The sequence below is a fragment of the Emydura macquarii genome, unplaced genomic scaffold (genome assembly GCF_026122565.2).
Source record: "Emydura macquarii macquarii isolate MOO-44397 ecotype Brisbane River unplaced genomic scaffold, CSIRO-AGI_Emac_v2 contig_2292, whole genome shotgun sequence".
In the NCBI taxonomy this organism is placed as follows: domain Eukaryota; kingdom Metazoa; phylum Chordata; order Testudines; family Chelidae; genus Emydura; species Emydura macquarii.
The window spans coordinates 193030-263102 of NW_027132429.1; the positions used below are offsets into that span (position 1 = coordinate 193030).

Consider the following 70073-nt stretch of genomic DNA (forward strand, 5'->3'; position numbering starts at 1 on the left):
GCCCCATTACCCCCATAGTCACCACTGTGATATTTTTTGTACAAAGAATGCCCTGAGAGGTATCATTTAAAAAAAAAAGTCTTGCTCTGTTGAACATGAATACCCTGTGGGATTGTCTGCGCTATCATTGTCTGTGCAGTTGGGAAGTTTTGCTGTGTGTGATACTGAAACACGTTGGGAGACACCCCACTGCCAACCTTTCAATTGCAACCAAGGACCAGCCAGACTGGCTCCCCTTGAATGGGCCGTCAGCATCTCTCCCAAAGGTCATCCCAGAGACAGCACGTATGCCTTGGAGACTGCTTGACCAATGGAGACAGACTGAGCCTCCCCACCCCCACGCAACCATCTTTCCTGCAAGCTGGAAGAAACTGTAAAAGATGGGAAGAGACAGCATCATTTGGCCTTTCCCCCCTCCCACAACTCAACACCTAGAAGGACAAAGCCTTTGAACTGGGGAGGGGTGGGCCCAGGCTGGAAATGGCTCCCCGTGGGTGTATTGAAGAGCTGCGACTTACTTGTCCCATCTCTCAGGGTGAGAAAAGCTGTTGGATTCAACTCTTGCTAAAGGTTTAGGCTTTAGAAGGCATGTTTACTTTCTTACGGTAACGTAGCACGGGGTGACTTCCCGCCGGGGCGCCTCCTGCTGGTTACCTGGGGAATCCACTCTCAGCCAGGCAGACGCCCCTCGCGGCGGTGTCTCATGCTCAGTCCTGTCTCTGCTGGACCCTCCTTCTCGTGACTCGGCTCCAGTCACAGTCCGCACTTCCCCCCTCCCGGAGGATTCTGCAGTCCGTTCTAGGCCACTTCCCACGGTGGCCACTGCAGTCCTGTCACCAGTCCTATGGCACTCGGGAGGGTGGGGGGACCCGGGCCCACCCACTACGCCAGGTCCCAGCCCAGGGACCCTACGTGTGTCAGTCTTTTACTACATCTCCCCCCAACTCCTCTGCAGATTTCCCTGGGCCACGTCCCTGCAGCTCCAAATACCTTCCCCACCCTTGCTTCAGGACACTGGGCTCTGCTAAATCCCAGCAGCCAGCCACTGCTCTGTCCAGTGTGCAGCCCATCCTTCCCCTGCAAGCTCCTGGAGGACATTGTCCTTACGCCGCCCTGTCTCTCCTTATATACTGGCATCATGGGCCCGGATAGGCTGCCACACAGCGCCTTCCTATTGGCTGCCTTTCCAAGGGCCCTCTTAACCCTTTCCTGGCCAGTGAGGGGCAGGCGCCCCGCCACAGGTAACGTTCACCGACCTATACACCTGCTGCTTATCATCACTTCAAATCTCTCTCTCTGTGGTGAAGAACGCTGGTTTATATTTCACCAAAACAATGCGTCTGGGCCGGAGTGCTTGGGAAATCCGCTCTGGTTACAAATGTCGGTGCACGGCCACGTTCCTTTGAAGACCTGGCGGACTGAATAATGCAGAGACGTAGCGACAAGGTGGGTGGGAGGGGGGCCAGGCCCCCAAGCACCGGCCTGTGGGGGAGCGCCAGCCGGGCCCTTCATGACACGCAGGGGGTAGGGGGGGGGTGCAGGAGGCTCTGAGGGGCGGCTGGACAGAGCCATGGGGCAGGCGGGGGGGCGGGGAGCTGTAGGTGACCAGGGGGAGGAACTCTCCCCTCCCCCACACACCCTCTGGCTTGGCTGGAAGGTGAGGTTGCCCCACCAAGTAGGGGGAGCTGGCGCTGGACTGATTGCGTGGCAGGGGAGGTGGGCGCCGCGTGGCAGGGAAGTGGGGGGGGGGGGGGGGGGGCGGAAGCGCCCAGCCAGAGCCATGAGTGCCAGAAAGTCCCTGGGGCGCAGGAGGAGGAAGGTGGTGTCTCCTCCCCCCCCCCCCCGGCAGGTACAGATACCCCCCTCCCTAGGGCAGCCAAGGGGCCCCTCCTGCCCTGCACAGGGGCACGTGAGACCTGAGGGGGGGGGACAAATGCAAGCATTGGCCCCCAGGCGCCAGCAAGCCATGGTACACCAGTGCCAGACAGCACAGCTCTGGGTGCAAGGTTAGGACGCTGCGGGGGACTGACTGGAGTCTCCCTGCTGATGGCTCATGAGTGGCTGTGAGATGGCGCAGGTAACGCAGCTGGGTGTGTCCCGGCCTGTGGATGGCTGTGTAAAGGCAGGGCCTGTCGGAGGCTTGTAGCTTGACGTCACTGTGAGAGCCAGGCCCGGTGGGGAGGACAGAGGGCTCTGCAGTCCCCCAGTCCCGGCTGCATCCCCGGGGACCCCGTCACACCCACGTAACAGCCACTTTCTTGCCTGCGTAAAGGGAAGGAATTGTGGATGTAACCAGCGCTAAGGCAAATGGGATAATAATGTACCAGGGAGGACGTACTGCCGATAGATCCTGGGGCAGTAAAGCCGTGTGCTTGGGGTGCGGATTCCTAGGCTGGGGCGGGACGTCAGAATGGAATTGTAGCTCAGAAATCTGTGGTCAGATTTCATCCGGGATGTTTGTCATCACCAGGGCTAATTTCTGAAGATGCTTTCTCAACAGCAGAGCCCATAGATCAGCATGTTCTGTGCCCAGCTGCTCACGGCATTGCTAGTCAGCAGGATTTCCCCACGCAGAGGAAGCCTGAGATGTGAGCGTTACGTGCCCAGATGGGCTGGACAGATGCTGTTTTGCGGGGCTGCTGGGAGGCTGGGGACAGGATGGTGGAGGGCAGCCAGGTAGACATTGATTTTCAGTGGCTCTGTCATCCAGCCTGCAGAGGGGTTCGATCAGGAAGAGGGGTGAGCCATCCATGCTTCTCTGGGACACATGCTTGCCCCAGTTTTGCCCTGATGTACTGCCTGGAGCCCTGAGATTCGCAGGAACGTGGAGGGGGAAACCAATGTTGAGAACAGTCCGTCTGCAAAGCCATGAACCGGCTGGGTGGGAACCAGGAGGACGTCACTGCTAACGTAACAGCCAATCAGTGCCTTTGTGCATGGGGAAACTGACAAAATGTGGGACTTTTCACTTGGGCAATATGCTGAGTCAGTCACATACGCGGCGTTGCCCCATCGCCACTGTCAGAGAATTGGAACGGAAGCTGTTTGCTGAAGGAACAGTCGCGGATCAACCAGAGCCTCAGGAAACGTGGACTCTATTCCTGGCATTGCTACGTGACCTTCGGCAAGTCCGTTCCCTGCGACCCAGTTTCCCCATCAGTAAAATGGAGCTAATGCTCCTGCCCTTTGTTGTAGAGGAACCTTTGAAATAAAAAGTCCCATGCACTTGCTGGGCGTTATCAATGCTCGTTAGTATTAATTTCTGCTGCAGCCGTGCAAACCCTCCTTCGCGCTGCCCTGTGCCTGGCACGGAGATGTCAGCGTCAGAGATGGGCTTCCTGGGAGCTGGAAGCCCGGGAGAGGCAAGGAGACGAGCGACCGTTCTGGCCCGGTGGGGCTTTTTTAAGCATTTTGTTTTTAAGACCGAGGAGGAAAAAAACTCAAGGCAAAGCAAAACATCGGCAGGGGCATCAGTTTACACTCGGGGAACAGGGCTCTGAGGTGCGCGTGGAGGTTTGGGGGGGGGGGCAGGCAGTGCATAAAAATAGGGTAGCGCCCCTTTAAATAACGTGAGCCCTCCCTTGGTGCTCACCGTGTTCTGGTTTAGACGCACCAAGCTGGGTCGTGTTATTTTTCTTGTGTAAAGTCCAAAAGGCACAATGGGGGGGGATGAGAGAGGGCAGCCAGCCAGGTCCCACGGCAAACCGTGGCAGCTCGGCCTCTCCGAGTAACCAGATGCTTTGATTAACAGGCCGGGCAGCAGCATCAGACTCCACAGACCCGGGTTCTCTTTTAGGCTCGGCCACCGACAGTGACTGAGCCCCCTCCACTCGCTGCACCTGATTTTCCCCCTCTCATTCGGGGCCAGTCTGGTTAGACTGTGAGCTCACGGCCTGTGTCTCAATAGACCCTTGTCCAGCACGGTGACAGTTAGCAGGCAGAGCACAGAGCAGAGGAGACAAGTTTCACTCACCCCTTTTTTACAGACGGGGAAACTGAGGCACGGGGCGCTGGTGGGGACTTGCCCAGAGCCACACCTTGTAGCAGAGAAACAGAACCCGCGTTTCTTTGGCCCAGGTCCAGGGCGCCACCCCCTCGGCCACAGAGCGCTGTCTGAAACCACAGCCATAGCCGGAACCCAGCAGGGTCAAGTGCTTCCGTTTTCACTGGGGTTTCCTGGCATGTTGCACAAAAGTCATCAAAAGCTGGGGGGAAAACGCTGAGCCAGAGTTGAAGTTACCAGCAGCCAAACAGCAAAATCCTGCACTGTGTTTTGGCTCTGTTCCCAACACTCTTCCCCCTTCCCTGCCCCCCATGCTTTTCTCCTTCCAACCCCCATCCATTGGGCACAGGCTGCCTTCCCCTGTGTTGCGTGTGTGTGGGGTCTGGGGGCACTGGGATGGCCTGGCTAGGGTGACCAGATAGCCAGTGTGGAAAAATCGGGACGGGGGGTGATAGGCGCCTATAGGAGACAAAGCCCCTATAAAATCGGGACATCTGGTCACCCTAGGCCTCGTGTGGCTGGGAATTGTTGCTACAAACAACGCCTCCGTGTCCCTAGGATCCACCCTGGCAGCTCCTCCCTGGTGAAAATGCACTGCAGACCCAGGGGAGCAGAAGGGAACAAATGAAGGAAACTCTGTGTGACCTGTGGTGTAGGCAGCACGATTCAATGGAGGAGTGGAAAGGGCAGCGTGGAAATGAGAGGGGAACTTACAACAGCAAATGTTTGGTGCTTCATCAAGCTCTGTTCCCAGCTCTGGTGTGGGAGTGGGGTCCAGCGGGTTAGAGGAGAATGGGAATCAGGACTCCTGGGTTCTCTCCCCTCTTAAAATCATAGAAGACGAAGGCTAGAAGGGACCTCAGGAGGTATCTAGTCCAGCCCCTGCTCAAAGCAGGACCAAACCCGACTAAACCATCCCAGCCAGGGCTTTGTCAAGCCAGGCCTTAAAAACCTCTAAGGATGGAGATTCCACCACCTCCCTAGGTTACCCATTCCAGTGCTTCACCACCCTCCTAGGGAAAACGTTTTCCTAATATCCAACCTAGACCTTCCCCACTGCAACTTGAGACCATTGCTCCTAGTTCTGTCATCTGCCACCACTGAGAACAGCCTAGCCCCATCCTCCCTGGAACCCCCTTTCAGATAGTTAAAGGCTGCTATCAAATCCCCCCTCATTCTTCTCTTCTGCCTACTAAACAAGTCCAGTTCCCTCAGCCTCTCCTCATAAGATTTGTGCTCCAGCCACCTAACCATTTTTGTTGCTCTCCGCTGGACTCTCTCCAGTTTGTCCACATCCTTCCTGTAGTGGGGGGCCCAAAACTGGACACAATACTCCAAATGCGGCCTCACCAGTGCCAAACAGAGGGGAACAATCACTTCCCTTGCTCTGCTGGCAATGTTCCTACTGATGCAGCCCATTGGGGCATATTTTCCTATGCCAAATATGCCTTCAGGGGTGAGGTGGGGTCTAATGGGTTAGAGGAAAATGGGAGTCAGGATTCCTGGGTTCTGTTCCTGGCTCATACACTGACTTGCCAGCAAGTCGCTCCCCAGCCTATGCTCACCCCGCTGACCAATGTACTAAAGGATGAATGGCTCTGGAGAGAATATAAAGCCAACAAGGTGACAGTGGGCAATGGATCCTCCCTCTCCATGGGACAGCCTCTCACTCATTCACATGGCTGCAACCCAACAACCCTCTGGGATCCGTACACCTGCGCCTGACGGGGCAGCTGGATCACGGCATGGAGTGAAGAGAAAAGGGCTCTTGGATACAGGGTGACAGATGATACATCCCCAATCCGTCCACCAATCCAGTTTATTTAACACAAAACTCCCTTTGTATGTGTCAGAGAAGAGAAAGAGAAGAGGCTTCTGAAAGGTTCATAAATTAATAGTCCAGGGGCGCTACTCCCGGTTGCACTTGCCACTGGGCGCCAACACAACGGCTCTTCTTGCTACAGAGACCCCTCAGCCAGCTCCGTGTGAGCTCACACTCTAAGTGCCACGCAGGGTCGAGAATCCTTTGGGTCATGATCTCAGGGAGGAAAACAGTTATAGAGGGCTCCAGACCTCAGCAATATTCCGAATAATCTTCCTCCACGTAATTTGCTGGGAACCAACCAACCTAGGAGGAGGAAAAGCAGTCAGACATGGAATTGTGATCACGAACCAGCCATTGGAACCAACCGGCCCATGTGTCAGATATACATTGCTGCCTTCTTCTGGATGGGATCGGTGCTGCTCACCTGTGTGTCATAAGCCCCTTACTGCTAAGAGCTAATGGGGATTCTCCTTTAACCTGGCTTGTTTTTGCAATAGGAAGATCTGTGTGCTATCCCTGATGCTATGGTGAAATCGACCGGCCATGCCAGGCATGAGCAGCAGGGATTGAACCTTGGACCTAAAAGCCCCAGCCCTGGTTGACAAGGCCGTAGCAGGCTCATCAACCGCTACTGCTCCAGCCACCACTACAAAGTGCCACTGAAGTCACCAGCTGGCCACAGCTTTCTTGGCTTTCTACCATCACGCCAGCTGTTCATTGTTGTCAGTTGCATTGCAAAGTGTGTGTGCATGCACACGCATGTGTGGGGATTGTGCGTGTGCGCATGGGGTGGGGAATCTGCGTGCACACACGAGACGAACGTGTGTGTGTGTATGCGTGCAGAGATCACATGTGTGTACATACAGCTTTGTGGGTAGACCGTGTGGGAGGGGGCGTGTGTGGAGATTGTGAGTGTACGTGAGGATCGGGTGTACATGTGGGGACTGTGTAGGTGCGCCTGTGTGTGTGTGTATGGGTGTGAGTGTGTGAGAGAGAGAGAGAGAGAGAGAAAAGCACTGCCCCCTGCTGAGTAGGGTATGATCACACCTGCTCACAAGTGTGTGTGTGCAAGGACACGTGTGTGCAGAACTCTGCCCCATGCTGGATGGAATATGTCAGCGCTGCTCACGTGCACGTGTGTGTATAGAGAGTGATGTGTGTGTGTGACAGGTGCATGCTCTGTGTGTGTAGACGTGTGACGAATGCTGCCCCTGCTGGATGGGATATGTCAGCGCACGCTCGTATGTAATACTGCCCCCTTGTGGACAGGCTGCGTCAGGCCTGCTCTGGTGCAAAAGGGGCTGTAAACGCCTCTGTCCCAGCCCCCCACGCAGCGATGCACTCACCCGGCCGTAGATCTCCCCTTTCCACCAGCCCTGCTGCCCCTTCTTGCTCAGGATCTTTATGATGTCGCCCTCCTTGAGCGTCAGCTCTGTCCGGTCCCGCGCGCAGAAATCATAGCGAGCCTTCACGGACCCAAAGTACTTCAGCCCTCCTGCTGTGAGGGGACAGATCCACACTAGAGACAGCTGTGCCGGGACCGCACACACCCACAAATAAAGATCCACCCCCGGTGGGATCCCGGAAGGCGAGGGGCCTCCGGAAGCACCCGTCACCAGCCACATGGATGGAGCTGGTGACCACACGGTGAAAGATTGGCCGAGGGCCGAGGGCTTGAGCTGGAGAGGGTTAATTTCGAGCGGGCAGCAGGCACCAGTCCATGCACCAGCCGTGGTCCACAGGATGGAGGGTACCACTGCTGCGGTCCCCCATGCTGTGACATCTCCCACCAGCACTGGTGATGCAGCCCAGGATAACTCCCAACTTCTTACCAAGGGAGCTGTTGTAAGGTCCGGCATGGAGCACAGATCACACTAAGACACTGGGCTTTAAAAGTCACCCCCGGCCTGGCCCTGCTACCCTCACCAGCTGGGAGCTGCACCAGCCCCTTTACGGGCATTTCTACAAGCACCCACCCGCCAGCTGCTCAGGATGAATGATTCGAGCAGGGCCGGGAACTGACGGGTTTTGCCTCACAACAATTTTTTCCCCGTTTTGTCAAAAGTTTCATGTTTTTGTTGAAAACACCAATTTTTGTGTTTTTCCCCCCCTACTGAACCCCGAAAATCTGACAAAAGCCAGAATTTTGGGGGTGGGGGGGGGGCAAAATTTGGGGTCGAAAAGCCACCGTCCATCGAGAAAAACGTTTTAGTGGAAATTTCCATCCTGTGTGTGCTCAGTAACAAGGGTCTATCCCCAGAATCCCGGGGGCTGAGATCCTGCAGCATGGGGGGCTTTCGAGGTCTCCCCACCCCGCTGTCAGAACTGACCCCCAAGCACTCTACCAGGAGGTCTGGGGTTGCCTCTCTGCTCAGGCTCCTTGAACGGGAACTGCAGTGTGGTGTCGAGGGTTTTGAAGCAGTCTTTCAGCGAGTTCTGCTGGTAAAACTCCACCAGCTCCTACGGATGAAACACAGAGAGGCCCTGAATGCACAGAGATTCCTTCTGTCTTGGCCGAGACCGACAGGGAAAACCCACCCCTATGTGGAACGCGAGACCAGTGCTGGCCGCTGTAACAGTAACAACTAGACTCCCCTGCCCAGCCAGAAATATAACCCAGCCACCCCCTCCTCTAACCATTAGCCCTCACTCCCCTCCTGCGAGTTCTGGCTCCCAGCCCCTCCTACTCTATCCACTACATCCACTCTACCCACTGAGGTCTACATGGCTAGTGTTACGCTAAACGTTCCCCTGGAGCCTTCCAGGGAAGATGGAGTTGAAGAAGCAGGTGGGAAATCAGCTCAGTCCTTACTATGAGTCCTTTGAACGCCTTCTTCTCCGTGATGCGGTACAGGCCCTCCGACGTCAGGATCTTGATGTGTTTGATTTCTACGTTAAACCTGGGGACACAAACCCCAGCTCTCAGGGGGCTGCTGGTTTCCACGGCTGTAATTTTCCAGTCTATTGCACCCGTAAATGTCTAGCTGTCTGCTCTCTGGGAAGGGCAGGGCTTTGGGCATGGAGGATAGATGAAGCTTGTTACAGAATAGAAGCCGGCACTGGGCCATCTCTCATGGGATCTTTCAGAAAGCACTAAGATGGGGACCTGGCCCCATGAATTCCACTGGAGCGCCACTGATTTATACCAGCTGGACTCTGGAATAGAGGATTCTCCAAAATGGAACAGCTCTGGCCTTGCACCCCATGTCAAAGGGCAAGCACTTCCAGATGATCTAACCCTATCTTCCTAACTTACTAAGCAATTCACCTTCATAAGAGAATGAGGCAGGGAGTCCCACAGGTTGCAAATACCAATATTTACTTTTACAAGGTGGGCATTTAATTTTGTTATGCGCCCTCCCCGGTATTTGCCTTATAGGGAAGGGCCCAAAAGAATGTTCCTGAGCAGCAGGGTATTCACGCACACACAGACATGACTCTTCAGAAGCTGTTACTAAGGTTAGGGTTACTTGATGCTGATGGCAAACTCGGCCGCATCCTTGACCCTCTGCCGCACCAGGAACGTGCCGTCTGAACGGTTTGTGAGGATTTGCTCCGCCTCTGCTCTCTCCATGGGTCCCGCATACCTGCAAGTAGAGACATCCACCCAGGAGTTAGTACTTGAAGTCTATGATTCAGCCACTAGATGTCGCTGTTGGCTGTAAGCCATACCAGAGAGGGTGTGGTCTCCTGGTAAACAATGGAGGCAAAACTGGAACTCAAGCTGTGTAGATGCCTGTTAATTTGTGTCTGTAGCTCTTTTCCTTAAGTTTAAAACAGTCTGTGATTTCATAGAGCATGATGCACACATCATGGCTGGACTCCAGATTAAACAGCAATAAATTATGTGAATGCAGAAATGTTTCAATTCTATAATTTTACTTACCAAAGATAAACAGAAAAATCTGGGGGTGGAGTCTGTGGGGGGAAAGAAAGAAGTTTAATTTTCTTGCAGTAAGTAAATCGGGGAAGAAAGTGTTAAGTCTGGCCCAGGAGAGCTGGCTTGATGTCACTGCTTTGTTATTCCAGAGTTTCATTTTGCTCCCAATGTCACATCACAAATAATTCATTTAAAAAAAATTATTTCTATAATGGTACAAAGAATGAGGCCCCATTGTGCCAGGTGCAGCACAGACGCATAGTGAAAGACAGTTCCTGCCCGAAGCAGCAGGTAAACAAAAAATTATTATACCCAATTTAAAAATGAGGAGCTGAGGAGGAGCAGATGAAGTGACTTGCCCGAGGTCCCACATAGGCAGCCTGTGGCAGAGCCAAGAATTTCACTCAAATCTTCTGAGCCCCACTTCAACACCTTACCCACAAAACCCACCCTTTCTTCTGCTGCTAAGCATGCCGGATTGTAAACTGATGTCTTCCCTTTGTCCCCAAAGCAGATGCAACCCACCCAAACTTGTTTAAGGAATTTAGAGACCCTACGAAAAAAATCCAGCGTTTACTACCTAATCAAGCAAATGTGAAAGGGGTTGCTACTCACACACACATACGGTTTGACTTTCTTGCATGGGAACCAGCCGATCTCATTCGTGGAGGTGTTTCTGCCCTGCAAGCAAAGCAGAATCCATCAGATCCAGCGTAAAAAGTTATCAGGGCAGAGACAGAGGCGGGACTATGGGAGGCTGGAGGTTTAAGCTAAGAGCAGAACTATTTCAATTTGGATAGCCTGCCGTGGTGTTTCCTGGGAGTTATAGTTTGGTTTCCTCGTGCCCCCATTCGCTATGGGCCAGTCTCCCCAGCCGGATTTCATCTCCCATGATGCACCTGTCTCCCCTCCCCAAGGGAGATGTAGTCTGACCAGGGAGCCTGGCCTATGGACGAGAATGGGAGCCTGAGGCACCCAAACGACAACTCCCACAAGGCACCACAACAACATTCCTCAACCAAAATACTTCCAGTTTTTTGCCCCCCAAATTGACATTTTACACAGGAAAAGGCCCCCTTTTCCAAGCAGCTCTCAACTCAAAGCCTGAGCCAGCCCCACCGAAGTCAATGACGTCCGTTCCACTGACATTGGCTCCCATTGGCCTAACTTTCAGCATCTTTGATCAGGGCCAGCGCTGAGCTCAGGGCCCCACGGTGTCAGGCGTTAACTGGGAGCAGACAAAGCCTGGGTGACTCTGCCGAAGGGGACTATTCATTGCTGCAAAAGCTAGAGGCCTCCCAAACCAGGAGAGACTAAAGCACTGATTCATTTATGGTGCTCTCCTCTTTGATGGCTGATTTTAAAGACACCCCCCATCACTTCTTAGCAGGAGCTATGGAATGATCCCAGCTCCGGTCATCAGTAGGGCTTGACCCCTGGAATTCGGCACTGACAAACTTGAGCTTAGCTCCATCAGCCAGCAGCACTAGTTGTGGTGTCTTGAAAACTGCATTACAACTGTGAGCTATCCCTTTAAATGTTTGGGGGGGAGGGGGGATCCTGCTTACAAGCAGGGGGCTCTGTAAGTAAGTCTGTGACGTGGGCCTAGCAATAATTAGATTGCAGCCAGCCTGCTGAGCGTGAGGTGGGGTGAGCTGTGCATCTCTGTTTCAGGGAGCAGCCTGTTTTGTCTCTCTCTGTTTGTGGATTCTTATGTCTTGTTGATACTGGACACTTTGTGATCAGTGTGAATACCAGTGAGACACGGTACGCCCGATTTGCAGATCAATAAGGTTTAATTTGCAAATTGGGCATACCGTGTCTCACTGGTATCCACACTGATCACAAAGTGTCCAGTATCAACGATCGGCATCCCTGGGTGGGCTCGAACCACCAACCTTTCAGTTAACAGCAAGCTTCCAGCAAGAGCATTCTGTGTTTATTTAGTTTCTTGGTTTGCACGCCATGAACATAACAGTAGTCAGGCTGTTACCCTATAGACGGACCAGCCACCAAAATTGGATGTGCTTCTTTAGTTCACGTGGTGGGTCCTGTGGTTTTGGAACCAGAAGTCCCAGCTTCATGTCCCCGCTGACCAAATTCACACACAATCCCTCTAGTCCAGCAGTTCCCAGACTACAGCTCGCGACCCCAGGTGGGGGCTGCACCATCAGCGGATGGGGTCACGAGTCCAAGCAAATATACAAACCAAATCTAAACATGTCCGGACTGGCTCTGCAAAATGACGTCCCCTGTGCAGCATGACCTTGTGAAGAGCCTGTATTTTTGTTGGGGGCCCAGGGAGGCGCCGTATTTGGTTCCACCTTCAGGGGAGGTGACCATCGTCACGGGGTGGAGGGAATCAGTAAGTCTCGCAATGGGATCAAACGTTTAGGAACCGCTGCTCTAGTCAGTGTGTCTCGGTCAGGGCACGGTCAGCGTGTCACTAGTCGGTGTGTCTCGGTCAGGGCACAGTCAGTGTGTCTCGGTCAGGGCACGGTCAGCGGGTCACTAGTCGGTGTGTCTCGGTCAGGGCACGGTCAGTGTGTCTCGGTCAGGGCACGGTCAGCGTGTCACTAGTCGGTGTGTCTCGGTCAGGGCACGGGGAACAGTGGCTGGATGGCTGCTGAGACACCTACCTCCCACCACAGCTGCTCCACCTCGGCTTTGGTCAACTCCACGATGTCCCCCATGGTGAGCCGCAGCGATGGGCCAAATGCCACGGGTGGCGGGGGCAGCCCATAATACTCCTGGCAGACCTCCATCTTGGGCAACCCTAAGGAGAGAAGGACATCGGAGAGGGACTGGTCACAGGGGAACCCCACGTGCCTCCCTGCCAGCCATCCAGCAGCCTCTGCGCCCAGCGCTCCTCCAACCCCCTACGTGGACTGTCACATCTTCCCGGTGCTAGGGGACAGAAGACCCTCCTCGTGCTCTACGGGGGGGGTGGAGGGACAATCCCAGGGCAGGCCCCAATTGCCCCTCTAGGACGAGTGTAATTTAAAGGCTTATTGTCTCCTGAATCCTCATCGACCCAGAACTCCCACGGGCTTGTGGGGTTTTCCTTCAGGTGTCCTGAACTGAAGCTGGAGCTCAGGATCTCAGCACAGATCAATGAGCCATCTAGTCAGGTGTCCAGCCAGAGGGAGTGGTACCCTAGGTCCCACCCCGGCCTCTTCTATGGGCCAGGCTCCCCAGCTAGACTGCATCTCCCATGATGCACCACAGCGTCAGAGGGATGGGTTTATAATAATCCGGTTTCTCGAAGATTTAGCAGAATTTAAAGGGAGCTCCTTTATTGAGGAATTGGACTCAAAGCAGACCCGTGGCTCTCTCCAGCCTGCAGTGGCTGGTGTCACCAATAGGGGTCTCCATCACACCTAGCCTAATCATGACTGCTGAGTACCAGAAAGGAAATTCCTTCCTGACCCCCTGCCCGCCGTGAAGCATGAAGGTGGGTGCCTGCAACAGGCCTTACCAGGGTCATTCTTCTTTCTCTCCTGGGTGTGTCTGTTGGATTTATTCTGCAAAAGGAAGACAGGGAGCCTGGCTCAGATAAGGAGGCTCAGATAAGGGATTTGGCTGCAGTTCAGAAGGCCCAGACCCTGCTATAAATCAGCAGGAGGTGTAGTTTTATGAGCGGAACTGGAGAAAACGAGTCAGGCTTGAGGAGGGACTTGAGCCAGTGTGGACAGGTACTAGGGGAGGACTCAGTAATGGAAGTATAACAACCCCCATGTGGTACTGAGTCCCCCTCTAATGGTAGCTGAGCCACACAGAGAGGCTGATATGCCTGCTGCTAGGTCAGGTTTTAGACCCAGAGGTCCCGCCTTTGATCTCCCAGCAACGGCAGCGTAACATAAGCTGGGACCGAGCTCCTTTGCATCCAATCTCTAGACCCTCAGTGTCTAACACTGGCCTCTCCATATGCTTAAAGATCTCTCTCCTACAGCGTCCCACATCACTTATTGCTCATGAAGCATGGAGCAGGGGTCCGTGATCTCCTGACGTTGCCATTTAGGCTGTGACTTGGGCTGATTTGACAAACTTCCATTGGGGGTTTTTCTACGAAACACGATTTTTCAGGAAAAGTGTCAACTTAACGTCAATTTTGCATCAAAAAACTCCCCCCAAAGGCCTGAAAATGGGGAAAATGTCAACATGCTGCCCCGGGAGCAACTCATGGGAGTTGTAGTTCAAATGCCTCTCGACATGCCCCCATTTTCCTGTATGGGCCTGGCTCCCCTGGCTGGACTATATCTCCCAAGTGCTCTCTCCCGTCAGCCCCAGGACCTGCTTCTCTGCTCACTTACACTGGGGCAAATGAGTTCAGCACAGTTTCACTGGTGTAAAAGAAGGTGTGGGTGAGCAAGAAATTAGATGCAAAATCTGTCTGATAAACAATATAAGGAGAGAGAGCCAGGCAGCAAATGAACTGAGGTGAAGGGAACCTTGATTAAATGCCTGGGGTCCTTCAAGAGGCCGTGTTGTCCAGTGGATAGAGCACTGGCCTGGGATTCAAGAGACCTGACTTCTATTTCTGACTCTGACTTGTGTGACCCTGGCCAAATCTCCTCCCCCCTCCATGCCTCAGTTTCTCCACCCTCCTATTTGATTATTATTCATATATATTAGGTGTATTACGGTACGCCTAGGACCCGCCCACTCCCAGCCCTGGCCCAGGATCCATTGTGCTCGACACTGTACAGACACAGAACAAAAACAACAGACTCAATGTCTTACTATGTACTCTTTCTCTGTACAGCACCGAGCACTTTAAGAGTCTCAGTCTCAGCTCACGCCTCCAGCTGCTACCACAATACAACTAATAATTCCAACCCTCCCACCCTCCCAGACGAGAACGTTTTATCCCTCGGAGAGTTAAGGTTGTTGGGGGTTGGTTTGTTTGTTACCTTTTTCAGCGTCGACCCAAAATCTGGATTAAACAGAAAAGGGGGGTGGGAGAGAAATGATTACTCAGAGAGCGGTGACATCTACACAGGAGCGTCCTCAGGCTAACTAAAAGCAGGATGGTATTTCTGTTTGTGGAATGACAAGGATATGCCAGGTAGGCTGGGTTAGAAAACCCACCTCCTGTCCCCATGGTGCCCCTTGGTAGCCCCACAGTGACACATCAGCGGCAAGTGGCTGCAGCGCAGACGGTGATACAGAGCAGCAGCAGGGAAGGGGTTAACTTGAGCTTCTGGCACCCCCCCTTTCTTTCCTCTGCCCTTGTATTCAGCCACTTGCAACTGTGTCCTCCTCAGACGTATCCCAGAATCCTTTGTGCCACCCTACCCCAGCTGCATCCCAGAATCCCTTGCACCACTTTGTCCCAGACACATCCCAGGATCCCTTGCACCACTTTGTGTCCTAGACACATCCCAGAATCCCTTGCACCACTTTGTGAATCCCTTGCACCACTTTGTCCCAAACACATCCCAGAATCCCTTGCGTCTCATGACCTAGATGCATCCCAATCTCCCTCACCCCCAACCCTTCAAATAAGGCCCCTGGGAACCAGCGGGTTAGTTCCCGGGTTGCTCTTAGGAGGGCTGGCCGCAGGCAGGCTCCGGTAGCGGGAACGGAGCCGCAGGTCCGGCCGATGCTTCTGACCCGGGCTGGAAGCAGACACGTACCTGAGCCCGACTTCCCACAGGGCGGTACCCGGCCCAGACACTCCTTGTGAGCCGGAGCTCGGCATCGACTGCACCGATAGCCCTGATAGAACATGCCCCTGTTCACGAGGCCAAGAGAGAGAACATCTGTGTTTTAGGGTCTCCGGGGTAAACTGGGGCTCGCCGTCCCCCACCCCTCCGCCCTGCCCCACTCCCAGCTCAGCCCTGCCCCACAAATTAACCCCAAGCATGAGATGGGCCAAGCTCAGGAGACACCGTAGCTGGTCGCAGTAATCGGGCTCTTATCCACCGTGCAGAGCAGCTGCCGGCGTGGGGGGCGCACGTGTCCCAGGCGTGCAGCGCTAGGATCCGGGGCCGCTCCTACCTTAGCAGCATCTGGCAGGATTTACAGGACGCCGTCTCCTCAAAGGAGTGCATGTGGAAGTCATGCCCATTGGACGTGGCGTTCTCAGGGTAGATATTGGAGCTATGGGGATCCGGGGAGAGAGACAGACTGAGTACAGCTTATCATGATTATTTATTAGAAGTATTACGGTAGCACCTAGGGTCACTAACCAGTTCTGATTGTGCTAGGCACTGTACATTCCGGACGTCCCCAGGAGCGTGTCATCCCCTAGCTGTGACGAAGCCAGTGCACTAAGGGCGGCGTAGCGGGGGTGGTGCAAGTCGTGAGAGGAGCAAGCCACCCTGAGGTCTCTCCTGCGAGCTGGGAGGGGATCATACTCAGGGCAGCTCACCTGCCCTTCCTACCATGGTCACACTTCCATTCTTAGCGCGTGAACTTGACCAGACCTAGCGCAGGTATGTCCCCTCGAGCTGGAAATTACAGCCGCAGCTCAGAGCGTAGATTTACCCTATTAACCTGTGCAGCACCCGGCACAACAGGGCCCTGATCTCAGCTGGGGCAGGGACTGTCTCTCGCTGTGTGTCTGTACATACAGCGCCTGGCACAACGGAGCCTTGATCTGAACCTCTGGCCACAGCTGCTTTACCACCAATAATCTGGCAAGCAACAAGAAGCTGGTGGGATGGGACAGGACAGAGAAGTTTCAGAGAAGAACTGGGACAGGTTTTTGACACCTGCTCTGGGGAGATTCAGTGTGGAGGGATGGGAGGGGGATAGGATGGGGGGGGAACGTACAGGGACATTTCAAACTGCTCCATCCACTTCTTCTTCAGCTCTCGCGTCTTGAAGAAGAGCTCGTAGCCCTGGTTCCCGTAAGTGCAGATCAGGTGGAACATGTGAGCCCACTGGAAAAGACAAGCACCCGGGTGTTTAAGGGCAGGGAGTCCCACCTTCTCACCTCCTAGTCACTGTAGACCAGACAAGGGGACTCAAAGAGAGACATGAAATCACACTCCCCCCGCCCACCAGCAGCAGAGAGGGCCAGTATGGACTAGTCATTTGAGCAGTGGGGAGCTGGGATGCCTGGGTTCTATTTCCAGCCTTGGGAGGGGAGTGAAGACTAGTGATTACAGCTAAGGAAGCAGGCGTCAGGCTACCAGGGCTCTACTCCTGGCTTCTGGAGAGAGTGTGGACTAGTAGTTAAAGCGGGGTGTGAGTGGGAGCCAGGACTTCGCAGTTCTATTCCTGGCTGGTGGGAACAGTGTGCCCAGTGGTTAGAGCAGGGGGACTAGGAGTGGGAGTTATTTTGCTGACCCCGCCACTGGCAGCCAGAACTGGCAGGTCTCATTAGCCCCCATCCAGGAGCAGAAAAGGGTTGAGCCAGGGGGCAGAGGAGTTAGTGCAGGGGCAAACACTGGGATCAGCCAACCTCAGAAGACGCCTTAGGGACTGAGGATTGTGTGTGTGTGTGTGTGTGTGTGTGTGGTTGCTGCCCCCTACTGGTGGGAAATACCTGTTCTGTGTAAGTGTGGGTCTGGTTGTGTGTGTGGGTGTGTGTGCGTGGGTGGGTGGAGGGGAGAGGTTCCGGCTCAGCCCCCCACCCCGCAGCATTACCTTCTTATTATCCTTTTCTCCCAAGGAGTCGTCCCGGATCTGGTAAGTGTGGAGGTCGATGAAATCCCTCATCTCGTAGGAATCCCCTTTCCTCTTGCAGATGAGCAGGGCTTTGTCCAGGAGGAAGGCATACCTGCAAGGAACAAGCCATGAAATGAGGGATGGAGACAGACCCTGGGACAGCAGAGCCACAGACAGGCCGTGGGCGGGGTGTGGGAGGAACACCCATCTGGCTTACACGAGTCCAAAAATTTAGTCCTGCTCTGGGAGCAGTGGGAAGTGAGGCTGCTAAGCCTCCCGTACATTTAGGCCAGGTCGACATGCAAAAATGAAGTCAACCCAGCTACATCGCTCATGGGTGTAAAACATCCACACCCCTGAGGGACATAGTTAAGCTGACCTAACCACTGGTGCAGACAGCACTAGGTTGTCGGGAAAATTCTTCCATCAACCTCACTACCGCCTCGCAGGGCGGTGGATTAGCTACGGCAATAGGTCGGTGGAGTGAGTGTCAACTCTGAAATACTACACCTGGCTGTTCTCTGGCTTCTCTCTAAATGCCAGGCTCCTGGGCCATGGCCTCCATCCTAGAGTGTTCTCTGGACCTCAGCGTAAGAGGATGATGCTCTTAAGGATCGTGCTGCCTCTAGATCCTCCCACCCGTCCCCCCGGGCCTTGATCGTGACAGAGGCAAAGTAGAAGGGCCCCCGAATGCAAATTATTTTATTTTGTTTTATTTGCAGGAAATTTCCTTCCATAACAATTCCGTTTTGGTTTTATCCAAATTTCCTGCTCCCTCCCAAAAAAAAGTTGGTCAAAAAACCAACCAACCAACCAACATCTGTTTTTTCCATTTAAATTGTCGATAAAAATTATTTCCTAAAAATTTTCATTTTTTAAACATTTTTATAGGAATAAATTTTGTCCAGCAACAGCATTTTCCCACCACAATGTTTGTTTCCAACTAAAAGCAATTTTTTCTTGAAATTCACATTTTGGATCAAAACAAATCCAACCAACCCTGCCAATAAAACACCACGGGTTTGGGTGGTTTATTTTTTAAATTGAGTTTTAATGGTGTTAAGGTACATTATACCTGTGATGCTGGCTGGAGTGGGGGGGGGGGGGGGCATTTATTATGTTATTTAACATCAATACATCAGAATCATAATAACTCAGGTGAGATATGCCATGTCATGTACTATTAGAAAGGATATAATGTGCTAAGTAAGATGATGATGTTTATGTTCATGTGTTATATGTGTAATGGAAGTTATGGATATGTTTGATATATCCGTATTTCAAATTGTGCTGTATCTGGGCGACACCCCAGACAGGATGGCTGCAGCACTAGCCTGCTTAATGGCCCATTAAGAAATTCACAGGTACAAGGGGCCCAGGGGGAGAAGCCAGGGATATACCTGATGAGTCACCAGGACTTACTCATGTGACTTTGGACTTCATTTTATTCCTGTAAAATTCCACAAGCAGCATGGCCAAGGCCAAAGGACATAAAAGGCAGCTGAACGACATGCATTTTGTCTTTAGTCTCCAGCCTACCTCTGGATCAACTCATCTACAACTGAACTGAAGCTGTGAAACAAAGGACTGAGACCCACCCAGGTACTGGCTGTGCACCAGAGGGACTGTACAAGCCTGCAAACTCCACAATTCTGCTAGAAACCTGATATTGATGGACTTTCAAATCAATTTGTATGTATCTGATTGTTTTAATCCTTTAACATTTCTCTTATAGTTTGTTTCTTTCTTTTTATAATAAACCTTTAGTTTTAGTTACTAAAGGATTGGCTGGCAGCGTGGGATTTTAGGTAAGATCTGAACTTCTATTGATCTGGTACTTTGGAGTCAGGAGAAACCTTTTTGATAACGAGCACAGAGTTTTAAATAACTGGTCTCTTTACTGGACCTAGTGGCTGATTGGGAACCAGAGACTGGAATGCAGTAAAGGGGGCTGTGTGTATTTTTATTTTGACTTCTTGATAACCAGCGTGGGGAATCAGAAGCACTGTATGTGGCTGGTTGGGAAGTCTGACTTCAGTGTCACCCACCAGTGCTGGGGGAATCTGCTTTCCGTTTACAGCCTGCCCTGACCTTGGCATTTTCAGGTGGCTGCCCTAGGCCTGGACAAGTCACACTACCTTTAAAATGCTAATGCTAAAAACCCCAATTCAGGACCGCACTTCAGCATGTGTTTCTGTGCCCTTCCTGACCAGGTGTGCTCTTCGAGAGGAAGGCCTTACGCATGTGCTGAATTCCAAGTAGCTGAGCAGTCAATAGAACCAGATACCTGCTTAAATCTCAGGGTGTGCTTAAATGGTTTGCTGAATCAGGGCCTATTTGCGCTCCATGGGGAAGCCCTCCAGTGCCGATTCAGCTTCCTAAGTCCCACCCCAGCTAAGTGACATGCCCAACGTAACCCAGAAGGCCAGTGACAGGAGTCAAACCCACATCCCCTGAATGCCAGTCCAGTGCACTACCCACTAGGCTGCACTGCCTCATCCAAGCCATGCAGCTCAGTCTCTGCCTGCCCTCACCTGTCCGTCTTGGAGCGTTTCTCAGAAGTGGTGACCTTTAGCTCCCCGTCAATCTTCGGCCTCCCATACTGAGCCAGGGACTGTGACTAAAAGGAAAAGAGGGGAAAAAAACCCAAACCTTCTTATAGGAATTCAGTCTGTGATGGATGGAACAAGTAACACGCGGGCTGAGTGTGTCATATACCTCCCTAATGGCCAGCCCGAAGACGGTCAGAGTCTACAACTGCTACTGGATAATGGAGTGACTCCTATGGCTAAAGAGGGCTAAAGTGTTTGGTTCTGGGTTCACTCCATATATACCAGGCCGCATAAGATTCTTGCAGCTGTAAAAGGGGCGGTAGCTATAATTCTGGGAACTTCAGCTCTAGAAATACCACAGCAACCAGCAGGAGCAGGGAAAGGGAACTGGTATATACAGGGGCAGCTCCAACAAAGACCAGCCAGCAGGGAGATTTGTGTGTGTATAAACACGCTCAGGTTTGTACTGTATACACGTATTTCAGGGGAGAGGAGAAAAGTGACAGTCAGCTGGGAAAGAAACAATTTCATGGCACTCCTTTGATATAATTAGCCCATTAAAGAGAAAGCACAGATGAAACGAAGGAACGAAAAAGAATGAATAGAAAAAGGGTAAAAAAAATGAAAATGAAAAAGAAAGAACACATAAAATGAATGAAAGAATCAATGAATGAAAGAACCCACCAACGGGTGAATGAATGAAAAAAAGAACAAATGACTGAAAGAAAAGGAATTAAAGAACAAAAAAGAAAAGGGATGAAGAATGAATGAATAAAGGAACACGTGAATAAAGGAGCAAACAAAAGTATGAGAGGAAAAATGAATGAACAAGTAAAGGGGTGAATAAAAACAGGAGCAGACGAACGCAAGATTGAAAGAGGAAGAATGAGTGAATAAAGGAATGAATGAAAGAGAAAGACTGAATGAACAAATAAAGAAATAAAGGAGTGAACGTAAACATGGTGGAGAAAGAATGAACAATGAATAGAGGAACAAGTAAGTGAAGGGATAAACAAATGAAAGAGGAAAAATGAACAAACAAATGAGGAAACGAATGGATGAGAAAGAAAGACAGACAGACAGACAGACAGGCCTGGGGGCAGCAGCTGTGCGGCAGCAGCTCACCAGTTTCTCTATGGAGAGCTGGAAGTTGGTGATCTGTTTCAGGGTCTCGTTGTCCCGCTTTATCTCGTTCACGCACTGCGCCAGGTCCTACGGGGTTGGGGGAGGGACGGGGGGACACAATGAGCCTTCAGTCAGCACTGGCCACGGTTGGGGATGTGATTCACGGCTGAGTTTTCCCTTCAGGGTCCCCAGACATTAAAAGGGGGGTGTTTCCGTGGGGCAGAGCAACACCCCCTGCTAGCAAAGAAGGCCCCAGACCCCTTCATGACTGCTCTGCCCCGCCGCCACCCAATGGGGTGTATTGAATAGCCCCCAGCCCAGTGCCCCAGTAGCACCAACCTCCCACTGCCCTCTCTAGCCCCAGCCTCCTCACTCCATAAGCCCAACTCTGCAGCTCCCCACCCCAGTAGCACCAACCCCCATTGCTCCCCTCAGCATCAGGCTCCCCATCCCACAAGCCCCCCACCCCTGCAGCACCAGCTCCTCCATCACACGACCCACTGTACCACCATGTTTCTATTCTACAATTATATTATATGAATCATAATTATATTATATTATATTTTACATTTAAGCTTAGCAGATTTTTTTTTCAGTTTGGACTGAGAATATCAATGTTTATTTTAAAGCATTTTTAAAGACTTTTTTTTATCAATTTAAATGTTCACAGTTGCGGGAAATTATGGGTTTTATGCATTTTTTTTTCTATCTTTATCAATTTAAATGTTCACAGTTAGCGATAACTGTGAGGTGCTCAGACAATTACTTACGAACAATGGATTCAAAAATGTAAAGCTTTACAAAACCCAAACTGTGAACATCACACCTCAAAGATACAAATACCTTTAAATCAACAATTCAGCCCTGTTTTCACTAGCCATTCGCTAATCCATTTGTAACGAGCCTAATTCAAAAGTCTAAGTCACTGGATTTTGACTCTGATAAGGTCTGAACCAGCATTTTTCTTACTTTGCCTCGCTCTAAATTTCAATTATTATCAATAGAAATATTTTTGTTGGTTTGTGTCTGTGCGGGGAAATCAAGGTTTACCGCCATTTACCAGCAAAAATCTAATCCTTCCAAGATTTAGTAATTAATTCATTAATTATATTAATTATATTATATTATCATAGAAGATTAGAGTTGGAAGGGACCTTAGGAGGTCATCTAATCCAACACCCTGCTCAAAGCAGGACCAACCCCAACTAAATCATTCCAGCCAGGGCTTTGTCAAGCTGGGCCTTAAAAACCTCTAAGGATGGAGATTTCACCACCTTCCCAGGTAACGCATCCCAGTGCTTCATCACCCACCTAGTGAAAAAGAATTTCCTAATATCCAACTTGGACCTCCCCCACTGCAACTTGAGACTGTTGCTCCTTGTTCTGTCATCTGCCACCACTGAGAACAGCCTAGCTCCATCCTCCCTGGAACCCCCTTTCAGGTAGTTGCAGGCTGCTATCAAATCCCCCCTCATTCTTCTCTTCTGCAGACTAAACAAGCCCAGTTCCCTCAGCCGCTCCTCATAAGTCATGTGCTCCAACCCCTTCATCATTTTCGTTGCCCTCCGCTGGACTCTCCAATTTCTACGCATCCTTCCTGCAGTGGGAGGCCCAAAACTGGACACAATGCTCCAAATGTGGCCTCACCAGTGCCGAATAGAGGGGAATAATCACTTCCCTCGATCTGCTGGCAATGCTCCTACTAATGCAACCAATATGCCATTAGCCTTCCTGGCAGTAAAGGCACACTGTTGACTCATACTCAGCTCATATATTAATTATTATATTATACTGTATAATATTATGGCATGTCTACACTTAGAAATTTTCTGAAATAGCTATTTCAGCATAAATCCACTTCCAAAGTGCATTAAGGTAAACTAGGAAATGATTATTTATTATTTAATAATTATTCCAGAATAGCTATTTCATTATTATTGTGAAAAATAATTCATCTGGAATAGATTTTATTACTATTCTTTCTTATTAAATAATTATCCTGGAATAGCGAGTTGATTTTGTTATTAAGTCATTATTCTGGAATAGCTATTTCGGCCCATTTCCAAGTCTCCACGAACCCCCAAGTCACTGAGATTTTCCAAATCGAAGTTTTTCAGAATTTCCGTTCTGAGGAAAATTTCAGCTTCAGGACGATATTTCTCCATCCCCCTCGCAACATCGGAATTTCCCCTGGGAGGAAAGTCCCTCTTCCACCCAGCCCTAAAGGAAAAACCTTCCTACCCTGGCTTCCCAACTATAAACCCATCCGATGCACACAACCACCCGCCGGCCCCAGAGCTTTTTGGGCCAGTCCAAATCTGGCGACCAAAACATCACGAGACTCTCGCGACCGTCCCGAAAGTTGGCGGCGCCTGGGAGACGCCAGAGCCAGCCTCACCCGCATGGCGTCCAGTGCCAGCCGCAAATTCTCCTTTTCTGTTGGCTCCACGGTGTGTTTCACCAGCTCCTGGAGATAGGAAATAACCAGGGATGGATTTGACCGACTTAAAGGCATTTCTGTCTCCTCCAGCAGGGGGTGCCGGGGTTCTCCACCTCCCCAGAGCAAAGCATCATGGGACAGAGCCAGAAACTATTCTCATCTTTATCTGTGATTGGTATTGCAAGAGTGCCTCGGGGCCCGAGACAGTGACAAGGACCCCAATGTGCTGGGCGCTGTATGTTATTTATTGGGTGTATTACGGTAGCCCGTAGGAGCCCCAGTCATGGCCCAGGACCCCATTGCGCCAGGTCCTGTACAAAGAAACGAGAACACAAAGACGGCCCCTGCCCCAAAGAAGTCAGAAGCTGACCCCAGGATTCGATGGAAGAGCTGGCCAGGTGCAGCTGAACATGGTACTGATGGGATTATACCATGCCAAGCACCAAAGGTGGCCATTGTTCTGCCTATTTTATGGAGGGAAACTGAGGCACAGAGCAGGAAAAGGACTTGCCTGCAGTCACACAGCAGGCCAACAGCACCACCAGAAATAGAACCGAGGAGTCCTCATCCCCAGCCTACCCCTGCTTTAACTCTACACCCCACTTCCTTCCCTGGTCTGAAAATAGAACCCAGGAGTCCCAACTCTCAGGAGCCCTGCTGTAACCATTAGACACAACTCCCCTCCCTGAGCTGGGACTAGATCCCAGGGGTCTTGACTCCCAGTCCATAACCCTTCTGCACAGACCACCCCTCCTTGGCCAAGGCCCTGCATGCCCACCCCCAGCTTCCAGCCGAGGGCCCCTACCTGCAGGAGCAGATGGTATTTCAGCACCCGTTGCATGGGCACCATCAGGAGGTCACGCAGGGTGAAGCGCCCATTGTTGGCCCGCTGGGAGCATTCCTGCAAGACAAGGAAGGGCATTGGCAGCAGGAGATGCCCAGTGGGCTGAGGGCCTGGCTAGAGGGTCCCTCAAAGACTAAGACCAGTCCTACGTGATGGAACACCCATACAGTGCCAGCCAGCTCCTGCCCGAGCCAGGACTATGCAACCCACTCAGCCCTGTGGTGCCCTGACACCTCCAGCCATGCCCTCTGATGTCCCCAGCCCATTCCTGCCTAGGGCATTCCAGGGGGCTCTGGGGACCCCTTGCGTATGGGGAGCAGAGGGCAGTTTGGGGGATCCTGCTGGCACTGGGGCATGTGAGGGGTGGGGCTGTATTTAGAGGATGGTTGGGGAAGGGGGAGTGGCTAGGATGATACATAGACATGGCCCTGACCTCCAGCTTCATCCTCACGTCCACGCTGGCACCAGCCACTTGGTCCAGCCACCGGCTGGCTGCTTCCACCTGGCTGCAGTATCTGCCGTAGAGCAGGAACCTGGGAGGGCAAAGGGGGGGGGAGGGTATGGCCATGAGCCTGGGTGGGAAGGCTGGAGTGCAGCCCTGCCAGTCTGGAGAGAAACCTGGGCTTGTCTTCTTCCCGTCGCTACTCACAGCCGAAGAAAGAAAGAAAGAAAGAAAGAAAGAAAGAAAGAAAGAAAGAAAAAGAAAGAACGGACAGAACAATGGACAGAAGAATGAAAAACACATGAAAGAAAGAAAGAGTGGATGAAAGAAAAAAAGGGGAAAACGAAAGAAGCAGAGAACAAAAGGAAGCAAACGGAAGAAAAGAATGAATGAAAGAAACAGGAAGAAAAGCGGGAACTCCACAGAGGAGACAAGACTCTGCTAGGGCAGCACCCGGGGGCCCGACCACAAGCCAGGGGACGCAGATGAGCTGAGGCAAATCTGGGCTCGGGAAAAAGGAGCCTCCCCAGGGTAGACCAGGGAGCCGTGTCCTCTGGGAAAGAGGTCCTGGGAGCCCAGTCTCCCACCATTCCAGGCACCCCTGGGAGCACAGGCCACATGGACCAGCTGTGCCCTGACTCGCCTCCGCTCTCCAAGGGCTTCCACGAGGTGGGCTGGGGAGGCTTTGCTTTGTTGCTCAGCTGGGGGCACCGTGGAGGCCGGGAAGACAGAAATGGGGCTGGGGGTGGAGAGAAAGGGGCATCTCCACGGATTCCTCTGGACACTGAGCTATCGGGGCAGAAAGAAGAACCACTCTCCCCCAAGCAAGAGGGTCTGGGTCGAGGGGGACGGGGAAGAACACGTGGCTACAGAGCATGGCCAAGTGACCCAACCAGGAGCATCTCTTCCATCCCTTCCCAGAGGTTGGTCTCCCCAACCCCACGAGCCTCACCTTTCCTTGTACTTGATAAAGACCTGGTAGAGGTTCTGGGCGTTGCTGAAGGACAGGGCGTTCTTCAGGTCATCCAAGAAGAACCGATGCACCTTCAGGAGGTCCTAGGAGTGGGGGTGGGGGGGAGGAAATCAGCTCAAAGCCACCAACCTGCCACTGTTAGCTCGGACACCAGCTTAGAGATGTACAGAAACGTCATGTGCACTTCAGGTGCCAGGCTGGAGTACCAGAAGATGCAGACGTAGGCCAATCCTGGGGTCTAGATCTATGGAAACCACCAGGACGTGTGTTTCCCAAGCTAATAGCTGATGCGGAATTTGCCCAGTCGCCTTTTATGGACCAGAAGCCCATTGTGCTGGGTGCTGTACACACACAGAACAGAAATATCAGGGGGCCAGACTCCCGCCGGTTGCAAATGGGCGTGACCCCACTGGAGTCAATGGGCCAGATCCCTGAGCTGGTGGTAACGAGATCCTCTTGTTCTAACCACCAGGCCACACTCTTATCCAGAACCCAGGAGTGCTGATTACCAATTCATCTTGATCTAACCAATAGACAATGCTGTTTCCCCATGGCATGGAATAGAACCCAGGAGTCCTGACTGCTGAGCCAGCTTGTTCTAACCAATAGGCCACACTCCCCTACCAGAGCCTTTCACTTCTAGGCACCTACCCATGACCTACTGCATGAGATATGGCAACATTTGTAACTACTCCTGCATGGATCACCAGTGAGATCTGGATCCAGGGCCTTCAGCATTGGCTGCTGCCTCTTGAGCTAAAGGAGCAACTCCATTAGCTGTTAGCAGTAGGAGGTTGTTATCCACTTTGTGGAACAGCCACTAGAATGGGGGGATATTCAGCACACACTGAACTTCTGAGTCTCACAGTCCCCTAAACGGGGCAGTTATTTAGCCTGGGTTTCCAGGACAGAGCTCAGTTTGAGTCAGGAGGGGCGTCTGAAGAAGAAAAGGAGAACGCGCCTTACCTCGACGTTAATGAAAATGTTGTCCATGTCCTGGGGCTTTAGAAATCTCTGCAGGGGCTTCATAAAGTGCTGCAAACACACACAGGGGAGTCGTCACGCGGGGCAGACCTGTCTGAGTCACATGGCTCAGTGGCCAGCTTCTACAGGAAAACCCTGGCTAGATTTTAATGGGACCCAGGGGGAGCGAGGGTCACTGGGACAGCAGACGGGATAGTGGGAAAGGAAATGGAGCCACCGTCCCGGAGAGGGAGAACATGTACCTCTGTGATTCAGCCGTTATATGTCACAGGTTTAAGTTGAAGGTTAAAGTGATCCAGGATTTGAAGCTTCGCTCAATCTAAAATTAAAGCGAGCTCAATCTATTTAGCTTAACAAAATGTAGGTTAAGGAGTGACTTGATCACAGTCTGTAAGTACCTACATGGGGGGCAAATGTTTGATCACGGGCTTTTCGGTCTAGCAGTGAAAGGTCTAACATGAGCCACTGGCCGGAAGTTGAAGCTAGACAAATTCAGACTGGAAACAAGGCATAAACGTTTAACGGCGAGGGTAATTAACCACTGAAACAACTGACCCAGGATGTGGTGGACTCTTTATCACTGGTCATTTTGAAATCAAAATTGGGTGTTTCTGTGAAAGCTCTGCTCTAGGAATTATTTTTGGGGCGGTTCTCTGGCCTGTGTTATACAGGACAGACTAAATGATCAGCATGGTCCCTTCTGCTTGGGAATTTGTCATTCTGTGTCTCCAAACTTGAGAGTTAAAGGTTAAGGTGAGCCAAGAGATAATGGCTGAAGGTTAAAGTGATCCAGGAGTTAAAGGTTGAGCCAAAATTTTCCGTTGAAACTCCTTTTTTAAAAAAAATTGGAGCATCAACAAAAATGTTCATGGAAAGCATCTGTCTTCCTTCAAAAATTTTTATTTTGGGCGGGGGTTGGGGGGAGGGTGGTGTCAAAAAACTGAAAAAAAATATCCAGCTTTGGACCAAAACTCTTTTGGGTTTTTTTGTTTTTATTTTTTGTTTTTTGTTTTTTCACCAAAAAAAATTCAGGTTTTTTATGGGGAAAAAAAATCAAAATTTGTCTTTCCTATGAATTTTTTTTTTGCAGATCCCCCTACATTTTTCTAGCAGCTCTAAGGGAAGGTCCCTCTTTTCCCTAGGCATGGTGAGAAGTAGCAGACTCTAGATAATTCATCCCCTCTGGTGGGGAGGTTTGTCTGTGGGGACTGAACCTGCAGCCCCTGGAGTTAAAAACTGCCACTTTTGTTGCGTGAGCTGTAAGCAGTAGAAGGCTTTTATACTGTTACATGGTTCAGCCACTAGAGGGCAAGATGGAGGCAAACTAGGCTAGTAAAGGCTATGAAGCTCTCTGTAGTCATCCCTCTATCCATTGGCTCAGACCCTCTTTCATGCCAACTTGGCTTTCCCAAGGGCATCTTCCCAGCTCCTGCCACCCAAGCAGCCACCCAAGCCCAAGGGCATCCAAGCATTTTGGAGGCAGGGGAAGCCAAACGGAGATGATTCCCTTGGGCACCATGTTATACATCTGCCCATGTCACAGGGGGAAAGGTCCGCACCCCCAGTTGGCAAAGCGGCTGGCAGGGATGGCAGGACTGGGGGCCGCCCGCCGGTCGTACCTGGTAGATGGATTCTAGTGTGTCTGTGTATTTCTCCTCCGTCTGCCTGATTTCTTGAAGGCAGCAGTTCCTCTTATCCAGCTCTGTCATCTTCTGCTGCAGGAAGACAGAGCAGATACTTGGCATTCAGTAACCATAAACCCCTGGGACCAGCTGCTCAGCCTGGAGACCCCACGACCCTCCCCAAGCTGGGAACAGAATCCAGGGGTCCAGACTCAAAGTCCTCTCTACTCTCACCATTAGCTCACACTCCCCTTCCAGAGAACGGAACCCAGGAGTCCTAGGACATCTCCACATGCTGAATAACTCAAGCCACCCCTAAGTTCATCAGAGTTGGCGTCAGGGTACATCCCACTCCGGCAGCAGGGACTCAGCAACGTGCCCTTCCCGCTACTCACTGGCATGACAACCGGCTCCGACCTCATCAGGTCTTCATAGATTTCATCTCCTTCCGCCTCCTCGTTCTCCACGCAGTCGTACAGGTCGTCATCGTCCTCCACCGTGTCACTGAGAAGTCGAGGGTGAGAAGGAAGCTCAGCACCTTGGACTGGGTGGGAGCCCTTCTTTTGCAGAGCGGGTCAGATGTTCAAACTCAAGGGCCAAAATCCAACATTTAGGCAACTAAATGAGTGTCCGATTCTCGGAAGTGATGCGCTCCCCTTGGGAGCTCTGGTTCCCCAGCTCCCCCTGATTAATATTGATTATACTAGGTGTATTAAGATAGCACACGACATCTCAACTGACACCAGGGCCCCCGTTCCGCCAGGCACTGTACAGACTCCAACCGAAATCGAGGCCCCCTCCTTGTGCTGGGCTCTGCACAGACACATAGCGGGACAGTCCCTGCCCCAAAGAGTCTGCAATATAAATAGGCGAGACAAAGTCAAGAGTGCCGTCTCCATCCTACAGAGGCAGAAAACTGAATCCCAGACAGAGAGGAAGTGACTTGTGCAGGGTTACCCAGCGGAAGAGCTGGGAACTGGACCCTTATCTACTGAGTGCCAATCCAGTGCACTCTCCAGGTCGCGCCCTACAGGTTTTGGTGGGGCACTTACTCGATCTGATCCGAAAGGTCGCCGTAAATGTCATTGTCTGTGACGCTCTCCTCAGTGGGGAAGGGTCTGAAAGAGGACAAAAAGCCGGCTTGAGATCGGGTTACACATTCATGAAATGACAAACACGGGCCAGCCTCGTTCGCTAACGTCTCCTCTCCCAGGGGGTTCATTTCTCTGGCCTTTTCTCCCCTCAGCTGTACTCTCACGCATGTCCCAGCGGCACAGGGCTGCCTGCAACCCTGCCCCTGCCTTGGAGCCAATCAGCCAGAAGGGGTCACTCCAGAGGATTTCTGTGGGCATACTTGGACGGCTGTCATGGTCAACCAAGATGGTCATTAACGAACCGCTGCTGCTGCTAACTTCTAATTGAGGGGAAGGTCTGGGAGGCAGGACTAGGCACTCCGCTAGGGTTTGGTGGGGACCAGTTTTCCTGCCCTGTGAAGATTTTAGAGAGTTTGAAAAAGCTTTCCCCCATCTCGAAGGGGGACAAAAGGTTGCAATCGCGAAACCAGTCACGCACTGAAATAACTATTTTTTTTTCATTTCAAGTGCGTTGAAATGTTTCATTTTGATAATTTCAAACGTTTTGTCCAGATTGTGGCCTATTTTTCTAAAACCTCTTTTTACAGTCTAATTAGCTGAAATCTCCCAACGAAATGTTGTTCCCGACTGGAGAACCGGGCCTTTTTCCATTTCGAAAATGTCCAATGAAACAGTCTGACAATTTCAAAGCTTTCTTCCGAGTTGGGCAATTTGGCCAACCCGACCTTCGTTCAACGACCAGATTTTGGTGTCAACAAATCAGCATTTTCCGATGGAAAACGATTTGGCAAAATATTCCTGGCCTGCCCTACCCTCAATATCGAACTGGCAAGAAGTCACCCAGTGTGGGATGCTGGGTCCCTGGGTCGTGGATTCTAGACCCACGTAGGCTGCCTGATTAAGACCATAAAGTGGGATCCATTTCAGCTAGGAGAGGCCAGGTGATATTAACGAACCACCAGGCTTATAATCCCATCACTCAGCACATTTCAGAGATAAATGAAACCACCCTGCTCATGCGCATTCAGATTCCTTGCTGTAGCACTCAACCAGGGAGCGTTGCCATCCGTACTCACATGATCCCTTTGTTCTGAGCAATCTGTGTCCACGATAGAATAGACAAGGTGTCAATCACCTGGGAGGGGAGAGAGGGGCGTGTTAGGTCAGGGGACAAGACGGACAATTGCTGGGATGGCAACAGAACTGTAGCGAGGGTGGATTGGACCCACAGAACCTGGATCGAGACTCATTTCAGCACTGTCCCATGGGAATGTTACACTGGGAGCACTGGAGAATGATCCCCCCGCACCCACTGAGAGCAGTGGAGATTTTCAGCCACACGGGAACTGCTGCATGCTGAGCCTTGTCGCACATATGGCTCCCTGCTGCTAAACCCCAGGGGTTCCCACGCTCGGGATTAAAATGAGCAGCAGGTTGGGGACCGGGGAAGGATTTTTTCCCAGCCCCAAAGCCTGCTGGGCCAGCTGGCCTGAATCCCCAAACGTGCAGCTTTGCCTGGGTGCAAAATGAAAAAAAAAAAAACCAGACATGTCTCTGTCCAGGGAGCTTTTGTGGTGAGCAAGAAAGAACCAATGTAAAGTCTCCCCGAAAGAGACACGAACATCTAGTCAGACACAAATGGTCTCACACCCACAGAGCCCCCTTGTAATACTCCTCATCTGCACCGCAACGCAGAACAGCAGCCGCCCAGGATCCCGCTCCATTTAAAGTCACAGAACACAGATCTTCTTTCAGGTTCAGCGCTACAAACACCACACCAGTTATCTGAGGGGGTGAGGGGGGCTCCCCATTAATCCCAGACCTTCAGATTCTTGGGCTTCTTCTGCACACCTGGTTTTAAACTTTGGGCCATTTGGATTGAAAGGGGGAATATAAATCTATGTTCAACTCCTGCTTCCAGCATGCCCCCTGCTGCTGTGTTGGGGAAAACAGCACAAAACCAAAACCGGAGCTATTAAAAGGCCACCCACGCACGTCTCATGAACCATTCTTTATGACTGGTATTATTTATTTGTGTTACAGTGGCACCAAAGACCTCTGACCAAGATCAGGCCTCCCACGGTGCCAGGTGCTGCTCAGATCCCCAGCCAATTTCAGCCCATTGGCCTGGGCACTGCACAGTCACGGTAAGAGACAGTCCCTGCCCTGAAGAGTTTATAATCTAAACAGACAAAGGGTGGGAGGGGATATAGAGACCCAGAGAGGGGAAGTGACTTGCCCAAGGTCGCCCAGCAGTGCAGTGGCAGGAACTGCTCCCACTCTTGTCCCCAGACTCTTATCATCTGTGCATTTCTCCAGGCTCCGCCGCGTCGCAGTAGAGTTATATTTAGCGTTCCTTGAATTGCGAGACGTGTGGCATAGGGACCTTCTTTTTGTTCTGTGTCTGTACAGCTCCTAGCACAGTGGCTCCCAGGCACAGCCATAATCATACTACATAATAATAATTCTAGGATCAATCCAACGACCCCAAGGTGACCCCAAGGGACGTGCCAGCTAAAATAACTATTCAATGCCCAGGGTGATGTCATAGTGCCGCAGTGCGGCATGGCAGCACCACAGATACTGGCTCAGTGCGCCTGCCGAGCAAATGTTGGGGTGCTGACCGCCTGCTTGCTTCCCTAAGACAATGCTGGAGCGCCGGGGGCTGACCGGGGAGCAAGGGAAGTGAGTATTTGGGGCGCGTGTGACTCTCCAGGACGGCTGTCTCATGATGCAAAGGCCAATCAGGGTCAAAAGGGGACCAGGGAGGGGGGATGTGCTTGGGACCTCAGGCCCACAGGAGCCTCTTAAAGGGGGCGAAGGGGGAGGAGAAAGAGGAGATCAGAGATAAACTCTGTGTGATGTCTCGGGACAAACAATCTGTGGTGCAGGTTATGTCACCTCAAAGGCCTGTCGGGGGAGGAAGCACAAAACTCTCCACTTCCTCCTTCACCAAGACTATTTGACACGTGGTTGGGCCGTTCCCTTTTCCCTGGCCCTTTGCATGAAATTGAATAGTGGCAAAGGAAATGCTTTCCCACATGATGGCTGATTAGCCTGGGGGAACTCATTGCCACAGGACACAGCCCTGGCCAAGAATTTGTCAAGATTCAAATTGGCTTTTTACATGGACAACGAGGCGATCCAGAGTTAGTGCAGCAAAATGCTAAATGTTTTGGAAGACAGAGAAACTCATCAGGGCACAAAACAACCCTTACCTATTGGGGATGAAGAGGAGATTTTCCTGAGGGGAGATTATCCCACCTCCTCCTCTGCAGCATGTGGTGCTGGTCACTGCCTAAGGCAGAATATGGGACTAGATGTACCGTGAGTTTGACTATTATTATTATTTATTAGGTGGATTATGGTAGTGCTAGAAGCCCAGTGTCTGGACTAGGACCCCTTTGTGCTAGGAGCTGTACAAACAGAACAAAAAGACAGTCCCTGCCCCAAAGAACTTTTTCAGTCTGGCAATTTCTATGTCATTTCCCCAAAGCCCCGTAAACTACCAGCTGTCTTGCTTAGATGCTTAGCTGGCCCCCATCCCTGTGAGTCTGAGCACCTCACAATCTTTACCGCGTTTACTCTCACAACACCCCCTGGGAAGCAGAGCAGGGCTGCTACGCCCATTGTACAGATGGGAACCGAGACACAGAGGAAGGCTGTGGCCGAGCAAGGAATCTAACCCCCGTCTCCTCAGTGAGTATCCTAAGCACTGCTCCACCCTCAGCGTGGGGGTAAGGGAATGTGAAACGTCAGCTGTTCTCATCATAAATGGGAAAGAGAGCCGAGGTCAATCTTAGCCTCTCTTCTGAGGCTGCCAGCATGGGGGAGGGCAAGATCAGCACCAATTGTGAGGGTTTTGGGATGTGTCCTGCGAGGACCTGGGCTGAGACCCAGCAAACTCACGCCCACCAGGTTCTAATCTCCTCTCTACACATCCTCGTACACATACGCAACCGAGGTCCCCAAATGGAGCAAACCGAGCCAAGGTTATAATCGTAATAGCTAGTTCTTCTAGCGCGCTTTTCATCGGTAGATCTCAAAGCACTTTTCAAAGGAATCGTTATCACTATCCCGACTGTACAGATGGGGAAACTGAGGCACAGAGGTGAGGCAGTGACTTGCCCTATGTCATCCTGCAGGCCAGTGGCAGAGCTGAGATCCTGGAGAAAGCAAATTACGGGACAGTTCAAACATCGAGCATGGGATTAAAAAGGGCAACGTCTCGTATGCTGACTTGGGCAACCTCCACCCCAGAAAGGCAGTTCTCCATAGTCTAAAGGGGGAAACTGAGGCACTGGGGGCGTGGGGGGAAGCGACGTGCCCAAAGTCGGGCAGTGAGTCGGTGGCAAAAATGGGAATAGAACCAGGAGTCCAGGCGCCCAGACCTGCTGCTCTAACCACTGGACTTCCCTCTCCGAGCTAAAGATAGTATCCAGGAGCAGATATTACTCAAAACTAATAAATGTTAGGTAAGGAGAGCGTCCATCCATCGTGGGAAACTCCAGGCAATTAAGAGGCCGGTTGTTGAGCAGACACCACCATCTAGGCCAGCCCAGAGGACAATGAATTAGGGGGATCCCGCAGCTTTCAGCTGCAGAAACAGGTTCATTGCAGCTCTCACAAACTCACCTTTCTCTGTGCTCAGGTACAGAATGGGGGGGCACATAATACTTCCTGAGCAGGGGATTGCACATACACCCCTGCCCCCTCCTGGATGGAATCAGAATTAGTCAGCTGTGTGTGTGTGTGTGTCATAGGCCCTATACTGCCAACAGCTAATGGCATTTCTGCTGTTGCACCGGTGTCGGAAGACTGCCCCTAGCAATAGTAGTATCATCTAGCACTTTTCATCTGTTGATCTCAAAGCACTTCACAAAGGAAGTCAGGCTTGTTATCCCCATTTTAAAGAGAGGGAAACTGAGTCACGGGGCGGTGACATGATTTGCCCGTGGTCACCAGCAGAGCTAGCAGTAGACCACAGGTCCCCCAGTCCAGTGGTCTAACCACTAGATAACACTACCTTATACTATCCGACCTTTATGGCCCCAATTATCACAACATCTAAGCACCTGACATTTTTTAACCAGTATTTATCTTCGCACACCCCTGGGAGATAAGGCTAGGGGAGCAGACGCACCGAGAGATGTGCTCGAGGTCACACTGGAACCCAGGTTGGAAGAAGGTGCTCAAACCACTTCACCATTCCGTCTCCAAGCCACAGATCTGAAACACAAGGGCTCTAGTCTGAGCCTCCGCCTCTTCGCCGGTGACACGCAGCAGCATCACAGTACGTGACCAGTACGTGACCCACGCATCCTAACCATTCGGCGCTGAGAAAGCCAGAGAAAGCTGCATGCCCCACCACCTCTTCCCCGCCCCAGCAGAACAGAAACTCAGCAAGCACCCCCCTAACCTTAGCAGGATGTGAGATCTAAAAGCAAAACCACACACACGGGCTGCAGAACGAAAGCCGCAGAGGCACAGCATCGCGTCTCGCATGCAGTGAGAACGCCGCCTTCATAGATCCACAGATTTTCAGGCCAGACGAGATCATTCGATCGTCAAATCTGAGCTCCCGTGTAGCGCAGGCCAGAGGATTTCTCCCCGTTACCCTGTCTTGGGCCCAATAACTTGGCTTTGTCTAAAGCCTCTTCCAGAAAGGCTGCCTTTGAAAACCTCAAGAGACGGCGAATCCACCTTGAGAGTTTGTTCCAATGATTCATCTCCTCACTGTTAACAATTGGTGCCTTGTTTCTAATTGAAACGGGTACGGCTGTACCTTCCAGCTGCTGGTTTTTGCTGTTCCTTTCTTCGCTAGATTAAAGAGCCCTTTAGTTGACAGTATTTTTCTTCTGCATCGGCGAGATCCTCCTACCCTGTACATTGGGGCATCTCTACACTGCAGTCAACGACCCCTGGCAAGGCCACAGCTGGCCCAGGTCAGCTGACTCGGGATTGCAGGGCTATCCCATTGCAGTCTAGCTGTCTGAGGTCGGGCTGGAGTCCAGGCTCTGAGAGCCCACAACGGGGGGCCGGGTCAGAGTCTGGGGTCCAGCCTGAGCGTCCACACTGCTGTTTTTAGACCCAGAAACCCGAATCAGCTCACCCAGGCTTGGAGACTCCGTGCCGGTTTTTTTATCGTGGTGTGGACATATCCCAAGCCTGAGCTCTGAGTCCAAGCCCCCGTTTCGTCCACACATAAATCAGCCTGACTCAGGTCAGCAAGCACTCGGGGCCCAGGACCTAGAACCCTGTTAGGTGGGTCAGAGCCCAAGTCCTGCTGTGACTCGGGTCCAAGCCCTGTCATTTTACAGTGTGGATGCACCTCAAGCCACAGACCCAAGTGGGAACGCCTGCAAATTGCGTTAGCACGGGTCCAGCAATCGGTTTACGATGCAGCGTGATCACTCAGGCTTGGGCTTGGAAACCTGGAGTTCACAAACCTGGCTCCCACAGACCTGGGCTTCATGTGCAGTGTAGACATATCAGGAGGGCTAGCGACTCAGCTCTACTGGGGGAAAGGTTAACACTCCCTAAAGGGAACGGATCAATCGTCCAACAGGTAGGCATTGCGTTTCAAACGATTGACAAGAGGCCATGCCACTTGAAATGCTAATATCATAGTCCTTATTGTGCTTTCCAATGCCAGATCTCAAAGCACTTTACAATAGAGTGCCATTAATCCCATTTTATAGTTGGGGAAACCGAGGCACAGAGCAATTGTAGTGACTTCAAGGTCTCTCAATAGCAGAGCTAAGAATAGAACCCATATCTCCTGAGAGCTCGTTCGTTGCCTATTTACTAGTAGGCGAGTTGCTTTCCTCACCGACTCCTTGAACGTCCCAACCTTGCAATGACTTGGCTGCAATGATAAATCCAGCACGGCCAGCCCCAAGCATTCAAAAATCAGGCATTAGCCTACAAAACAATCACCAGACTGGTTTGAAAATCACCAGATTTAAAAATAATCATCGTAATAATACATTTGGGGTTCTGTTTCAAATCCTCGGTTTATCATTTTAATATGTAATTTTTCCGTAAAGGAAAAAAATCCAATAAGAATTTCGGCAATGATTTTGAAAAAAACGTAAGTAACCATGTAGGCAAAAATGTCACTAAAATTTCACTCCAAAATTCATCAGTATTTTCATAATTTTCTTCGCAAATATTTCCCTTCCCCCAACTCACTATTATTTCTCGAAGATTTTCATTAATATTTTCTCCCCAAAAGTCATTACCATCTTCATGCATTCTTTCCCAAATATCTCCACCCCCCCAAAAATCACTAACAGTGTCCTGAATATTTTCAGTAATATCGCCACGCAGTTTTCCACCAGGATCTTCACCCAAAAATTCACTCATGTGATCATACACAAAAATTACTAACGTTTTCAAGAATAGCTTCATATTTTTGTGCCCATTTTCATTCATCTCACACAAACTGTCATTAACACTTCCACCAAAACGCCACAAACATTCTCACAAAAAAATGTCACCCCAAAAATCCTCAGATATTTTCATGAGCACCACGGGGGCAAGTGGGGCTGTTTTGATCCCTGGAAAACAAAAATTACGTTGACAGGTCGATATTTTTCACCCAATTGGTTCAGGGCTGCGATTTAACTACTCATTATGGCACCGGCGAAGTGCTCGTCGTGACTCATTGAGGCTGAGGTTAGGGGGCCGGGGCGCTGGGTTTGGGAGGAGACTGACGCTTTGTGAAACTATTTGAGAAACCTCAGGTGTAAAAAGAAACTGAAGAGACCAAAAAAAGGTTCCACTTCTCTGGTGCGGGGTGGATGGGGGAGGGGCACGATTGGGCAATGGGTTCTCACGATGGCGAGCTAAACACAGGGCCCAATTAATCAGATACGGGCAACGGTTATGTTGTCCATTGCCTGAACAGCAGTGGGGTTGACCAGTTAGAGCAAGGGGTGGAGCAGAAGGGTGTCAGGACTCCTGGGTTCGAGCCCCAGCTCTGGGAGGGGGTGGGGCCTAGTGGTTGGAGTGGGGAGGGCACCAGGATGCCAGGGTTCTTGAGTTCTTGCACTGGCTCCAGGAGGAGAGGGCAGTGGGGTCTAGTGGTAAAAGCAGAACGACTGGGCGTCAGGGCTCCTGGGTTTCATTGCTAGCTCTGTGGGGGTAGTGGTGTCTAGTGGTTAGGGAAGGGGGTTGCTGGGAGCCCCGTCTTGTGGGTTCATCACCAGCTTTGAGAATGAGTGTGGTTTAGTGGTTAGAAGAAGACACTAGGCACGGGGATCCCTAGCTTCTATTCTTGGCTCTACGGCTGCTGCACCGGGCTGACCTTCCTCAAGATACTTCCCTCTTTGAGCCTCGATTTCCCCACACCCTGTCTCAGAGTGGAGAACACGACGGGGGAATCCATTCCCTGCCCTGCCACTGACTCCCGTGCCTCAGTTTCCCCATCTGAACATGGGGGATCTTAGCACTTGCCTACCATGCCATGGGGTTGCGAGGATAAATGCATTAAAGACTGTGAGGTGCCCAGAGGCCACAAGGACGGGCACCAAACAGGTACCAATCGCTAATCCGGTCAAATCAAGGCTGACCTTCCCGAAATCCCGCACGTCGAAGAGGTCGAAGACTTCAAAGAGCTCGTTCTTGCGCAGGCCAAACTTCTCGCAGCAGACGGAGAGGAAGGTGCGGATGTTCTTGAGACACAGGAACTGAAAAAGAAACAAGAGATGGAGCTTTATCTGCAAGTTCATTGGGGCAGGGACTTCCCTGTTATTGCTGCATGTCTGTGGCACCCAGCCCCTGACTGGGGGGGCGCAGAGGCTACTGAGATACGCGGACGTGATCATAAATCAGGATTAGGAGGCCTTTTTCTCACCAGTACCTCCTCTGTGCTGGGATTGGTGGCCACCAGGAAAGCTGCATTGGTATGTGTGTGTTACGGGGCCCTCTCGGTAATCACTCCCCAGGATATGAGCCCGCTACGGGCCGGCTCTGCAGCTCAAGCCCTCGGCTTGGTCCCTGCTTGGCGGCTGTCGCGCCAAACCTCGTGGCCTCTGCGAATGAACTGCTGAGGCTGGTGACCTCACCAGCAGCGACCTCGCCAAAGGGGGAGCAGTCTCTGGGGGCAGAGGAGGTCATCAAGGGCCGAATAGATCTCCAGTGAGTGGGACCTGGGAATGGTGACAGGGCAGTCCCAGGAGACAGGGAGTCAGGGGCTCAGACAGAAGGTCTGGCTAGATTTGCCTGCAGAGCCGAGGCTGGCTTAAGAAGGGTTCGTGGAGCTTAGAGGAAGGAAACGGACAAGAATCCCAGCAACTCTCCACCTAAATAGACTGTGGTGGTCTCCTCAGAGAAGGTGAGGGACTCACAGCCCCATTCCAGCCACCCAGCGGCAAAGGTTGGTGCTGGGAGGTGACAGCAGACGCAGTCGGGTCACGGCACAAAAGTCGTAAATAAATAAGAAGCATAAGACAGACTGACACCGACTGGGTGAGATGGGCGGTTTCTGTGTTTTTTTAATGCGTCCCGCTCCACGTAAGATTAGATTTGTTCTTGGTGTAATAAATAAGATGCTTTATTGTCACTAACTCTTAGACTAAGTCCTAGTCTACACTAAAAACGTAGGTCAACCCTGCCACGTCATACGTAGGGTGTGAAAAATCCACAGCCCAGAATGGCGTAGATAAGCCGACCTAACCCCCAGTGTAGACAGCGCTAGGTTGATGGACGAATTCCTCTAGTCTGACCTCCTGTGTAAAACACCCCAGAATAATTCCTAGAGCAGATCTTCTAGGAGAAATGTCCTCAGTCACAGAGATTTGGGTCCAGATCATCAAAGGTATTTCCATTAAAATCAACAGCAGTTAGGTGCCTAAATGCCTTTCAGAAGCTGTGACTTGGAGACTGCCGGGAGTGGGGAAAAGGCTAGGGCTACGGATATCAATGCCTCTGCACTCCCTGCATTCTGAGGCCCTGCCTGGCCACGGGTGTCATTCAGCTCCGCTCCACTAGGAAGCTGAAAGTAGCTGTAATGCAGTGTGTTATGGCCAGGTGGCTGGGAACATAGCAGCGGCAGGGGCCTTCCAAGTTCTACTCTGGCCTCCTCTGTGGGGAGATTCTCAGGGGGGCTGTTTCCACCCACTTTAAGGCTCCTCTGTGTTGCACCAATGTAGCTACACCAGTGGCTTAAAATCCACCTAGATGAGGCCCAAGTTTGAGCCCTGTTGTATTCGCCAGCACTGAAATACACTGTCTCCAAAGCACTGACAGGTCTCAGTGATTAGATGCAATCCGTGAGCCGTTCAAAACTGGCCTGAAACGTGTTTTCTGCTAGTTGCTCCCAGACAAGATGGCTTAGACTCCCGGCTCTGAATATAAAACCCACATGGTGCTGCTGAACTAGTTTAAGCTTCGGACCTCCATTGCAGCCGGTCAAAGCTACCAACTCCCCCAGTGCAGCTGCTCTGGGAAAGCTGCAGAACTAAAGCTGGGCTGGACACAGATTTTCCCATTCTCTGAAAAAATTTGAGATTCCAAAAAAAAAAAAAATGTGCATGTCCTGAATTGGGATGAAAAAAAATAAAAGATCTTGGAAGTTTTAATGAATGAAAATCCAAATTTTGTTTCTCCTCAGGCTGATCAAAATGTTTCATTTCAATCTCCTCCATTTTGTACCTTTCAAAACAAAAAGTGGTTTTGAGCCAGAAAACCAGAATCTGCTAGGAAACGTCAAAACGAAGCATTTGGAGAATTTCAACAACATTTTTCCTTCTGTTGAGCCAAGAAATTCATCAAAGGCGACCCTTTCCCGTGAAAATTTTCGCTGGATTGCCATTTTGACAAAAAAGTCTCATCCAAAAATTACTGAAAAAACTGAATGCAAAATTCTGTTCGGTCAATCGAAACAATTCTGATGATTTCAGAACGTTTCATTTCCATTTTGACCATCTCATCCTTTTAAAACTCTAACCATCTTAAATTTTGAAACAAAGTGTCATTTTGAGTTGGGGGGAAAAAAACCGGAATTTTCCATTTCAAAGCATTTTTGAGAATTTCCCCCTCCCGACATTTTCTCCAGCTGAGAAATGTGTCAAAAAATGTGAAAAATGTAGACTGATTGGCATTTGCTGGCAAAAAAAAAAAAAGGTGAACTGAAAAATTGCTACCCAGTTCTATATGCAGTAACCTTCCCATGAAGAGACAGCAGCACACAGAACAAGGGACCATCACCTGGAGAATGGACAGTGGTGGAGGGATATATCCTCTTCCATTTGCTGACTTCCACCTTGATGTCAGTCTTTGCACTACAGCCTCCTTGGCTAGCTGACACACTTTCCTGGTCTCCCTGGCCCCTACACAACACGTGTCACATCTGCCTCTGCCCCTCGGAGTCCTGTCTCTTGTCTCCCTCTGCAGGTCACGCTTCTCAGACTCTCTGCCCCCTCCCAGAGGACTAGGCCATTTCACACTTTAACCACATTTGCCACCTTCCTGACAACTTTCTCACGCATAAAGGACCTGGGGGTAACCGTGGACAAAAAGCTGGAAGTGAGTCAGCAGTGTGCCCTGGCTGTCAAGAAGGCTAATAGCATATTGGGCTGCATTAGGAGGGGCATTGCCAGCAGGACGCGGGAAGTGATTATTCCCCTCTATTCAGCATTGGTGTGGCCGCATTTGTAGTATTGTGTCCAGTTTTGGGCCCCCCACTACAAAAAGGATGTGGACAAGTTGGAGAGAGTATAGCGGAGGGCAACAAAAATGATTAGGGGGTTGGAGCACAGGATTTATGCGGAGAGGCTAAGGGAACTGGGCTTGTTTAGTCTGCAAAAGAGAAGAATGAGGGAGGATTTGATAGCAGCCTTTAACTACCTGAAAGGGGGTTCCAGGGAGGATGGAGCTAGGCTGTCCTCAGTGGTGGCAGATGACAGAACTAGGAGCAACAGTCTCAAGTTGCAGTGGGGAAGGTCTAGGTTGGATATTAGGAAAACGTTTTCCCTAGGAGGGTGGTGAAGCACTGGAATGGGTTACCTAGGGAGGTGGTGGAATCTCCATCCTTAGAGGTTTTTAAGCTGAGGCTTGACAAAGCCCTGGCTGGGATTATTTAGCTGAGGTTAGTCCTGCTTTGAGCAGGGGGTTGGACTAGACACCTCCTGAGGTCCCTTCCAACTCTAACATTCTATGGTTCCGTGATCCTAGCATCAGCAGCTGACTCTCTCCTATCCTGGGTAGCAGTCTGGGCTAGTGATTGGGGCTCCAGGCTAGGACTCTGACAGTAACCATGCGCTCCATTCCCAGGGCACGTCTCCTTGCTGTGCCTCAGTTTCCCCCCCTACCCTTAGACTATAAACCCTTTGGGCCATGTGCTGCGTCTTGTGGGTACCACACCCCCACCACAGAGCTCTGATCTTGATTAGCCTCTCCAGGCATTACCGTCACACCCCCAATCACCTCAGGGGATCTCCCTTTCCCATCTTAAAGGCTTGGCGTCATCCTTAACCCTCCGGGTCTCCTCGCTTTGCCGCCCCTTCAGAAGTGTGCCAGAAGGAGCCCGCTTTCCTGTCAGCCCTTTCCAGAGTCAGCCCCCTCGTGGCGGCCAAGAACACCCAGCCAGAGCAAGTGGCGTGGCCGGAGCTGGGCAATGCGTGTTTGTATACACGTCGTGAACACGATGATTTGGTTATGCCCCTATGGTTCCTTCACAGCCCGAGTTGGGACAAGAGCAGAAGGCACAATATGTGGCCTGGGAACTTGTCCTGTGAGCGTCAGAGGAGATTTGAGCCGAGGCTCTCCTGAGAAACTGGCCATCTCTTCCGGTGCCTACGCGGGAGCCCAGATCTTTGCAAAGCTGGCCCCAGTTTGACTAGTGGATGGCCTGTGTTAGGCAGGAGATCAGACTAGATGATTTAACGGACCCTGCTCATCTGAAAATCTCCCGTGATGAATTTCACTCCCGAGCTCTCGAACAGCGATTTGGAGACCTAGACATAAAGATTCCAGACAACCAGAGCCAACCGCTCTTCCAAACACCTGCTTCTGCTGTCCATTCCTCCACTGAGGTGGAGGGTCACGTGCTGGCTGTTGCAGTATGGGACCTATGACACGTGGTTGGCCAGATCTTTACATTTCAGCCAGGATGCTCTGGGCTTTTCAAAGTGTCAACAGGGCTGCTGTGAGATCAGGCTGTGGGATTTTACGAGGGTCTCCATCCCTCCCTGCAACTGCAGCCCAGACAGAAAGCTGGCCGAGTCAGCGTCTCAGGAGAGATCTGCTGGTGGATCGTCTCTGCAGCTATCTAGCTGCATTGCTTTATCACATCAGCTCCACTGCTGCGGCTTCTCCCTGAATGGCTTTTACCCCAAAGACACAAAAGCCTTCAGAATTTATCCTGGCACCTCGGATTTGTAAAATAACCATTTGGCCATCTTAGGCAAATAGTTCAGGATCAAGGTTTGCATAGCAAATCGTGTGTGTGCATGGCATTGTTTAAGACAAAGCAACAAGCATTATGTTGCAACGCCTACACGGACAGCCAGACACCCCGGGGACAGCACATTATCACCGGCTCAGAAGTGCTGAAGGGTTTGAATGTCCTGCTGTCAAGCGCCAACACCCTTTGCAGAGACGCAGGGCTACCTTTGCTGACTCACCCCGATGGAAGGACCATGCTCAGAGAGGTGGAGCGATTTCAGCACCTTCACACCACCCTCACAACCAGGCTCATGCTCAGAAATGCTGCACTTCTTAGTCCTGGGGGGATTCTGCCTCCCCCCAAAATTAAAAATTCTGCACCCAATATTTTAAAATTCTGCATATCTTGATTGTCAAAATAACACAATATAATCACTCCAGTTTCAATTATTTGGGTAATTTCTTTCAAAATACCTGTCAGCATGTCAACAATACAGACAACGAAAAAAGGTTCCCTCAGGAGTAGAGAGTTAACGAAACCCCTATGACAACCCAGTTCCCGTTGGGGGGTGCTGGATGTGGCTGCGTGGGGCATCCCCTGGCCAAGACACCCGCACTCCCCTCCCCCCAGAGCCCAGCCACGGCGCACCCTTAGAGCCCAGACACCTGCACACCCTTACCCTCAGAGCCGAGCCATAGGGTACCCCCCAGCCCAAACACCCACACCCCATTTCCCCTAGAGCCTTTACTTCCCCCAGCTGCTTTCCAGTCCTGCCACGGGACACGGTGGGATACAGCCCTGCCCTTCCTCACCCTTTGCCTGAGCTGGGTCTCCCAGGCCTTCTTCCATCCCTGGGCATATGAAATCAAGCCAGACAGGCAGAGCATGCAGAGGCTCCAGCCCAGTCGTACTGGGCGCTCTGCTCACTGTGAACTCGAGGGGTGGACTCTGAAGAGTCCAATGGCCCCTGTTGGGTTCCAGCAGCTCTGCAGCCCCGATTCTGCGGGGGAAACATGAAACTCTGCGCAGATCATTAATTCTGCATCAATTCTGCATTGTGCATTGGCACAGAATTCCCCCAGGAGTAACTGCTTCTGCTGACTCACTCTTGCTGCCAGACCAGGTGGATCCTATTAGTTCCAACTGGAATTAAGGTTAGGGACTGACGAGGTCTTATAAAAAGGAACGGTCAAGCTCAAGAGAAAGCTGAGACTGAAGTTTATGTTTTGGTGTTGTTCAGCTGAGGATGGGGACAAGTACTTAGGAACCCTGGTTGTGTGTTGGTGCTGAAGAGGCTACAGGCAGGAAACACTTTAATGTACCCCAACTAGTCTCTTGTGGAATCCTAGAAGAGGAGGGTTGGACAGGACCTCAGGAGGTATCTACTCCAACCCCCTGCTCAAAGCAGGACCAACCCCAACTAAACCAGCCCAGCCAGGGCTTTGTCAAGCTGGGCCTTAAAATCTTCTAAGGATGGAGATTCCACCATCTCCCTAGGTAACCCATTCCAGTGCTTCACCACCCTCCTAGGGAAAAACATTTTCCTGATATCCAACCTAGACCTTCCCCATTGCAACTTGAGACCGTTGCTCCTTGTTCTGCCATCTGGCACCACTGAGAACAGCCTAGCTCCATCCTCCCTGGAACCCCCTTTCAGATAGTTGCAGGTTGCTATCAAATCCCCCCTCACTCTTCTCTTCTGCAGACTAAATAAGTCCAGTGCCCTCAGCCTCTTCTCATAAATCATGTGCCCCAGCTCCCCAATAATTTTCGTTGCCTTCCACTGGACTCTCTCTAATTTGTCCACATCCTTCCTGTAGTGGGGAGCCCAAAGCTGAACACAATACTCCAAATGTGGCCTCACCGGTGCCGAATAGAGGGGAATGATCACTCCCCTCGATCTGCTGGCAATGCTCCTGCTAATGCAGCCCAATATGCTGTTAGCCTTCGTGGCACCCAGGGCACACTGCTGACTCATATCCAGCTTCTCATCCACTGTAACCCCAGGTCCTTTTCTGCAGAACTGCTGCCTAGTCATCCAAGGATCAACCAAACCTGATCATGCTTCCTTGCAAAACTCATAGCATAACACCCCCACCCCCGCCCAGGCTCTGTGCTATTACAGATTCCTTTTGTCCCTGATCCACAGAGGATAGGCGTCTCTTACAGCAGGGGCTGGAGAGTTTTCCCTCTGTAGCTCATGCTACAGCAACTTCTTTTTTATGCTTCGGAGGTTCCCAGGTCTAGCCCCCATATGTCAATCAAAATGGCAGCCATCATATCACCACCGCTTGAGACACGGGCGGTCAGGAACTTTTCAAAAGAAACATTTTTTCTCAGGCAAAATACTTATTAGTCAAACCTGAAACTGGGTTTCGACAATCATTTCATCGAAGAGAAAAAAAGGCGAAAGAAAGTTTTCGGCTTTTAAAAAAAAAAAAAAAAAAGGTTGAGAAAAAAGCTCTGAAATTGTCAAAGGATGCCACGGCGACATGAAAAATGAGAATTTTCCTTAGTGAAAAATTCTGGTTTCCGCTTCGAAAATTTAAGCGAATCAGAGTAAAAAAAAAAATAAATAAATTGATTTTCAGTTAAAAAAAAAAAAAAAGGCAATGAAATCCAAATGAAACATTTCGAATTTACTGAAAACAAAAGATTTCAATTGATCTGAACAGTGGGGGTGGAAAAAAACCGGGATTTTCGGGTGGTGACGTTTTTCGAGCTTTCAACCTGATTTGCGGGAAGAAACTTTTGCAGGGAGCCAGGTCCTAGCCCTCCGGACCTGCCAGGAGGCTGAGGTTAGGGCACAACATCTTTGCTGAGGATGCGCACAGCACATAGAAAGGGTGGGCGCTTGGCCTGGCCTGTTGTAAAGAGCGGGTCCTTTTGATTTTAAACACCCTGGAGGTTTGCAGGGTCTCACATGTTTTGGCGGGGGGAGGGGGGGGTCTCCAGTTTGAGGGAATGGGGTCTCTCGGACAAAGAAGCAAGGTCTAGCTCCGTCCCATCTCTCAAAGGGACGCCTGGCCACAGCCCAGTGACTGGTGGAGGTGTTGGTGGGGGGGGGGGGGGAAGAAGGGGATCCCCGCCAAGCCACTTCTGCTCTTTAAAATCACTTGTGCGCTCTCCTCCACCCCTGGATTCCCTCCCCCCTCCTTCCTCTTCCTCTCCTTACACCTCCCCCTGTGCACCCCTCCCCCCACCCCCTCTACTTCCTTTTCCTCCCCTCTTCGCCCCCCCCTTCCCCTACCAGCCGGCCTCCTTTTTTCTGAACTGCTTCCTTCCCCCTCGTCTCCCCCCCGCCCCCCCATCTTACAGTAACTGGAAGCTTCACGCACCCGCCCATCAGGTTCACACCCACAGATACACTGGGCCAGCGAAGGCCACAAACTGAACTCACCAGCCGCAGATTGGACCCCTGAGTCTCCTTTTGTCTCCGTGCCAAATTTCGAGTTCAAAAGAGGAAGAGAGACCAGGAGAGGGGGCACTTTGGACCCAGGACCCCGGCTCAGAATGTGCCCAGCTCTGGGGCAGCACCTCTGCGTCCCTGGTTCGAGAACGGGCCAAAGAATCCACATCTGAATTCAGCATAACCGGGCCCAACTCAACGAGGCCCCGCTGCCGACCCTGGTGCGTTGGACACCGGCTCTAATGGTTAAGCGGCTTTAAACACCCCTGTGCGCTCCTTGGATTTTGGGGCTGTGCAGAGCACTGTCTACCTCCAGGCATCAGCGAGAGCAACCTCCGGGCTGCTCTAACTCATGCTCTGCCCCCTATGGACCCTGGGGAGTCAGACTAGCCACACTACAGCTCACTATCCAATCCACTTCCTATGCCAGGGCCGGGAGCAGAGCCCTTGGGCCAGCTCCACAACAGCTGGGCAGCCCCCTTCTCCCCCCCCTTCCCCCCCGGTCCTGGAAGGATTCTCAGTTACGTCGCCAGAGTGATCAGAAGGGTCTTAGCATAAGCAAGAATCAAGCGTCAAACTCCCCTCTGGTTTGACTCCACTGAACTCAACAGAGCACGAATGGACAGAGGAGCCAAGAGGGATTGTAACCTGGGAAATTTCACTGCCACTGGGAGAAGTAAACACCAAACAGTCAGCAGATTAACTATATCCCCGACAGGAAGGATAATCCAAGGGATGAAGGTGTTAACATAGGATTTGGGAGACCCAGAGTCAACTCCTAGCTCTCCTGCAGGCTCCCTGGATGACCGCGGGCAGGTCACAGCATCTCTCTGTGCCTCAGTTTCCCCATCTTTATCATAAGGATGATAGAACTGCCCTGTCTCATGGGATGAATACATTAAAGACTGGTAGGTGCTCAGATACAACAGTGATGGGGCCAGCTAACATAGCTGGTACCCAGGATCGCCAGTCGTAGACCAGGACCTCATTGTGCTAGGTGCGGTACATTCCTTATTAGGTGTACTACTTTAGCACATAGGAACCTCACGCTTGGACTAGGCCCCTGTTGTGCCAGGCGCTGTACATACACAGAACAAAAAGACAGTCCCTGCCCCAAAGACCTCACAATCAGATGCTTGAAAATGTAAACTTATAGGGCTCAAACACTAAAAAGGCAAATAAAGAGAACCCCAAATTTTTTTATTATTTAAAAGCACGTGATTTTTAAGCCAATCTCATGATTCTTTGGTGGGGCTGAAAGGTATTTTTTGGAAGACATGGGGTTGGCGACGTCACATGGGGCCGGCAACACCGCATGGGGGCCAGTGAGGCTGCATGGGGGCTGGCAATGCCCGGTTAGGCAGTGCTGGATTGAGGGGGGCGGGGGGAAAGGCATTACAATGAGTCCTGCAGACTCTCTGGCAGAGTCCTGGAGGGGCCATGCTCCCTTCCACCAGCCACACCTCTCTGCGACTGGGGAGGGCTGGGCCGGAAACAGGAAGCTCTGCAGAATCACCAAAACGGCTCCCTCCTCCTCCGACCCCCGCTGGGGAAACTGGCTACCGCAGAAAGCAACCAATGAGTGCAACAGAGCGGGCGTTTTCCTCTGACTGCATCTGCGTGGCCTGGGCTGGGGATGTCCCGTATCAGACATACCCCGCCCGGGCTGTGCAGCCTAGGGCATACACTTAGCGGCAAGTGAATCCAGAGAGAGTCTGAGTTGGTGGCTTATTAGTGTCCGTTCCATTGTTGGTGTCAGTTACACCCGCTTAGATCCCACCCTGCATGTTTGATTCTCAGTTACCCCATTCCCCTATCTGGACCAGGAATGATGGGGAGGGGGGCTTTAAACCACCTTTGTGCTCCCCATATTCTGGGCCCCACCCAGCTTCCGGTCCAAGTTACAGCAGCCTTGGGGCTGCTCTAATTCAGTGGCCACTGGGAAGCAAAGAACAGCTGCAGCGCTGTGCACTTTAGCCATGCCCCTGCTCCTCCACCCTGTGGGAGCAGAGCCTGCCCCTTACACCAGATCCACCGGATGGGGAGGCCCCCGCATGGGTGGGGGGGATGCTCAGGGGGCTGCACGCTCCAGTGCCATGATGCTGCCTCCCCGCTGTTAGCAATGAAGTTGCTCGGTGCAGAGGATCCCGCTCTCACAGCAAGGTCTGACCTGAGCCAGGCTGATTCTGGGCTGCGGGGACCCATCTCCTCCTCTGCGGTTAGCTAACCTCCCAGACGGCTCGGCTGTTCTGAAGACAGGCTTCGCTGTGGCTGGGTAGGTCCTTTAACAAGCGGGGGCCTTACAGTAGCTGGAAACCACGTGCTCTGACCTTTCAGAGACCCGGGAGCTCTGAGGTCTTTCCACCCCCGCAGGGCTCTGACACGCTCCCCGAAGGAAATCAAAGCCCAAGGATGAGCAGGGTTAGGCGTTGCAGCATTGCCCTGAATCCCCCTTCCATCCACACACAAACCCACCTGGCTGGCGGGGCAGGTTAGAGCCGGGTGCCACTTTGCAGTGCGGATGCAGGTTAAACCATTCTAGTCCTCCAACACTTTCCCCAGCGTGTGCCCGGAAGGGCAGACAAGTTCTCCCACAATCCACTGGGACAGGATCAGCGCAGCTCAGCTTCGGGCAGCGCTAAGGTCCCGTTCGAGGGGCACCCGGGCAAGCGCAGCAGCAGCGAGGCGTGGACCGGTGACTCGGCTCGGGCTGTGCAGGGAGCTGTCTCCCACCCAGGCTAGGCTGGGTGAACTCCGCAGTGAAGCCCTCTCTTTAGGGGTGAGAGAGAAGAGGTGTCGTCCGCAGCTTGTGATGCAACGTGAGATGGGCCCGTCTCACTGCTGGGAAGAGACGGATTGCTAGCTGGGGGGGTGGGGGGCAGCCTGCAGCCCTGCACTGATCTACTCTCCTCTGCACTGGTTCTTATCCTGCCCCCATCACCGTGGTGTCTGGGCGCTTCCCAGTCACTCATTAAGCAATGTGACTCTCATCTGTCCCACGTGGTTCCTTCTCTCTCTCTCGCCCCAGGGGGAGAGCTGTGTGTGCCATGCAGTGCTCTCTTTTGGTAGGGTCTGTTGTGTATGCCTGGGCTGTGCCTTTACAAAGCCGGTCTCTGAAACACGTCTGGTGCTTGGAGAGGGAGGTGGGGAGGTTTGGGAATGGACCCTTGTTCTTGTGGCAGGTAGTTCCACCGTCCCGAATTGGCCGCCATGGAAGCTCCGTCTCCTGCACAGAACAGCTTTTACCCCAATAGTGGACAGTTCCTTGGGGGTCTGGGCAGCAGAAACGTTACCCGCAGGCCCCGTCCCGGAGCTTAAAGCTGGACCCTGGCCAGCAAGTGCCTTGAATAGAAAGACCGAGCCCGCGAACTTGACTCTCTATTGAACTGGAGCTGGTGTTGAGAGCAGCAGATAGGGTGATGTGCTCACAGGAACTCACGGCGCTGAGGAGGCGTGCAGCGGCGTACTGTACCAGCTGGAGTTTCCCCAGCGCTGAAGGCTTCTTGCCCAGGTCTGTCACAACGCTGTAGTTCAGCTCAGCAGTGACAAAGGCCTGAATAACTCAGGCCAGGGCTTCGTCCACCAGGAGGGAATGCAGCAGTCCCCGAGCCAGCCAGCTGCAAACCACTCAGAGGGCTCCCCTCTGTCCTCCAGCCCCACCTCCTCTTGCTCAGATTCAGCTTCTCTTCAGCTGTCCTTCATGCCTTGCACTGGTCTCATCCAGCCCCTGGGCCAGATGGGGGTGGGCGCAGTGATGGATGGGCAGAGCTGTGTGTCACTTGCCCACTGCTGGGACTTGAGTCCACGTTGGCTGACCGGGTTCCCCTCGTGGCTGCATGTAGATGTTGAACAGGGCCAGAGAGAGCATGAATTTCTGTGGGACTCCACCAGCGAGGGAGGCAGTTCCCCGTCACCGCTCATTGGGTGGGTTTAAACTCTGCGTCCCCTGGACCCCGTGTCGTGGCGCAATGATCCCAGTGATCCGAGCCACTGTACCATGAGATGGGATGCCAGGGTAGATGGGCCATTGGTCAGACCTGGCGGGGGAAGGGTCCGTCTTTTTATTCTGTGTTTGTACAGAGCCTAGCACCGGGCAGGGGGAGGTCCCGATACCGTAATACACCTACTAAATCATAATAATAATTGATAATAATATGGCAGTGGGTAGGACACCAGGCTAGCTGGACAACTGCTCTGATTCTGTGCAGCAGGGATGAGACGCCAGGCTAGATTACTAGGAACCCAGAATTGGACCCGAGGTCCTTGTAGCCCAGGATCTTTTCTCTGGCAGTGGTCTGTGCCAAATGGTTCAGAGGAAGGGGTCAGAACCCTGCAGTAGCAAGTGGGGGATAATCTGCGCCCCACATTAGGTCTCTTCCTGGTCTCAGAGATCGTCTCAAACTCTGAAGCCTGAGGTTTAACCTCCTTTCACAACGTGACTGCCATTAATTATTACAACTCTGGATACTATGTGCATTACGGTAGCAACCAGAGGCCCCAAACTAGATTTGGGGGTCCCCATTACACACCCTGACCAACATTATTGCGCTGGGTGCTGCACAAACCCCGGCCAAAATTTTTCACCCCGTTCTATTTAGCTGCCAAAAGTCCCATAGACTTCCAATGAGACTTAGCTGCCTAGGGCCCCTCACTTACTTCTGAAAATGGGACTTAAGCTCCTGTGTCATTTCGGCCCTTTTGAAAATTGCACCCAAAGCAAGTGCGGCGCAGCGTCAAAAGTAGCTCTGGGGAGAAGCACAGAGAGCGCGAGCAGCTCCTGTAAGCGGAACTGAGGAAGGAACTTCAAGTGCAAGCCCAGCAGAATGGTTTCAGCGAAACAAACAGCTTTGCTCCCTGCCTGAGTCACACACACGTGCGGGGAGCCTGGTACGTTTCATGTCTCCTGGAAAAGCTCTCATTGGTCACCCCCCCCCACACCCGCCTTCCCCTGCAGCAAACGGGCGAGAGACTCTCAGCCAACTCTGTTTTCACTCACCAATGGTTTATACAGAGCATCGTCTCTCCCGTGAGACCCCAGCGCGCTTTACAAACTAGGCAAGGATGGCTTTGCTGCCACTAAAATGAAGCCACCTCTAGGGTAGGACACGGCAGCTGTTCAACTAGGCGCACAAAAGCGCAGCACCCCTGTGATGGTGCATGGGGGTCAGTCCTGGATTCAGGTTTCCCATCCAAAGACCTATGAAGCCTGGCCGTGCTTAGCTTACAAAAACCATAGCATAATGTGCCTATCTCCCTGCAGCCCTTAGCCACCCAGAATATGAGCCTGATACAGCCCTAGAGAACACAGCTCACTCACCCACCACTGAAATGCAGCCACCTCTGGGGTGGGATGCGGCAGCTGCTTAACAGTGGCACAGCCACAGTGCAGAAGGATGGGAAGTGAGGGAGGATTCAAACTGCAAGAGGAGGAATTTAGAGAGGCAGCCCGGGAAGCCTGGCTCAAGCTATAATGGCTTCTGCATTTAGCTGTGAAGTGGCCAGTTCAATCACCTGTGTGCCAGCCAAGATAATACACCCGCCAGCTTCCTTAAAGTGCTTCTCCCTGGGAGAGCCTGGGGCATGCCTGGCCCATCGTTCAGAATGTGGTCAGCCTAGGAATAGGCCCTGTAACACAGCAACCTCTCCCAGGATTTGACTATCTAAACACCACAGGAGCTGTTGCTATCATGCTCCCTGATCAATGGGGAGTTTGTTTTAAACCCTGGGACAAGTTTAGATCTTGTTGGGGGACAGCTCCTAAAGGCAGCGTAGCCTAGTGGAGCGAGCACTAGGCTAGGATGCAACAAACCTGCATTCTAGTCCCGGGTCTGCTGCTGGGTGACCTTGGGCACTTCTGTGCCTCAGTTTCCCCATCTGACCCTTTGAGCTCTACCGATGAAAAGGGAGCGCTAGGGACGAATACCAGCGATCCCTTTGAGCCCAGTGTTAGCTAGTTTCACCGTCTCCTCGAGTACAAGGCTAGAAGGGGACATTAGCTCCACTCGTCTGACCTTCGGTAGAGGACCCACCACCCCATCCCACCCACGTACCCCTGTACTGAGCCCAATGACTCTAGTTAGACAAAAGCATTTCAGCCCCCAGGAGACTAAGTTGTTTTGTGCCACACGCCAAGACCAGGACAGACTGAGACCCCTGTGATGGCAGAGAACTGGTTAGGTGAGACATGCCCAGGGGAGCTGCCAGAAAGGCATACAATTGTCAGACATCCCCGCCAATTTGCCTAGGGGAAAATTCCTGCTCCGGTAAGTTGCTTCAGGAAACACGCATAACCCACATGCTGCATTTTACGATGTGATCGCACAGCACTCCCTGGCCACGGATCTCAGAGAGCTTTCTGGACAAGGGGCAGTAGCATGCGTCCCCAGAGGGAGGAAACTGAGGCACAGAGAAAGAACAGTCACCCAAGCATGTCAGTGGAACCCAGGTGTCCCGACGCCCAGGCTGGTATCCTATCCACCAGAGCCAGGGGATAGACGGTTCTTGCTGAGCGCACTTGGTGGTCCGCCCTGAAACCCGGTGCTGGCACGACGCCCCCATAGCGCCTTCCAACAGCAGGTAAGCGTCGCTATCTGCCATTTTGGCAAATGGGGAAACGGAGGATCAGGAAGGGGAAGCAGCTTCACGAACAGAAGCAGTGGCAGAGTCAAAAATGGAACGTAGACCTCCCAGCCTCGCCACCCTCGGAGCCACGAAGCCGCACTTCCCTTCCAGAACTGGAAATAGAACTCAGGCGTCCTGACTGCCAGGCCGCCTGCTCCAACCTTTTGACCCTGTTTCCCTCCCAGAACCCAGGAGTTCTGCCATCCAGGCCTCACTCTGGTCTCACAATGAGGCCGGGTTCCCTCCCAGAACTGGAAAGATAACCCAGGAGTCCTGAGAGTCCCAACCCCTCTTATCTGATCACTTCCCCAGCCTGAAATAGAACCCAGGAGTCCTGACTCCCAACAATAGGTAGACCCCACACTGGCACAGTTAGTCATCTGGGACCCAGCTACACACAATCAAGCCAAGGTTGACGGCACACACGCTCCACCTCTGACTGGTTTCTGGCAGCTTCTCCAGCACAGAACACAGTGACCGCCACGAGAGGACTCACAAACCATTTAAAGGGAGACTCCCCTATTTCTGTGCATGACACCAGGCCTTTCTTGCCCAGTAGAATTCCCATCTGATTGTCACCCTGGACAAAGCACACAGATAAGAGCTGTCAACAGAGACAAGGATTCACCTGATGCCAACACCCTCTTTCTTTTTGATCTGGTGTAAATCCGGATTAAGTGTCTTGACATGCCGGATTTACACCAGGGCAAATCTGACCCAAACCCGCCCTAGCCTCCCTGTTTCCACGAGTTTCTGAGGAGTAAGAGCGATTTGCTTCTTTTGTCTCCCCGCGCAATCACATGGAAATGACTGGGACACCCGAGGACGAGTTTCCAGAGGGACAGTCACTGCCTTATCAGTGAGAGAAACGCTGACCTGTTATGCCCGGCCATCCTCAATCCAGGCCACCGCCAGCCTGATCAGCCTCCCCCACTTCCACCCCCGCCCCCCATGAGCATGTGTCAGCTGTGAAAATGTAGCCGGACTTTTGCTTCATCTCAATACACCTGATTCAGGATTTTCCACCTCATCTGACCCTTATTTGAGCACAGATCAGATTTAACGGAGGCTTAATTCACCTCCCGGCCACACTTTCTGGACCTCACACGCTTGGGCCTGGCTACATAAAGGTGATGCCAGGCGAGGTGTGGGGTTTTTACCAACCTAGCTATGCCGGTAGAAATCCCAGTTTCTAGGGACGCAGCTATACCAGCACACGGGGACCGAGGAACCAGCATAAACTACACCAGCAAAAGCACTCTTGGGCCAGGCCTACATTCAAAATGTTGCCAGTCTAATTCCGTTGCTTAGGGATGTGATTTTTTTGGATGACGTTTCCCTACCAGCAAAAGCCCTATTATCGCTGCAGTTACAGCCGCCTAGAAGCGCTTTTGCCAATATCGCTTATTTCGTTTCGGGGGAACTGGGATAAGCGATACCGATGAATGCACCCTTTGGCCATAAGCTGCATCTACATTAGGAGGCTTTGCCGGTATAGCTATTCCAGTATAGAACTGGCCTTTTTGGTTCAGCTGACTCTATACTGGGAGGGCTTGGCTGGTATAGCTATGCTGGGAAAACTTAAGTGCAGACCTGACTCGAAGGTCCATTAACGCGGATATCTTTCATAGCAAGACAACTGTTGTACGCAGTGTTGTTGTAGGAGCTGGCCCGATAAAAGTTATTACCTCACCCACCTTGTCTAGCAACCTCCAATAGCAAGACCAGGACAGAGCTGGGAAGGGAACCCAGGAATCTTGTCTCCCTGCCTCCCCTGCTCTAACCACTAGATCCCACTCCCTTTCCAGATCCAGGGATGGAACCCAGGAATCCTGACCTCTCCTCCCCCGCAGCTCTTAGCCACTAGACCTCACGGCCCTCCCAGAACTGGGAATAGTGTCCAGGAGTTGGGGCTTCCCACTTCTGTCATACATTTCCCTCCACCTACATGCACGCATGCACATGACGGTGGTTAATGTACCTCTAAAGCTCAAATTCACTTTGAGAAATGGGCTTTAGCGTCAGGACTCCTGGGTTCTGTCCCCAACTCTAGGAGGGGAGTGAGCAGGGTCTAGCGGCTAGAATGGGGGCCTGGGAGTCAGGACTCCTGGGTCCTATGCTCAGCGCTGGGAAGGTAGTGAGATCTAATGGACTACACTGGGGGGGGGCTGGGAGTCCGGACTCCTGGGTTCTGTTCCTTTCTGTCATTGGCCTGCTACGAAAGGCACCACTTCCCCCCACCTTGACTCTCATACCAACCCCCGAAACTCAGAGCCTACCCCCTTTCCTAGCCCCATTCCAGGCGCGGCTCCACGGCTTAGCATCCCTCCTCGGTGCCCTTCTGTGGCTGTCGGCGATCAACAGCAGCGGCTCTCAACCTTTCCCGACTCCCGGGCCCCTTTCAGGAGTCTGCTTGGCTGTGTGTCCCCCCACGTTTCCCCTCCCTTCGAAACAACTTGCCCACAAAATCAGACCCAAGAATCCCGACGCAGCACAGCCCACACTGGCTGGAAAATGGCTGATTCGCTCCTTTTTACCCTACAATCATCACATCAACCAGCTGGACCGTGTCAATCCTGTGCTCCCGTGTCCGTGTACAGTACACAGAGCAGCATAAACAAGTCATTGTCCGGGTGAAGTTTCAGTCGGTTCTGACGTCGCTGGAGCTTTTTACGCAGCCTGTTGTCAAACTAAGCAAACCTCTAGCTGAGTGGATGTCCCCCCGGAAGAGCTCTGCGGACCCCCGGGAGAACAGGCGCCCCTGGCTGACAGTCTACAGGGCCGCGGCCTGCTAGGGGCGCCCCAGCTGGGGCTTCGTGGCTGGGCCTTGGGGTCTCCGGCCCTCGTCAGCCCCCCCCCCACCATCCTGCACCCTCCTGCCGGTGCCCTGACCTCTGCTGTTAACCCCTTAGCTGCTGACATTGCTGGTGCCTCCCCCTCCCCACTGGATCCCTGTTCCTCCCCACACCCAAAGACAGAAGTGCCTGCAAGCACCCTCCTCCCCCCCCACCTCCCCGCCAACCTTCCTGTTAACCCCTTAGCTGCTGGGTGAGGAAGCATGTAAGACTCCCCAGTTCAGCGTTAACCTCTGAGTAGGCAACTAGGGCCCAGAACCACCCACCGCCCTGCTGTTAACCATTTAGCTGCCAGCTGTCCCACCAACTCCCCCTCCCTCCCATATGCTACTGTTAACCCCTTGCTTGCCAACCAACCCCCACAACCCCCTACATCTCTCTCTCTCTCACACACACACACACACACACACACACACACACACACACACACAGCGTTAACCTCTTAGCCACCAGCTGGACCCCAGGAGCTCCCCCTTCCCTTGGATGTTAACCCTTTAATTGCCAGCTGGATATTAACCCCTTAGCTGCCAGTAAGCCCCCATAAGCCTCACCCCCGGTTGGGCATTTACCCGTTACCAGCTTGACACTATGCACTCCCCTTCCCCGTGGATATTAACAGCTTCGCTGCCAGCTGGATCCCATACCCCTCCTGCTCAGCTCCCAGATTAACCCCTTAGCTGCTGGATGCCCGCCCCATTCCTCTCCCCCACCCCCGATTGCCCTCTCACCCACCTGGGACATCTGGGGCCGTAGGTTGATCTCTCGCAGGTTGATGGCCTGGGGCATTAGATTATTGAGCAGCTGGCAGAGCAGGACGCCGTCCCGCAGGGCCTGAGCCAGTTCGCACACCTGGGCGCTGGGCCAGGTCACCCGGTGGTTGAGGGGTAGGACCCGGCACTTGATCAGCCAGTTGGCACATTGCTTCCACAGCTCCATCTCCCCCGGCGGAGCGTCCTCGCGGGCTGACTGCTGGCTGCTTCTGCCGCTGCTGCCGCCTCCTCCTCCTCGTGTCTGGGAAACCGATGCCTGAGAGCGACAGCTTCCTCTTTTGCAACTGACACGAAACCACACAGAGCAAGGGAGCCCATGTGGGGGCTGGGGTGGAGCAGGCCTGGGAGCTTCCCCCTGCCTCACCCCAGGGAGGAGCTGTAAAGGAAGGGTGCCCGTCCCTCCAGGGCCATCGGGCGAGAGCTGCTCGGAGCAGGACAAGTGCTGGCAGAGGAGACAGGGGTGGGGGGCCGCCCTTTTAAAAACACCTGCCCGGAAAAAAAAAAGACAGTTCCTGCAAGCGCGTAGCTTGGGGAGCGGGGCTCGAGCTCTGACCGCTCACAAGGACTTCAGTTCCCTGAGCTAAAGGAAAACCTCCCCTGCTGCGGGTAACACTAGCACTTTATCCTCGCTGCAGGAGCGGGGAGTATGCCCTTGCTCGCACACATGCACCCTGCGGCAGGCAGGTCAGGGGCATCCCTGTTTTCACAGGTGGGGAAACTGAGGCACAAAGCCCGGCCGTGATTTGCCAACGATCAGCTAGGAAGTCACCAGCCGATTTAACAGAAGTGACTCCCTGTTCCTGTAATACGAAGGGCGGGTGGCCATTCTCTGTGGCATGTTCCCCCCCGCCCAGGCAAATCAGTTCCCATAGATACGGGCTAGCTCAGAGCACAGCCGGAGTGGGAGAACTAGCAGCAGAGACACGGCCAATTATCTGAGCAGCAGAAGCAACGGGTGGGTTTGCTTTCCCAGGGAGATGATGGGAGGGGGCAGGCTGGGGTGCGGATATCTACAATGAGATGCCCTGGTTGTGTCAGTTTCTGTACTAAACCTAGAGCAATCTCCATCCACTAACCCCCCTGCTCCTGCAAATTCCTGGCAGGGGCTTCCAGACCCGCCTCCTCCCAGCCTCTGCATTGAAATGTGCTGCCACCTGTTCACCCGAAGTGTCCATTAGGGGTCACCCTTCCCCACATTTTGCATCAGTGGCTGGGCAGGCAAGAGGCTTTGCTTGCTGACATAGATCAGACAGATTTGTGTGGGGACGGTGGGGGGCTGGACTCAGACATGCGTCTGAGCTCGGGTATACAATGCTGTGTAGACATATTCCTAGGGGCTCCTGGCCCTTCACACCCACACAGCTGGGATTTAACCCTTTACCTGGGCAGAGAGGGGGATGTATACAGTTCAATGGGAGCACAGAGGATATCTTTATCACAGAGTGTATCCTTGGGGTGAGGTGGGCAAGAGAGAGGCATGGTATCTGTCCCCATTTACAATCCAGACTCTGCAGGCTATGTCTAAGATTTCCAAAGGGGTCCACACCTCCTTTTGACATTTTTTAAGAGGTCCACGAATGAAGAAAGGTTGAAAACCCCTGATCTGTGGCCACTAGAACTGTTTGGAAAATGATGACGTGTTGCACAATTTTTTTTAAAAAAAAAGGCTCATTTTTTTTCCAAAATTTTTGAAAATCCATGGAAAATTTTCAATTTTTTTTACCAAAAAAAAAAAAAAAAACCCACCCCAAAAATGTTTGGTTTTTTTTAGTTGTGGGGGCAGGGATTATCTCTTGCTATGTGTCTGCAGCGCCTGGCGCAATTGGGGCCCTGATCTCGGTCAGGATCTGTAAGTGCCTGGCACAATTGGGGCCCTGATCCTGGTCGGGGTCTGTACAGCCTCTGTGTTTGGCTAAAGTGTGTCTTCTAGAAAGGCATCCAGTCTGAACGTCGAGAGTTGGAGAAGCCGCCTCTTCCCTTGGTCGTTTGTTCGAATGGTTACTCACCCTGTTGTTAAAAATATGTGCCCTATTTTCTAATTGGAGTGTGTCCAGCTGTCAGTTTCTGTGCTGCCTAGGGGGGTATTTACACAGCATGATTAAATCACCATATTTATGGTCCTGGGCTTGAAGCTGATGTTAAACAAATCTCAGTGCCACCTCATTTCCTGCCCAGTTGCCCAGCTGAGAATTCCCCGTCAGACCACCTTCATTTTAGGTAGGTTTATGAGTCACCTCTTGAGAATGTCCCAGCCTGGATGGGGTCAACTTCTCAATCAGCGGCTGGTGACGGGCCTGAAGAAAACAAGAGAGGAAATAAATTTTTCATACTGGATTCAGCCTGGGACAGAGCAGGGAACTGAACCCAGCCCACATTTAGTGCTTTAACCACTGGACCACTCTTCCCCTTTGCTTTCTGTTTAGCTTAGCTTAGAAGCCCTTCAGAGCAGACCTGACATTTTCTATATTTATACAGCACCTAGCACACCTGGGGCCTGGCCTGCATGGGCTCTATATGCCACTGTTTAAACATTTAATAAACAACAACAACAACAACATTCTCAGGACTCTAGTGTGTGAGAGGCAGTGAGGTCTAGTGGCTAGCGCATGGGCTGGGGACTGAGAACCCCTGGGTTCTAATCCCACCTCTCCCGCTGCCCTCCTAGGTGGCCTTGAGCAAGTCATGCCCTGCTGTGTGCCTCAGTTTCCCCTCCCTCTGCCTGTTTGGAAGGGGAGCCCTTTGGGGCGGCCACAGTGTGTATGTGCAGCATTGAACTTCCTGGAGTTCAGCTGATTTCGAGTGGCTGGGGAGTTGGTCCCTGCTCAGGTAAAGGCTGGTGATTGCAGCCTCGGGTGATCTCATAGCGCCGCAGAGATGTCTCCCGGCCCCGGAAAAGTGAGTCGGACACGGTGCTGCTGAGTCAGCCAGCTTATCTCAGCCTCAGCTTTGTGCCAGGCTGACACAGTCATGGCAGCAGCTGGGACAGCCGGCAGCAAGCACCCTCCACCTGTCCAAGGGACTTGTTGGAAAAGTCCGCCCACTCCTTCCGTTCCCAGCTGCCATCTGGCCCCGTTGTTCCTGCTTCAGTCCTTGCTGGGCTCCTCCTTCCAGAGTCTTTTATAAAGGAAAAGCCCCGTTACAAGGGCAGGAGGTGATCCTGCAAGCAAGACCAGGCTGGGTCGGACCTGGGATGGGGAACCTCACACTAAAGAGAGGGGTGTGGGCGGTTTGGTATGGGGTGCTCTCTCTTCTGCATCAGCGCTGACCCCAGGGCGGCACTAGGGGGCGCTGTGCTGCAGGGAGCAGGTGATGACTCAGTAGGGGGCGCTCTCCATAGGGGGTGGGGGATGGAGCTGGGGGGTTTGTGCACAAGTCCCCTGGTGACAGGTGTTTTGCACATCCACACACTCAAGCAGACACCAACCCATAGTCACCTTCGCACCCACAGTCCTAGAGGAGCAGGCCCATCTGCCACACAAACACCAACTCTCGCCGCAGTGGCGGTCACACCCCCACCGCCTACTCAGAGCCACACAAACACACCAGCTCCCCCTTGCCCCCCACAATCAGACTCACAATAACTCAGAATCACACAGGCTCACAAACACACTTCTCCCACCTTCAAGGCTGCACAAACACAGTCATGCCCAAGCACGCTTGAAACACACAAACCCACAAAGACAATCCAGCTGACACCCACAAGCTTACCCGAGGACACTGACTGCCATCACACCAATTTACACCCACAAATCAGTCCGACTCACAAACACACCAGCTCACACTCAAAAACATACACTTCAAACTCACACCCAGAATACACAACCAGTCTCAGCAATACCCTCAGTCACAGAAATCCGCTCCAACTCACACCCATTATCACACCCAGAATACAGAACCAGACTAACAACACAGCCACAGATACACTGAAACTCACACCCACTATCGCCCAGAATACACAACCAGACTCAGCAATACCCCACTCAGTCAGAGGGAGACACTCCAACTCACAGACACAAAATACACAACCCGTCCAGTCACAGACATAAGGACATAAAACCGGCCATGCTGGGTCAGACCCACGGTCCAGCTAGCCCAGTGGCCTGTCCTCAGACAGTGCTCAATGCCAGGTGGCAGGTGCTTCAGAGGGAATGACTAGAAGAGACATCATCAAGTGACGCATCTCGTCACCCACTCCCAGCCTCTGGCAAACAGCAACCCCTGCCTGTCCTGGCTACAGCTGTTGATGAGACGTATTGTCATACTCACACCCAGAACACACAACCCCACTCACCAACACACAGCCCCAGAGAGACACTCCAGCTCACACCCACTGTCACACCCAGAACGCACAACCCCACTCACCAACACACAGCCCCAGAGAGACACTCCAGCTCACACCCAGAACACACAACCCCACTCACCAACACACAGCCCCAGAGAGACACTCCAGCTCACACCCTGTCACACCCAGAACACACAACCCCACTCACCAACACACAGCTGCAGAGAGACACTCCAGCTCACACCCACTGTCACACCCAGAACGCACAACCCCACTCACCAACACACAGCCCCAGAGAGACACTCCAGCTCACACCCACTGTCACACCCAGAACGCACAACCCCACTCACCAACACACAGCCCCAGAGAGACACTCCAGCTCACACCCAGAACACACAACCCAACTCACCAACACACAGCCCCAGAGAGACACTCCAACTCACACCGTGTCACACCCAGAACACACAACCCCACTCACCAACACACAGCTGCAGAGAGACACTCCAGCTCACACCCACTGTCACACCCAGAACGCACAACTCCACTCACCAACACACAGCACGAGACACACTCCAGGTCACACTCACTCACACCCAGAACGCACAACCCCACTCACCAACACACAGCCCCAGAGACACACTCCCACTCACACCTATTATCACACCCAGACTCACAACCGTGCCCCCCCCCCCCCCCCCCCCCCAGCAGCACCTCGCCGTTGCACGCCGCCCCGCCCACACCCCCACGTTGCACAACACACAACCGCCCGGCTCACCCCGCCTCGCCCCCCCGCCCCGCTAAACCCTGGCCCCGGTGCGCCCCTGCCTGCTCCCGGGCTCGGCTCTGCGGCTCCCCGGGGGTGGGTCCCGGCCGGGGCGGAGCCGCCCCCGGGCGCTGGCTGGAATGTGCGGAATGGGCGGGTGGAGAGTCCGCGACTGGCCGGGACCTGCCGGGGCTGGAGGGAGCCGGAGCCGCTGCACACGGGACCCCCCCGCAGACGCTCAGGTACGGGAGAACCCCCCCCCCCCCCGGCTGGGGAGCCGGGGTCCTGCCCGGGGCAGGGGCTGCAGGGGACCCGTTGTGTCTGTCTTGGGGGGCGGCTAGAATCCGATTCCTGGGAGGGGGCTGTCCTGGAGGAGGTGAGATCTGGGGGGGCCCTGCCCTATAGGAGGTGGCCAGGATCGGGGGGGGGGGGGGGCTGTCCTGGAGGTGAGGTCTGGGCGGGGCCTCTGGCCTAGGAGACCCAGGTCGGGGGGAGGGGCTTGTCCTGCAGGTGAGATCTGGGGGGACCCTGCCCTATAGGAGGTGGCCAGGATCTGGGGAGCTGTGCTGGAGGTGAGATCTGGTGGGGGAAGGGGGGGGTCCTGCCCGTAGGAGGAGACTCAGATGGGAGTCGGGTGTCTTGGAGGTCAGATCTTGGGGGGAGGATGCCCTGCCCTGCCCTGCCCTGTAGGACGCGGCCAGGATGGGGGTGGGAGCTCCCTGTGGGGTGAGATCTTGCGGGGATGCTACCTTATATAAGAAGTGGCCAGGACCTGGGGGGATGGAGGAATCTGCTCTGGGGACTGCTCTCCTGGAAGTGAGATGGGGGATGGTCCCACTGACTCCTGCCCTGATGGGGTACCTGGTTACAGGGGTGGGAGATGTATTTTGGGGGACCATGGTAGCAAAAGCCCCCCTCACTCCATGGGGCACCTAAGGGGACCATTTTCCAGAGTGTTTCCCCAAAGAGAGACCAGAGCTCTCCCTAAATCCCCTGCTCTCCTCCCTTGTTCCTCCCCCCCCCCCCCCAGCACCCTTCTTGTTTGCTGGTCACCCCCCCAACTCCTAGACATGAAGAGGCTGAGATCATTTCCCCTACCGCACCCCACAACTGTCTGTACTGGGATGGGGACAGTCCTGCTTCACCCCCCCCCCCCCCCCAACTAAAAGCACATTATCCCTTATCGAGCCCTTGGAAGAGGAGCTGTCCCAGAGTGATGATCTGTCTGCTGGAAATACAATCCAGAGAGGGGTCGGGGCTGAGTCTGACTCCAGCGCCAACCCCATGACGGTCGGAGGGTGACCCTGGATTTACCCTGGTAATCTGAAACCAGAATGAAAAGTTCCCGAGGGGCAGCCGTGTTAGTCTGTATACAGCAAAAACAACAGCGAGGCCCGTAGCCCCTTGAAGACTAACACATTTCTGCGGGTATAAGCTTTCGTGGGCTGCCACCCACTTCGTCAGCTGCTCAAAGCAGGTTGCAGCCCACGGAGGCTTATGCCCGCCGAAATGTGCTAGTCTTTAAGGTGCTACAGGCCTCTCGCCGGTTCTGAAACCGGAACGTGGCCCAGCGTGGATCACGCCTGTCTTGTGGTCAGGTGTCACGCCGCGGCAGCTCTGCCCACCGGGCACTGGAGGCGGTGGTTCACGGAGGCGGTGGGCTGTCTGTGTTTGGGTGGCATGAATACAAGCGCTAAGTCCCTTATTTCGGGTGACCGGCTTCCTTCCGCTGCCGTTGCACCGGCTCAGGTGCCCGGTCTTTGGTGTTTATTCCATTTGCTAGCAGCAAAGGGTCCGATTTTTCCCTTCACCCCAGTGTAAATGGGAGTCGCTCCACTGGAGTTGATGTGCTGGGCCCAGATTCCCACCCGGTGTAAACTGGCGTCACTCCATTGGAGTCACGGCTGATTGACGCTGGCTGACGAAGGCCCAGGCCCGTGGGTCCCGGTGAAGCTGGGGAGTGTGGGAGGAGGATCCAGTCCCTGAGCCTGCCTCCTGGGCTGGTGTTGTTCCAGCGAGATGGCCCTGTGATGGCTGGGGGGGAAGCACGCCAGGGCGGGGAGGATTTCCTCTCCATTGTGTGGCCGTTCTCTCCCTCATCCCAGCCCTTTGTGTTTGGATTCCCAGGGCCGGAGCCGCAGGGCCGGTGTTTCCATGCCCTGGGCCTGGCGTGCAGCCTGGGGATTGGAAGGGTCATGAGAGGCAGGAAAGCGACATGCTTGAAAAATGGCAGCCGTCTTGCCGCTCGCCTGGTGACATCCAGTTCAGGAGTGGGGACACAGGGACCGTCCTGCAGGATCAGACCAACGGGCCCCTCTAGCCCAGTATCCTGCCTCCTCGCCACCCGATCCCCTGCCCGTACCCTGGTGCCAGGTCAGGGCAATGGGCCCATTAGCGCTGTATCGCCTCTCCTTTGATGGGCCCATTGCTCTGATCTGTCACAGCCAGCCTGGTTCCCTACCCCGCCCCCTCCCACCACCAGTCCCTGTTGCATTAGCTCCAGACAATGGTGTCCATCCATCGATGTCACTGGAGTTATTCTGGATTTACACCGCCACAGCCAAGATCAGACTCTCACCCTGCGTCTCTCCATTCTCCATTGAGTGGCTGGTGCACTTGCCTGGCTTACTTGCTTTTTGGTCTGCCCCACTGATTAAAAAATCAGGGACCAGCACGTACCGTCTCCCTGGGACTTTTTATCTGTCACTCTAATTCTTTGCTGATGAAGGCGCCCAGAGGGCTCCTTTCCCTTCCCGGATGGGGCTAAAGAGCTTGGGAACGGCCCCTCCTTTCATCTCCTTCGTCTCGCCAATCAGTTTCCTCCCGAGAAGCTTTTGATCCGAATCTCATCTCCTTTAGGAGGAAGCATCTCTGCAGGTGTCGGCCTGAGCCCTGGAGGGTGTCGGAGTCCTGTGCCTGGGGCCTGCTCCCGGAGGCCTTTCAAACACACAGTGGTGAACCATCACAGAGGGTGAGATGCCCCATCAGACTTGGCATCCCTCCACATGACGCCCCCGGCGCTGCCTGTGAGTCGCAGCTTCTCATATGCCTTGTTTTGAGCGATTCAAACCTGCCTAGCGCTGGGAGAAGAGAGGAAGCGAAGGGGTGACTTGGTCGCGGTCTAGAAGCACCTACCCGGGGAGGAGATTTCTGATCGCAGGCGGCTCTTTAATCTATCTGATGAAGGGTGCGGTGGCCGGTAGCTGAAGCCAGACAAATTCATGCTGCAAGTAAGATTCACGTTTTTAGCCGTGCGGCGAGTTAGCCACGGGGGAGGTCACATCGGATCATCCCAGTGGACCCTTCTGGGCTTGAGATCTACGGATCTGGGAACGTGCGCTGTCTGGCTATGGTGTAGGGGGCTCAGCCCTTCTGTAAACGGGGGCCTGTCCCTGATCTTGGCAGGCATTTCTGCTGCAAGGGTCAAAGGAACCATAGGGTGGCTGGCTGAGCAGGGGATATAATCATCACTTTACATGAGCAGATCTCAAAGCCCTTCACGGTCTTTAATGTATTTATCCTCACAACCTCCTATTTGAGGCAGGGCGGTGCTGGCATCCCCATTGTACAGATGGGGAAACTGAGGCAAGGCGACATGACTTGCCCAAGGTCACCCAGGGTGAAGCTGGGTCTCCCAAGTCCTAGCATAGGGCCGAAATTATCGGATCATTCCTCTTGGAGTCTTTTCCTCTCTGATCCCAGCCCAGTTCAGCAGCGCCTGTGTTGGATGAGTGGGTGGGTCTGCGCCCCATTCCATATGGGCTTGGCTTTCTCTTGTGGGAACCCAGCACCATGATTCAGGGGGGCCGAGCACCCTGGAGTCTGCAGGGTGAGGACCTAGGGGGGTGAGTCACTGTCCTTTTAGGTCTCCAGGGACAGCCTGAGGTCCAAATTAGGACCATGGAGTCCTAAATTGCAACCCGTTCTGCCACGTTTGTGCCCCCGTGGGCTAATGCTCCCTGCTAGTCTCACATGTGAGTTGTGTGGACCGTCTTGTGGCTAGCACATGGGCCAGGGGTCAAGAGAACGGGCCGCTGCCCATGCTCCAGGCCTGACCCTGCTGTCATCAGATGCAAAATGCCTGCTGAGTGGGCTCAGGGCTGGAGGTAAGGCCCGATGCTGAGGCCCGAGCTGGGGGCTGGTCCCTGCTGCAGCTTCCCATGGCTGGAGACGGGACACCGGCGGGGGGGCCGGTGCTCTGAGGAAGTCCAGAGAACCCTCTTTCTGGATGCTTGTTTGGTGCATCTTGGCTCACGTGCTCGGGGTCAATCTGATGGCCAGATGTGGTGTCGGGCAGGAACTTCACGCCAAGCCCAGATCAGCAGGGACCTTGGGGGTGACAGGATCTGCCACCTTCTGCAGCTGGGGGCGTGGGTCGCCTGCTGGGGTCATCTGAGCATGTGTCAATGATCAATTCCCGCCACGGCAGAGCCTCAGGCATTGGTGGCGTCTCGGTCTTAAACTCTAAAAAAGCATCAGACTGTGTTAGATACCAGCACGTTAGAGGAGACAGGCCGGTTCAGGGGCTGGGAGCTGGGATGCGTGGGCTCTTTTCCCAGGTCTGCCATTGATCTGCTGTTAGTCACGGCCTCTCTGTGCCTCAGTTTCCCCATCTGTACCATGGAGCTAATGATCCTGCCCCTGTGGTCTATGGATAAGAAGTGCTTATCCCTACTATCCGATCGGTGATGTTAGGGGGCGGTATGATGCTATGACCATGCCCTGGCTTTGTTATAACATGTTCTTGTGGATGGGCCCAAACTCAATTGGGGGTGGGGGGGGATCTTGCTTTTCTCCAGTAACATACGCGCAAAACAAGCAGAGACGAGCCAAATGCAGGCTTTGCACTTGGAACCTGGGGATAAAAACTGTGCAGCACAAGATGCGTTGGAAACTTGAGGCAGAGCGGCTGGGAGGAAAAAGGCAAGGGTGGGTTTGTGGGGTAGGTCCTGGACTGGAAATCTGGAGTTCCCATAAACTCCTTGGGTGAGTCACTTCATCTCGCTGACCCTCAGCTCCCCAGCTGTGAAATGAGGATCAGGAGCTGTCTTTGTCTCGTCTATTTAGACTGTCAGATCTTCAGGGGAAGGATGGTCTCTTACCATGTGTTTACACAGTGCCTGGTACAGCAGGCTCCGGATCTGGATTAGGGGCTCGAGGAGTGACTGAGATACACTCTGAAAGTAACAGTTCTGTCTAACTCCTCCATAGCACTTCCCAGCAACACGTCTCAGGGCGCCTCACAATCTTTTAACGTATTTCTCCTCACAACACCCCGAGGAGGTAGGGACGTATTATCGATACTGAAGACAATGAGCGTGACAGGAGCGGAGGCTGAAACTTCTGTTTTCTCCTCCACTGCTGGGAACGTGAAGAAATGCGGCAGAGAAACGTCCACAAACGCTCTGGATTAAAAAAAAATCAACTCAGAAGTTTCTCATTTTAAAAAAATGTGACCGTGAGACTTCGGGGGGGGGGAGCGGGAAGGATCGCTGCATGGCACGGCCCGCTGGCTTAGAAATCAATGACTTCAAGTTGCAGGAACTCCTTGCCTGACTGTGAGGTGCTGTCCTGGGTTGTTAACTTTTTTGTGCTGTATTTAATCAGGGCTTAAAAAATCCACCGGGCTGCGGCAAGGGGAAGCGTGTGAGGCAATCGTTTTTGCCCAACAAACGCATTAATTAAACCCTCCCCCCCAGTTTCTAGCCCTCTTCCACCTGTGTTGTAGACGCACCCCTGTAGGAAACGTAGGCTACTCCAGCCCTGGCCTCTCCCGGCAGGGGGCGCTGTAGGGAGTGGGGCAGAAGGCTGGCCTTGGGGGAAGCCCGGCCTTTCCCAGCAGGGGGCGCTGTGGGGAGTGGGGCAGGAGCGCTGGCTGTTGGGGGGGCGTTTCTGGCTATTCCAGTCCCGGCCTCTCCCAGCAAGGGGTGCAGTGGGGTGCCTGTGACTGGGACCCCCAAGGTGAAGCCCCTGCCTGCTGGGACATCCCTGTGAAAGGTCGTGACTTATTGAGAGTCTCCATAAGTAGATGCTTGGCTGGTTGCCAAGGGGCTGGGGCAGTCGGGGCAGTGTGGAGGAGAAGGGGTGCTCTGCACAGGGGAGCTGCGTGGCGGGGTTGAGGGGAGTCCCGGCAGGAGCTGGGGCAGGAGGCCGGAAGAAAGGCAAACAGGGGGTCCTGATCCGAGGGGACTGAAGCCCTAGGAAAGGGCTAGATGGACATGGGGATCCTGGATCCAAGGGCTGAGGGTGGACGCTTTCTGGTCAGGAATGTGACTCAAGCAGGCTCTGGGAGGGGAGTGAGGTCTAGTGGTTGAGGGGGGCGGACAGGGGACTGGGAGTCTGGATTAGAACCCAGGACTCGGAGCTCTGGAAGAGGAGTGCCAGGCGGGGCGGGGAGCAGGACCTGTGGTCTGTGAGTGCCACCACGGTGCAGGAGGAGGGGAAACTGAGGCCCCCCCCCACAGAGTTCAGTGACCTTGTGGGGGAACACGCTGGCTGCAGAGCAACCCCCCAGCTCCGGCAGGGCCGTCTCCCTCCCCTGCGTAAGCAGGAGTGAGAACTAGTATCGAAGGGCCCGGCCAGGGCGGGTGACGCTCGTCCCCTGTGCCGAGGGTTCTTGCACGCTGCACCATGGGGCCTGCTCGCTGGGCTGGAACTCTTCCGGCCTGCAGGGATCACGGGCTGTTGGCGGGTTCCCAGTGCCGCTGAGTCAGCGCCTAGGCATCCCAAGGTGTGCTCGGCGTCTGATAACCTGCCTCGGCAAGAAGCTGCGTGGGGAGTTTGGACCGGGCGCCTGCCCCGAGCAGACAGTCCGGAGGACAGGAGCCACCGTTAGGACAGGAGGATCTGACTCCCAGGACTAGGATCCTCTGCGTCCGGGCGAACAGGGAAGCAGGGTAAAGGGATCGGAGAGACGTCCGCTTTCGGCACCTTGCTCTTTCCACTCCCCCTTCTTATCGCCTTCCGCTCTCCCTCGCCCTCTTGGCACAGTCAGCCTGGGCTTAACCCACAACACACTCGGGGACTCTCCTTATTACTGGCAGCGTTACAGCGGCATGTAGAGATCGCCTCCCCCTGCCTTCCGCCATTGGGCTAGGCGGGCCCCAGTGGTGCTGGGCGCGGTGCAGACAGAGGGAGACGTCCCTGCCCTGAAGAGTCTAAAGAGACAAAGCGAGAGGAAAGGTGGTTAGCCTGAGTTTTGTCTATTTCTCACTGTCTGTCTGTCTGTGATCTCAGCAGGGACCGTCCCTCGCTTGTGTGTGCAGCAACCGGGCCCTGATCTCAGCTGGGGCAGGGACCGTCTCTCACTCTTGTGTGGGCAGCACCCGGCACAGGAGTGTCCAATCTCGGGTGAAGCCTCTAGGTGCTGTTGTAATGCACGGTGGGGATGTGAGGCTGGCGCTGGTATCTGCAGCGACCCAGCGGGCCTGAGCCGGGGGGTTCCCACTGGCACTGGGACATGCTGATTCAGCCCTGTGGAATGATCACTAGACCAGAGGCTGTGGTGCCAGAGGATCAAGCACAGAAAGGGTTAATAGATGGAGCGCAGCCGAGGGGGGCAAAGTCCTCATGGAGCTTAACTCGGCTCCGGGCGGTGGAAGGGGCAGCTCTGGAGCTGGGATCCTTGTCGCTCGCTGGAGCTGTCCTGGGTCGGAGGCTGAGAGAGGTCAGGCTGCCTGAGTCTGGGGCCGGGCGGGCAGGAAGCCAGAGTCGATTTACTAACCCGGCGGCTGGGAGGAAGATGCTGCGGCTGACCTTTGACCTTTTGCCGCCCAGGAGGCCTAAGCGGAGGTGACCATGGAGCCGGCCAAGGAGAAGCTCAGGAAGGAGCTGGAGGAAGAGCTGAAGCTCAGCACCGACGAGCTGCGGAGCCACGCGTGGTACCACGGCTGCCTGCCACGGGAGGTGCCCACGGTTCCTCTTTATTGGGTGTATTATGGTAGCGCCTAGAGGCCCCAGCCCCATTGCAAGGGATGTTGCATTGATCCAGAGAGAGCGTGAGGAGCTCTGCCCCATAGAGCCCAGTCCCACCGTTTGACAGAGGGGAAAACAGGAGCAGGGAGAAGTGATTTGCCCAAGGTCACGCAGGAAGTCAGTGGCAGAGCCAGGGATGGAGTGCAGGAGTTTTGACTCCCATCTCCCCTGCTCTAATCACTAGACCCCACTCCCCTCCCAGAGCCAGGGACAGAACCCAGGAGTCCTGGCTCGCAGCCCCCCTGCTCTAACCACTAGACCCCACTGCCCGCCATCCCCACTCATGAATAATGCTTGTCTCCCCAGGAGGCCGAGTCCCTGCTGGGGGAGGACGGGGATTTCCTGATCCGGGACTCAGGCTCCAGCCCGGGGGACTACGTGCTGTCCTGCCAGTGGCGGGGGGAGACCCTGCACTTCAAGATCATCCGGGTGGTGCTGCGCCCCCGCCTGGGCTACTCCCGCACCCTCTTCCAGTTTGAGCAGGACCAGTTTGACAACGTGCCGGCCCTGGTGCGCTTCTACGTGGGCAACCGCAAGCCCATCTCGGAGACCTCAGGCGCCGTGGTCTCCCGGCCCATCAACAGGGCCGTGCCGCTGCGCTG

General features: G+C 53.2%; 2 protein-coding genes across 5 annotated transcripts in view; one reads left to right on the forward strand and one right to left on the reverse strand.

Moving 5' to 3' along the window:
• Positions 1 to 5804: 5804 nt before the first annotated feature.
• On the reverse strand, positions 5805 to 56725 carry VAV1 (vav guanine nucleotide exchange factor 1). 2 transcript variants are annotated; one of them, XM_067560357.1, is made up of 27 exons: positions 56415 to 56725; positions 37981 to 38097; positions 30481 to 30539; positions 29363 to 29428; positions 28706 to 28814; positions 28308 to 28403; positions 26671 to 26739; positions 25684 to 25787; positions 24723 to 24822; positions 24251 to 24346; positions 23404 to 23472; positions 21006 to 21092; positions 19863 to 19948; positions 17308 to 17440; positions 16489 to 16598; positions 15712 to 15813; positions 15348 to 15445; positions 14622 to 14644; positions 13187 to 13232; positions 12348 to 12484; positions 10324 to 10389; positions 9715 to 9746; positions 9299 to 9415; positions 8641 to 8728; positions 8174 to 8288; positions 7175 to 7326; positions 5805 to 6131 (listed from the first exon to the last, which is right to left on the reverse strand). In XM_067560357.1, exons 1-27 carry the CDS (start codon positions 56616 to 56618, stop codon positions 6078 to 6080), a joined length of 2535 nt encoding a protein of 844 aa, XP_067416458.1. In that variant the 5' UTR covers positions 56619 to 56725; the 3' UTR covers positions 5805 to 6077. The 2 variants fall into 2 exon arrangements, with proteins under 2 accessions (XP_067416458.1, XP_067416457.1); XM_067560356.1 differs by having other exon boundaries at positions 8159 to 8288.
• Positions 56726 to 64417: 7692 nt separating this feature from the next.
• SH2D3A (SH2 domain containing 3A) overlaps positions 64418 to 70073 on the forward strand; it is a 14451-nt gene continuing 8795 nt past the window's right edge. Inside the window, exons 1-3 of one of the 3 annotated variants that reach the window (XM_067560411.1) lie at positions 64418 to 64523; positions 69274 to 69402; positions 69778 to 70073. The exon at positions 69778 to 70073 is cut by the window's right edge and continues 141 nt beyond it. In XM_067560411.1, coding sequence (XP_067416512.1) covers positions 69295 to 69402; positions 69778 to 70073 — 404 coding nt within the window. In that variant the 5' untranslated portion in view covers positions 64418 to 64523; positions 69274 to 69294. Of the gene's footprint in view, positions 64728 to 68337; positions 68394 to 69273; positions 69403 to 69777 lie in introns of those variants that run through there. The other 2 variants (XM_067560410.1, XM_067560412.1) reach the window with 2 other exon arrangements.

Coding starts and splice junctions, on each gene's coding strand:
- VAV1 (XM_067560356.1), bottom strand. CDS start 56,618: ATGGAGCTGTGGAAGCAATGTGCCAACTGGCTGATCAAGTGCCGGGTC. Junction 28,404..28,705: donor CGGAGCCGGTTGTCATGCCA/GTGAGTAGCGGG, acceptor GTCTTCCTGCAG/CAGAAGATGACAGAGCTGGA. Junction 21,093..23,403: donor TGGCACTGGACGCCATGCGG/GTGAGGCTGGCT, acceptor CCAACCCCGTAG/GACCTGGCGCAGTGCGTGAA.